At 38.4% G+C, this 72089-nt stretch overlaps 2 protein-coding genes and 1 pseudogene across 2 annotated transcripts; 1 reads left to right on the forward strand and 2 right to left on the reverse strand.

Moving 5' to 3' along the window:
* Positions 1–3668: 3668 nt before the first annotated feature.
* On the reverse strand, positions 3669–9016 carry LOC126769219 (retinol dehydrogenase 11-like). The gene is made up of 3 exons (XM_050487857.1): positions 8982–9016; positions 7126–7241; positions 3669–4620 (listed from the first exon to the last, which is right to left on the reverse strand). The coding sequence occupies exons 1-3, from the start codon at positions 9014–9016 to the stop codon at positions 3782–3784; spliced, it is 990 nt and encodes a 329-aa protein (XP_050343814.1). The 3' UTR covers positions 3669–3781.
* A 2438-nt stretch (positions 9017–11454) lies between these two features.
* Positions 11455–13276, reverse strand: LOC126769220 (sugar transporter SWEET1-like; annotated as a pseudogene).
* On the forward strand, positions 13043–15486 carry LOC126768996 (retinol dehydrogenase 13-like). Its single transcript, XM_050487527.1, has one exon. The coding sequence runs from the start codon at positions 13435–13437 to the stop codon at positions 14398–14400; it is 966 nt and encodes a 321-aa protein (XP_050343484.1). The 5' UTR covers positions 13043–13434; the 3' UTR covers positions 14401–15486.
* The last annotated feature ends 56603 nt before the right edge of the window (positions 15487–72089 follow it).

Consider the following 72089-nt stretch of genomic DNA (forward strand, 5'->3'; position numbering starts at 1 on the left):
TATTGTTATATAAATTAGGTAAAGTAAATATTAATACTTTTTATTACATCGATTACTTTCAATAAAGTCTCTGAGATTACATTATAAATCCACACCACCACTGGCAACACTTTGTATTAAATAATTGACACATACACAATTAACCTTTGTACAATATTATTAACATTAAATATATATTAACAATGATATTACTAAAGCAAAACGATAAATGTGTGAGTGAAAAAGTATGAGTAAAGTTACGAAAATATATACACTATTGTTAGTTGAAATTGTACTTATTTTTAAGCAATTATAAATGAATAAAAAAAATGACAGCGAATATGCTGCTATCAAAAAACTATTGTGGCTTTGTCTGTGCGTATCATAGAAGTTTATATCATTAATAACAACAAAGCTTCAGTAAAATTAGGATTGTCGGTATACTACTCCAATACTAATATTAAAAAGCTGAAACTTTAAAGTTTGTTTGTTTAAACGCTTATCTCAGGAATTATAAAAAATTGTGTTAGATAGCCTTTCCGTTGAGAAAGGTTTATAGAATATATCGACCGAGTAGCTAGTATGTTAATCTAATATATAAAAATCGCGTGTCACGGTGTTTGTGGTCGAACTCCTCCGAAACAGCGGGACCGATTTTTATAAAATTTGTTATGTATATTTATGAGGTTTGAGAATAGGTCGTAAAGTATATTTCATACCGCTAGGTGATAAGGGTGTCCCTGCCCAGATATTTTTTATTTTTTTTACATTTTTTAAATTTTGTATTGTATCTAGATTTAGCGTCAAAAATATATATAACCCCAAATTTTCACCCTCCTAACCCATCAACCCATGTTCTTATCACGATTTTAGTATGTACAATGTCCAAATAATTTAACCGTCGTTTGTATTTCAAACAAAACGAAATTATTCATAGTGTTGAATCACAGATGCCGCTACGTCCGCCTCATCGAACTGCATCCACACATGCGCAAGTCATTCACGTGAAGCGTCGCGTAATTTTGACGTTACTGTATTTGTTATGTATCACAACGCAGTGTGTGTAAAATTTTGTACGATTGTTTTTATATAAGAAATATTATATACGTGTTTTATGATTGTAATACTAAAATAACAAATGACAATGATAAATATTATCGGTATACCGTTTTTCATCAGTAAATACTATTTGCGTGTGTTTGTTATTGTGAATAATGTCAGGAAGACGCAAGGTATGGGCCGTCGAACGAATAAAACAACAAAAATGAGAAATATTAGGTCCTTACATATGAAATTAGCGTTTTGTCGTACTGACCTGACTGATATTCTTTGGCGTCGCTTATTACCGCACAATGGATAACATGAAATATCGGTATATTTACGAGTACGAGTTCTACCGTGGTACCAGTGCTGCAGAAACAGCTCGAAGGATTAATGATGTGTACGGCGTTGGTTTCGCAAAAGAAAGCACAGTACGTTTTTGGTTTCAACGTTTTTGTTCTGGAAATTTCGACCTTCAGAACTTACCCCGTGATCGGCCGGAGACTAAAAAGCAAAATGAAGAATTAAAGGCTATTGTGGAAGTGGATCCATCACAAAGCACTTCAGAGATAGCTGCAGGCTTCGGAGTAATTGATAAAATTGTATTAATCCACTTGAAGCAAATCGGGAAAGTAAAAAAACTTGATCGATGGATACCTCATGAATTGAGTGAATCGAACTTACAAACACGCGTCGACTGCTGTGTTACTTTGCTCAACCGACACAATAATGAGGGAATTTAAAATCAAATCATTACTTGTGATGAAAAATGGATACTGTATCTGTGTAATTGGAAGCGCTTGTCACAATGGCTGAACCCTGGCCACCCAGCCAAATCCTGCCCTAAACGAAAATTGATTCAGAAAAAGTTACTTGGGGGTTTTGGTGGACTTGCGCCGGTGTCAATCACTACGCCTTTCTAAAATCTGGCCAAACGATTACGGCAGATATCTATTGTCAGCAACTGCAAACCATGAAGGAAGAACTAACTGCTAAACAACTGAGATTGGTCAATCGCTCTAGGCCACTGCTGCTTCACGACAACACAAGACCACACACTGCACAACAAACAACCACTAAGTTAGGTGAGCTACAATTGGAATGTCTGCGACATCCACCGTACTCCCCGGACCTTGCTCCAACGGATTACCATTTTTTCCGGAATTTGGACAACTTCTTACAGAGAAAAAAAATCAATTCCGATGCGGCAGTCAAAGAGTTTATTGATTCTGGCCCCCATGGTTTTTTTAGTAAATGGATCAATGAACTACCTATGAGATGCCAAAAAAAAGAAAATTAAAAATATTTTACAAAAAAAATGACTTTATATTCGTTCCGTACAAAACGCCAATTTCATATATAAGGGCCTAATATTGTTACGTCCATTATTTCGCGGTACTAAAAAAACCATGGGGGCCATGGTTTTTTTTAGTCAAGGGATCAATGAACTACCTATGAGATGGCAAAAGTGCATAGATAACAACGGTGCATACTTGGTTGATTAAATATATTTTACAAAAAAAAAATTGACTTTATATTCCGCCCGTACAAAACGCCAATTTTATTTGTAAGGACCTAATATATTTGTTGCATTACCAAAGGATATTCTTGATTGTCTTGTTGGTCTAATAGCTTGATGTAAGGCCGCAGACCCGGAGGTCCTGGGTCTCTTGATTGATTGAGTCTTAATTCCCAGGTCGGGCCAATATAAAGTTATTGAGTTTTTCTGTCAGAAAATTCTCAGTAGAAACCCGGAGTCTAGAAGTTAGAAGTGTGTACACTCTCGTGCCTCGGAAAGCACGTAAAGTCGTTGGTCCTGCGCCTGAATTCTTTCCGGTCGTGTCAGATTACCGTCCCATCGGATTATGAGAGTTAGGGAAGAGAGAGTGTGCCTGTGTTTGCACACACACTTGTGCACTATAATATCTCCTGCGCAGTTGGCTAATCATTCTTGGGATTCGCCGCCGTGGCCGAAATCGGTCTGGAGGACATTAAATAAAAATTATACTGGCTAGTATAACAATTTCATAGATATTATTGATTTTATATATAGATTAGTATTATTTTTTGGAATAATGGTAATTTTTTTTAAGGCTGTGTTGCATTCTTGATAATGAATAATTCAACTAATATAGTCTCGACTACAGACACAATTTAGCGACTTGATTTCTAGTTATAGCTAGCAATTAAAACAAGAGTCAGCTGTCACGCTCGGGGTGGACCTGGTGGTGATAAACATTTTTTTTGTTAAGCAAATATTATATTCCATATGGAATTATAATATTTATATAATCAAGCTGCGTAATTATAGCTTGGCGTTAGTCGTAAGGTTTTCAAGGCGAACATCATGTGAACTTAGTAACTTGTTAACGTGTATTACATATTTATAATATGCAGTGTCTAGTAGTTATATATTGACTATATATTATAGTTATTCATAAACGTTTTTTTAAATGTTTAATATATGGCAGTGACACGGCTACAGAAAATACTATTTATTGATAGTTCAAGCTGTACTTGATTTTATCTTTGTTGTTTGATAAGTTTATTATTATAACATGAGTAATCCTGATAAAAAATAATGTTTTTTTTGTATCTACAAAAATGTTTTATTAAAATTAAAATGACATAACAAGTCAATGGCCAGTTTTGTTTAAAAATTAGAGTATGCAAATAATGAAATATATACCTACAAATATTTTTGCAATGTTTAAAAACTAACTGGTTTAAAAGACACTTACTCAATTATCAGTTTCAAATTTTATTTTAATTTCACATTTTTTTCTGATATATCCCATAATTTCTGTGCCACAACTAACTCTTGTGCTTTGGGTTTCACATTTGCTATACGACAATCTTTGAAATAACATCCGCTTACATTTTCAACATCAGGAGATACACTTAGATATATAGTTGTTTGGGCACCTTCCCACGAAGTTTTAAAGAATATCTTGAATATTTTTAAAATTTCTTTAATAAATATAATATTAACAGAGTCAATCATTTCTGTGTTAACCATTCCGGGGTGTAAACAATTTACTGTTACACCTGTACCTTGGAGTCGGCGATGTAGTTCAACAGTCATAAGTATTGTGCAGAGTTTTGCGTTGCAATATGTTGCAAATGCGTTCAAACTCCTATTACTTTCAATATCTTTAAAATTAATTCGGCCGAATTGATACAGCATTGAAGAAACATTAACGATTCGACTCGGAGTAGATTTTCTTAATATGGGAAGAAGAAGTGAAGTTAAGAGAAATGGTCCTAAATAATTGACTTGCATTCCAATAGAAAATCCGTCTTCTGTCTTATTATTGCTTGTCGTATACACGCCAGCATTGTTAATAAGAATATCGACTCTTGAAACTGACTTAAATATTTTATCGACAAACTTTTTGATTGATGCAAATGATGCGAGATCCAGCTGTATAAAGTAAACATCTTTATTATTAGATAAATTGATGATTTTTTTAACAACATTTGATCCTTTGTCTACATTTCTGCAAGCTGCAATAACAAAAGCACCTCTTTGCGCTAAATCTTTCGCTGCTTCAAATCCGATTCCTGAGTTAGCACCAGTTACTATAACCACTTTTCCAACTAAATGTCCACTATATTTGCATAATCCCGTTGATAATTTGCAATAAGTCCATGCAGTAACGACAAGGATAAAAAGTATTAAAATTATTATTGTTATGACAGTAAGCATTGCCTCACAGAATAGGACGAGCACGCTAGTCAATGGAGAAGTAACTAAATAATTGCGATATTACATGGAACGATATCAGTTAAATATATATATTATACTATCTGTTGCCCGCGGCTTCGTTCGCGCTTAACTATAAGTAAAAGAATAAATTATTGTTTGGAAGTCATTTTGTTATTTTTAAGTAAGAAGCATGAAATGTCATTTAGAAAAAAAGTTTTTTTTATTTCTCTTAATAATAAGTGAACTTACTGTGAATGCCTGTAGTTTCACTTAATATATTTTATAGTTACATAATAGGCTCAAAAAAAATATTTATTTTATACAAATCTTCCTATCTACGTTTCTATTGCTTAAATACATCGGCATCTATCCACGCCATTGGATATAGTCCCAATATATATTTTTTTATTCTATCAAAGTCAGATTAAACAAAACTATTCAACTCACTGAAAATTTTATTTATAATTAATAATCTTAGCATACGGTAAACGGGGATAGGGCTTTGAGCAAGCCCGTCTGGGAGGTACCACCCACTCATCATTCTATTCTACCGCTAAACAGCAATACTTAGTATGGTTGCGTTTTGGTTGAAGTATGAGTGAGCTAATGTAAAACCAGGCGCAATATATTTATATAATATTTATATGATATAATTATATAAATATATCATAATATATATAAAAATAAATAAATATATCATATATAAATAAATAAATATATATATATATATATATATATATATATAAATAAATAAATATATATATATATAATAAATATATCATAATATATTTATATAATTCGTTCAATAAAAGGTAAAAAAAAACTAGACAAACACCGGAAAATATATAAAAATCCCAGAAACTCAGATAAATTGGTAATTCTTAGAATTTGACAAAAAAAAAGATAAATATAGCATTTATAATTTTTTGCGCGCGCTAATACGCAAGATTATATTATACGCCAAGATTATAATCAACATATTTTGGCTTGTAATGTCATTTTAGCTTGATTTATTAAATACACTAGCTTATTTCTGGGGCTTCGTTCACTTGAATGTTTGTTTTTTTCACATTCATAAGAACTTAATTCTATAATTTAATATTTAGAATTAATTAAATTTATTTTATTTATTTAGAATTTTTTAAAATGAAATCTTAATAAAAGAGACAACTTTTATGAAATATAAAATGGCCGGCGCCATTACTTCTCTATTAAAACTAACCGTTAAAGTTTAATATGAATTTTAATATAATATATTTGTTATTTAATAATTAATGTCCTTCTGACCGATTTCCGCCACAGCGGCCAGTCTCAAAAATTATTAGCCAACAGGACTTATTATAGTGCACAAGTGCGTGCGCAAACACGGGTGCACTCTCTATTCCCTTACTAACATAATCCGATGGGACGGCAAACCGATATGACCGACTATTTTTGTTCTCTTTTACTCTGACGATGATTTACAAAGAAACATAACGACGCCACTCAGTAACTTCGCTAATATCAAAATATTGAATTTCGAAATCGACGAAATTGGATTAGAGTTTTATTTTAGTCAGTGTACAAGTGAGATTTGCCTTGTACCACACTGCGTACAAATTAGGAAAGTCATTGATCGCATTGAACGTGTTAATCCTTAATAGAGGTCGTCTGGATAAGGTCACTGTAAATGATAAGGTCGCCTTAGCATGCGTAATAGTTTACCTGTCCTTTTGTTCCCTTTTTATATTGTGAGCAATAAAGACTTAATTAAAATAAATAAAATAATCAGATCATACTAACCTTTAAACAATACTTTAAAAAGAAATTACAACTGTTCATCAACACTTGTATTCGTCCAGTGGTCGAAAATCGACCATAATCATTATTTAATGTGTGTAGACAAGGTATTAGAATTTGTGTTGCTCTTATTTCATTTTATTTACTTATATAACGTAAGCTCGTTGTAACTATTTTAACTAATAAAAATTGTGCGACCGGGGTACCCCCGTTCGGAACGAAATTTTTTGCGAAACTTTTTCAGTTCAAAACGTTTTTTAAAATGTAGATTTTCTAATTTGTATATTGTGAAATGATCTTCGCATTATTAGCATCTTAAAGCTTCTCTTAAAACAGACTTGACTACTGCTAAATAATTCTTGAAATATAGTTTAATATTTAAAATTATATTTAATTGAATCTTACATCACTCGAGATGATTTATTTTTCACAAATTGCAGCTGAAGATCACTTTGCTTATTAGCCATATAAGATCAACTATCGGTGTCAGCATCAGCCGCCATACTATAACATTTGTATTTGCAAAGCTACCTCCCGACCAAATCTTTATTGTCTCACCTGATGATTTTTCCACCGTTACCTCAAAACCAGAGATTCCAGCTGAAGTCGAAAAGTACTATGGCGATTTATACTCATCACGAGTACCTCCACCTGAGTCCCACAGTGCGGATGACCCACGAGCCAGACTAACACGCCATCTATCAGACGATCTTCCCGACATCGATTTGGGCGAGATTAGGATTGCTCTCGGGCAACTTGGAAACAAAAAGGCTCCAGGAGATGACGGAATTACCTCAGAGCTTCTCAAAGCAGGAGGCACACCAGTTCTGAGAGAGCTGGCTAACATCTTTAATTCCGTCCTCCACAATGGTATAACACCGAAGATATGGAGCAGAAGTGTGGTGGTGCTGTTTTTCAAGAAGGGCGATAAAGCTCTTCTGAAAAACTACCGCCCCATTTCACTTTTAAGCCATGTTTACAAATTGTTTTCGAGGGTAATCACGAATCGTCTTGCCCGAAAATTCGATGACTTCCAACCCGTGGAGCAGGCTGGGTTTCGAAAAGGCTTCAGTACCGTAGACCACATACACACACTAAGGCAAATAATACAGAAGACCGAGGAATATAATCAGCCTCTATGCCTAGCGTTTGTGGACTACGAAAAAGTCTTCGATACCATCGAGACCTGGGCTGTTCTGGAATCCATGCAGAGATGCCTAATTGACTGTCGGTATGTCCAGGTGGTAAAGTGTTTGTACGAAGCCGCAACCATGACCGTCCAAGTACAAGATCAGAGCACAAGACCAATCCAATTGCATCGCGGGGTAAGACAGGGAGATGTAATATCACCGAAACTCTTTACCAATGCATTGGAGGACGTCTTCAAGACGCTCGATTGGAACGGACGCGGCATTAATATAAATGGCCAACACATTACACATCTATGATTTGCCGACGACATTGTCATCATGGCGGAGACTCTGCAGGATTTGGAAGAGATGCTAAACAGCCTGAGCGATTCTTCAAGACAAGTAGGTCTCGGGATGAACATTGAAAAGACCAAAATTATGGCAAACCGTCATGTATCCCCGAGACCAGTGGTCGTAAATGGCTCTCCACTTGAAGTTGTGCAGGAATATATCTACCTGGGCCAAACTATACAACTTGGCCGGCACAACTTTGAGAAGGAGGCTAAAATTTACAATCTGTGTTCACATAGTTGTTGGGTTATAACTTAGCTTGCTTATAATGTTTACTTATATATTAAATGTGTCTTTAGTTATAATCTGTTTTGTGGACCATAAATAAATAAATAAAAGAATAATACGTTTGGGCTGGGCGGCATTCGGGAGGTTACGTCATATTTTTGAATCGTCGATCCCACAGTCGCTTAAGACCAGGGTCTTCAATCAGTGCGTCCTACCTGTAATGACTTACGGTGCCGAAACGTGGACACTTACCGTAGGACTGGTCCACCAATTTAGGGTCGCTCAGCGAGCAATGGAACGCGCGATGCTTGGGGTTTCTCTGGCAGATAGAATCCGAAATAAGGACATTCGCCAGAGAACTAAAGTCACCGACATCGCGCTTAGAATTAGCTCGGTGAAGTGGAAGTGGGCTGGTCATGTCTCCAGGCGCATTGATGGCCGATGGAGCCGACACGTGTTGGAGTGGAGACCACGCTTAGGCAAACGTAGTGTAAAAAAAACCTAGGCAGCTGATTATTGGTTTCTGACTTTCAAACATTTAAGCAATGATTTAGTTAAATTTCTTTACTTACTCTACTTTATTTTACATATTTTTATACAAGTTCATGCGAGCAGCTGATGCATAGCTCCACTCCACGATGGAGCTGACGTTTTTTTTTTCCAGCTCAGTATGATGTTAACTATTCAAAAAAAAAGTTTCAGCCGGCGCACTATTACTTTTTTTTACCACTTTTCCAACCTCCTACAGCCAAATCCACCGTTACTTAGGCAGCTCAAGATCGGTTTGCTTTTTAGTCATATAAGATTAACTATCGATGTCAACATTAGCCGGCTTATTATGACTTTTGTTTTTGCAACGCTACCTCCCGGACTGTGCCGGACCGTAAAAGAGCTTCGTTTCAAAAATCGGTTAATAACAGGGTAGAAAAAGGTACAGAACTGCTTTGTCTTTTAAAATTTTTAAAAATAGATTTAAAGTCAATTAGTCAACAGCTAATTTTAGTTTATACCTTATTAGTTAAAATTGATGCAATATCGAAATACATTAGCAGCATACTACATATTGTTATCACAAAGCAAGTATTTGAAGTAATTAATACGTCTCTATAAATAATTTGATAAAAATCATTATACACGGTGCTCGCTGCACGCTTTAAGATCGTGCTACAATCTATTAGCAAACAAAGTATTATGTAGCTACTATGTTACACTATAGTGTTATTTAATTTATTATAAACAACGCCAAAAGTAAGACGTTTGATGTTGTATCATGTTCTCAATGTTGTATTATACATAATACAATTAACGGCTTCAGTTATGTAGAGTAAAAATTTACCAAGTTATGTAACTTTACCCATACAAAACATCCCGACTGGCTATGTAATACTACAAAATACTTTTGAGAATAACTAAAAAGCGCCTTATATAAACAATAGTTAAAATTTTAATAATATAGTATTGCTATTACTTTTTATAAAGGAGCTTAATAAAAAAAACTATTAATCTCTTATATTAATCTCTTATATTAACTATTAGTCTTTTATATTAAAATTATTGCAATTTTATAGGCATATACGTTTTAGGCGAGCTATGAAACGCTATAAATTCGGAAAATATTTATTCTTTGATAGTTAAAAGTAATTTTGGAGTGAATGTTGTAGGAATCAATGAATAATATTGTATTGTAATAGGATTTCATTTAATTAATGTATTTCATTCAACTCTTCGAATATTGGCAGAAAAAACCACGTATATAATAATAACTATAATGTCCTCCAGACTGATTTCGGCCACGATGGCCAATCTCAAGAGAGATTAGCCTACTGCGCAGGAGATATTATAGTGCACAATTGTGTGCACTCTCTATTCCCTAACTCTCTTAATCCGATGGGACGGCAATCCGAAGCGACGGGAAAGAGTTCAGGCGCAGGACCAACGGCTTTAAGTGCTTTTCGAGGCACGGGAGTGTACACACTTCCAACTTCCAGACTCCGGGCTGCTACTGAGAATTTTCTGACAGAAAAACCCAATAACTTTTTATTGGCCGACCTGGATCGAATGGTACCCAGGGCCTCCGAGTCTGCGGCCTTACATATAGCCACTAGGCCAACGTGGCAGTCGACCACATATATAATAAGTATAAGCTACATATAAACTAGGTTTAGGTTAATATAAAAAAACTAGATTTGAAAATATTGCTTAATGATGTCTTCATGATCGATTTCGACATGTGATCGTTAACACTGCCATTTACAAATTTTAGGTTGCTACTGAGATTTCTGATACAAAAATCATTTTCTTTCTGGGATCTGCGTCGTTATAGACAGCAAAAAATCAACGTTACAGTTACAGAGTACTTATTAATTTCCCATCAGATGTTGAAACATTATATATTCTATCAGAAAGCTCAAAATGTAGAGTTTTTAGCTACAGTATTAATATAGTATACTCTCTGTAATAAATTTAACCGATTTCAAAAAAAGGTTATTAATTCAATTGAATTTTTTATGCTTATTACCACAGAACTTCGTCATTTATGAACCGTTTCGGAATTTTTTTTTGCTTGGTACGGTTTACTTCCTGTTTGGTCTCATTTAAATTTGAAGAAAAAATATTACCCTAAAAGTGTTCTTTTATGGGCTCAAATTTTATGTAGTATATATCAATATGTAATAGTAGTTAAGTTCACATTGTGTGTATATATATATACGTATGTTTGTTTGTGTTTGAGATTTGAAAAATCATTTAAATATCACTTTGTGTTTTTGGGGGCCATAAAAACGTTGGTTAATCAATTGGAAAATAGTAGCTATAGTGAAATTTTTAACTATGTTAAATAAAAAGTTGTTTGTAATAAAAGTTAGTTTTTAAAACAGTCTACAAAATTTTCATTACTTATTACGAAATATATGTTTACGAAATTTATAAAAGGCGACTCCTTTGTTTTAGTTTAAAAATAACTGTTCCATAAATTATAATTGAAATGGGTCAGAGTAAAAAGTACCACAGACTTTAATATGCTGTTCTTAAGAATAGTGTCCTTTTTAAGATCGCGAAAAATAAATGTACTCAACTTTATTCGGCTATTTTCCCATTAGTAAAATCAAATTAATAAACTTTTCTTTTTTACTTTATAATCTAAAATTATATGCTAGATAATTTATGTGGTAATATAATCTTCTGGTGTAAAACTAGCTCTATTTAAAATAATATAAGATATAGTTTATATATTTTTTAAATTTGTTAAATATGATTATTTTCGCACCTATTTTAGTTTAGTTTGTCTTCTTCGTTTTCGTCTTGGTCTTGTCCTTGCTTTTTGGTTTAGATGGGTAAATAGCGAACAGTGAAAGCTGGAATCCGACCAGAGTAAGCGCTACTACGTTTTGAAGAACAAGGAATTTATTCTTTAGAATGATTCCATAGAGCAGCCACATGAAGTCACGATGGTACCTGAGCAGATTATGGGGAAGGGCTTGCCCTACGTACTCTTGTTTTTAATTATGTGTTTGAGATTAACAGTGGCGATGCAATCAAATAAAACATGAACACTGTGATGATTGTTCCAAATCTGTTCTCTATTAATTTCGGATCTTCAAACTCCACGTAAGTGATCATAGCAGCACTGAACGTACCAGCTATGCCCATCTCCAGCCAGACCTGGCCCTTGTTGTTGGCATAAAAGTAGTATATCATAATGTACAGGATACTCAGCGTCAAACCGAAGAAGTTAACTTGAATCACTGTGTCGTCGCGGAGGAAAAAACCGAACTTCAAGTTGAGGAGACCCATGATAAGACCACCGAGGAAAGGCATAATTGGCATCCCATTGGTGTTACCCTGTTTATATATATCGCAACACAGGAAGCCGTCAGAGAACATCTGACCCATTACCGTAACCGTAACAGCCTGTGAATGTCCCACTGCTGGGCTAAAGGCCTCCTCTCCTCTTTTTGAGGAGAAGGTTTGGAGCTTATTCCACTACGCTGCTCCAATGCGGGTTTCCCATTAATCAATACCAAAATCCCAATACCAAGTACTGCTGTTAGAATATCTGATGAGTGGGTGGCACCTACCCAGACGAGCTTGCACAAAGCTTAACCACCAGAAAAATGGTATAATGGCGATACCGGTGGTGACCATCAGATGCCACCTACCTATTTTGTATTTAAAAAAAGGATTGATGCGATGTCAATGATCGAGATTTTAAATGACCTATGCATATCGTTATGGATTACAAATATAGATTTCAAATGGATTTTGAATATCGACGAAGTTAATATCAGAACTTTGGAAGTAAGGTATAAATAGTTAAGTAAATTAGTGTTGTAATTATAAATATATAATAAACAACTACTAAAGATCAAAGGTTTGTTCTTTACTCCTTCTTCGATTCAATATGATGTACATATACTGAAAATGGATATTTTATTTATTTTTATAAGGATTAAAGATTGTTTTCTTTGTTTACTTTTTTAAACAAAAAAAAACCTTTATAACCTTTGTCCGTCCTAAAACTATAAACTAAAAATAGAATTAACAAAGAAAACTCTTTATAATGTAAGTATGATGGTATGATTGGTCAAAACGGAATGAAAATGCATACAATAGTCTGTGATTAGCACGATCATATAGAGAGAAATACACAGTAAATTTAAAATGATAATACATATAAATAAAAATATTGAGCATAGAGAGAAATAATAAAAGTTTATATGTAATAAATTTCACTGTTACAAAAGAGAAAAAGTGATTAAAATATTTGTGTTTATATAATATTTTTTTTCATTTTATCAATCCGTTACGTTACGTATTAGATTGGTGTTTTAAAATTACGCTCAAGGTTATTTCTATATAGAACAGTAAACAATTCGAACACCCGTTAGTCGTTACACAACAGATGACAGCGACGCGTACGCACGCTCAACGCCTCATTTAGTATCATAAAGCGGACACGAGACGTTTGGTCACTTTCATATCGATGAATAGGCATTATACATTATATCTACTGATATATGCAATTTATTTTATCTAATACCACGTTCGTTCGTTCGTTCATATCGTATCATATCATGTATAGATACTCGTCTACTTTTGTAGATTGCGTTAACATGACCTCGTATTTGATAACGATATTTTTATTATATGTAGTATGATTGTAGTTACAGTACACTGCTTAGCAGACTGTGATTTACTTTTACAAAAAAGAAAATTTATATGTTAAAAATGATTTTGTTGTTAATTTTTTCAGCCATAGTTGTTTTTTTTTTAACAGTGAAAATATATCAGAAATTTACATGTCGTGTGTGTCAGTCAAGTGTTCATATGGTAGGAAAGGTAGTGATTATAACTGGTGGTAATAGTGGAATAGGATTGGAGACAGCGAAAAATCTGGCAGACCGTGGGGCACGTATAATTATAGCATGCCGTAGTATCAAGCGAGCTCAGGAGGCTACAAAAGAGATAATCAAGACAACAGGAAATAAAGACATTGAATATCGACGTCTCGACTTGGCATCATTTCGGTCTATTCGGGAATTCAGTGAAAACATATTGAAAACAGAAAAACGCTTAGATGTTCTTATAAACAATGCCGCTGCAGGTGGCCTCGGAAACTATAAAACTGAAGACGGTAACCACGTGGGTATGCAAGTGAATTATTTTGGGCCTTTTCTGTTAACAAATCTCCTGTTGCCACTTTTAAAATCATCCGCACCAAGCCGAATTATAAATGTATCCTCGGTCATTCATAAATACGGTGAAATGGACTTTGAAAATTTAAACATGGAAAAGTACTGGAGCGATTATTTGGTTTATGCTAATAGTAAATTATATTTAAATTTAATGACATTGGAGCTCAGTCGCAGATTAGAAGGAACGAATGTAACCGTAAATGCTTTGCATCCAGGTGTTGCAGCCACAAATATTTTCAGAAATATAAAGAGTGATACTATTCGAAATATAGTATTGATCATGTTAAATTCTTTATACAAAAGTGTTTGGGAGGCAGCACAGACATCGATATATCTCGCTGTATCACCAGATGTGCAAAATGTGAGTGGTCGCTATTTTAGTGATTGTCAAGAGAAAACCCCATCTAAATTATCGAGAGATTTAGAAATCGCAAAAAGACTTTGGGAAGAGTCTGAAAAAATTGTAAAATGTACTTTAAGTATTAGCTAATATATTATATTATACTATAAAAATTTGTACATGACAATTAATATAGACGCATTAATCAGTGTTATCGTTGTAGGCATTCTAGTTCTTTATTTTGTTCTTTAGTTCTGAGATCGTATTATATTAGCGTTTGCTTTTTCCTTTTTCAATTGATGAAAGTTTGATAACAATAATTTATATACGAAGCGTGTTTATTATTTTATGTTGAATATTCTCCTCATTTAAATTACTTAGATTTATAACATAAAAAATGGCGATACATTTTATCGAAGGCTAAATTGTGTTATAAATTTTTTAACACTTCTTAGAATTAATCGCATTGTACAAAAACCTCCTTAATACCTGTATCAAACTTTTTTTTATTTTTTATAGGAAGGTGGACGAGCATATGGGCCACCTGATGGTAAGTGGTCACCAAACGCCCTTAGACATTGGCATTGTAAGAAATGTCAACCATCGCTTATAGCCAATGCGCCACCAACCTTGGGAACTAAGATTTTATGTCCCTTGTGCCTGTAATTACACTGGCTCATTCACCCTTCAAACCGGAACACAACAATATCAAGTATTGCTGTTTAGCGGTAGAATATCTGATGAGTGGGTGGTACCTACCCAGACGAGCTTGCACAAAGCCCTACCACCAGTAAAATAGCTGTGACCTAGATACAAACAATAGTTTTATTAATTAGATTTTTTTTAAAATGCGTGTTATATTAATTAATGCTATGAGTTTGGTAGTCTTTGCCGATCCTTATATAGTTCAATTGTTTCTACTATTTCTTATTTCAACTATTCAACTATTTATTTAATGTAATCTATATATATGTTTTAAAATATAATGTTATTCTTAAAATATAAAGCTAAGATTTTTTTTACACATTATAATTAAATATTATTTTTTGTTTGATATCTAGTGTTAACGCCAAGCACAAACACTCACGCAAAAAATAAAATACGTATATTTGCTTAACGTTAACCATCAGGCGTAACATATTATATATATATATGACGTATCGTACTTCACTATGTATTAGTTACTTGTCAACTGCAATTTGTAAGCTTGACATTAAAGTAAACTACTAAAGACGATTTAAAGAGTTTCATTGGAAATTCTATATGTGTCCGAAGATACATCTAGGATACAGCAAACGATCATTTATGTCGATATATATTTTTTTATAGAATAGGAAGGCGGACGAACATATGGGCCAACTGATGGTAAGTGGTCACCAAACGCATTGGCATTGTAAGAAATGTCAACCATCGCTTACATAACCAATGCGCCACCAACCTTGGGAACTAAGATTTTATGTCCCTTGTACCTGTTATATATATTATTATATATTACACTGGCTCACTCACCCTTCAAACCGGAACACAACAATAACAAGTACTGCTGTTTTGCGGTAGAATATCTGATGAGTGGGTGGTACCTACCCAGATGAGCTTGCACAAAGCCCTACCACCAGTGATAAATATGAAGTGTTGCTAAAGCTTCAAATTAATTATTTAAAAAAAGACCTCTAAAACTACTGGGTTAATTGCTAAATGTACTGTTTTTTTAAATAATTGGAATAATATTATATGCTTATGGCTTAATTAATTTATTTTAATGACTGGTTCGTTAGTTAGAAGGCTGCAGATTAATAGATCCTTAGTTCAAACTCGGGGTCAGACCAATAAAAAAATATTTCGTTCTATGGTTAAGAAATTTTCAGTTGCAGCCCGGATTTGCCATCGTAAATGATTTTTGGATGATGAACCGATTTTAATGATTTTTTATGTGTTATCTGGGAATATATTTTTAATAAAAAATAAATAATTTTCTTATTTCACTCGTATGAAGTAAGGACGGGCAGCTAGTATGTATTATATAACTATTATAACATTTTTATATTTGTTTCATTCTGTACTCGCTTACATACATACTATGATTGTGATATACAGTAATAATGGACTCTATTTCGTCATCATATATTAAGTAAGTAGTTATAAGTCTAGATAATTCTTTACCATAACGCTCACCTAGTCATATAAACTGTTTCATTATTTGATTGAATCATAATTTATTAATGACGGTACCGATGGATCCATAACGTTCTGTAATAAACTACAAATACAAATTCGAAGAGTCAGCAAAATCATCCTCAACTATTATTATAAGTCATTCAGAGCAATAAATATTTGATGTAATGTAAACATTATAAAAAACGCTTAGAAATATTGGGTTTAGGTATAATTTAATTTTTAATCTGTTACATATTGCTTAATAAATTATATTAAAAAAACGTAAATTGCTTTTATTAACTTTTAAGCCGGTTTTTGAGTACACGTTTCATTTATAATATTGTTTTACATACCTACCGTTTGATGATTTATTCATAAAATGGCGCTGAGGCCCCCATGCAGCACACTCAATCAGGGTGTGATGCGCCGTGGCCGTATTCGTGGCAGGAGGGAGCGACCTCCCGCCTCTCTATCCGGTGCAGATACCTACCGAAGCAACCGTGCCCGGTAAGCACCTGCGTCAGCCTGAATGTAAGTGTGCCGTGACTCCGTTCCACCCAGCGACTCAAGTGGGGACGGACCGCCTCCACTGTCGCCAGGCCTGCTGAGGGGGACCCCAGGTCCTCCTCCCACCTGTGAATCAAGGCTCGCTGGGCTAGAGCCCTGACTTGCTCCACCTCCGCCAATCCTGATCGGTCGCCGCTCGACCTCGCTTCCAACCGGAACCGGTACACTTCCGCAAGCACCTATGCCTGGAGTTCCCAGGGTGGATCGCTCACGAGAAGTGTCGCTGCAGTCCATGACACTGTACGAGGAGCATCTATCACCGTCCCCTGGACATAGATGGTGATAGATGCTCCTCGAGGGAGACCCCGACGTGGACCGTAGAATAGGAGGCCTACGTTTTTGTTACAGAGCCCCTCAAGCCCAGCATCCTGATCCGGTCCATCGTGAGTGACGCTCCGACCTCAGCCAGGAGGGCTGGCATTTTCACATAACCTACTCAACTACCCGTTGTAATAATATGTCAAAACTTTTATAGTTTTGACATATTATTACAACGGGTAAGTACTATAAAATTCTGTCTATGTCTATCTCGATATTTTTCATAAGAATTAATACTTTATAAAAACATTTTTATTTAAATAAATTTGAATTTTTTATTTAAGTATTTTTGCAGGAAACAAATTAATCGGAAATTACTCAGACTAATTATATTGGGATTAAATCATTGCAAACTGGAAAAGTTTTACATCAACCCATATTACTTGATACTTGAGTCTCCGCCCGCGTATGAGTGGCGGGTGGGGGTGTGTTAGGTACCCTTGTCTGTACCACAGACAACGTTTATACAAAATTTCACAATGATCGAAGTAATTAAGACGTACATTATTAGTAAGAATTATAACAATATTCAACGTATTTGAAACAAATTCACGTGCAAGAGTGGTAATTAATATATTTCATCAATAATCATCGTTTCGATAAATGAATGTCCTTAAGGTTGGACATATATCATACATGCGTCATGTCCATGAATGCGTAAATACTGATGTGTACTTAGCACGAATGATTTTGCATGGCAATGCTTCCTACGTTACGAACAACGTGATAGACGGACGAGCCGAATAATTGTATTAAGTTAAGCTCGGGCATTTCTTATTTATCATTGTATGTCCATATTTATGTATGTAACCACTTGATTATGTGGGCGTTGTTGATGGTGACATACAATAATTATGTATCTTTCATTTACTAAGTTATAAGGTTGCAGTTAGCTAGCCTAAGATATCTTCGTATATAATGTAGGAGGACGACAAATGTGCCATCTGTTGGTAAGCTACTATCAGCGTAAGAAATATTCACCATTCCTTACAATGCCAAAGAGGTTATGTCCCTTATGTCTATAGTTACACTGTCCTATTCGCGAATCGGACTAATATAAAGTTAACGATTTTTTTTTGTTGATATTAACAACGTTACATTCTCAGGCTCGGAGCTCTGGTTTGAGCTCACGAGGGTATAATGTACACCCTCATGGGTCAGGAGAATAAATTTATATATAATTACTATCAAAAATAAAATAAAAATGAGACCTGGTTAGTAACATCAATATGACAAAGACAACCGTGAATTTTCTACACATATATTTAAACAAAAACAACAATATCACAGTTATTTTTATTTAAAGTAACTTAACACTAAATTAACAAAACAAATAGAGAAATTGATCGTTTTAATGGATTTATATAAATTTTTATATAAGTATTTTATGAAAAAATATTAAAAGTGCAAGCACGAATAAGACGCAACATTTTTAATATAATAATTATTAAAACGACATTGTAAATAATAATTATTTTAGAACAAATTTGATTACCGTATAAAAGGTTATAGTCAACCTTAAAAGATAGATGATATTATAATATATCTAGACATGGGCGAATTAACCGACATACGCTTAATCCTATTTAATATGATTGATCGTATAGATCTGAATTCGTGTTTCAAGAAGTCAGCAAGTTGAGTCGTTTTCATTGAAGAAGTGAACCCAATTGAAGCGAAGATTATTATGTGAAGATTATAACTATAAAACAGCTCTTTTAAGAGCTTGACATTACGTCATACTACGTCATTGCATACTGCTTCTTGTTTCAAATAAACAGTTCTTTTCAGAGCTATTCATTGTTTCAAACGATGACGTCAAATAATGAGGCATGCGTGGCGTGTGTATTCTTGTTGCTATGCGTACTGCTACAAAACCATTTAATTTTAAGTGAAGTTATCCACAATACATTAGTGAAAACCGCACTCAAATCTGTTTAGAAATTTTTAAGATTAGCGTGCACAAAGGCACAGACTTACAAACACACTGATAAACAGACAAAAAGAAAAAAAATCTAACAATCATTGTTTTGGGTTCTATTGCGTTGATAATAGTTTTACTCATATATTTTCCATATACAGATTTTTTATATGTTATATTTTAGCTGTGATAAATCTTGAAGAAGTAACAAATAATAACAAAACACTATCTTTCGTAGTTAAGATATGAGTATTCTTTTCCCCCGTTACCCCCACGGGAACAGTGGGGGGGTATATGGGACTCGCCGGTGTCCAAGGCGCCGAGTGCGGCCCGAACATCGGGATACACACTAAAAAACCAGCGTTACCCTTTTCATTTTAACGAGGAGCGCCACGGGATCGCTTTCGCATGCTACCGTGGCGCTCTGACAGCTGGCCAGCCTATGCGGGCCTCCATTCTCTAGGGAGGGTTCCTAGGGTACTGTGAACCCCCCCTAGTCCGGCGGCGCCTATTGTGGCGGGGGGAGAAGGTGCGCATTGCGCCTTTTTCTTCACCCCGGTTTTTTCCGGTGGATCGGGTTTGCAGCGGCATCTTCTTCCCGCGCCCGCTCCGCCTCCTTCTGTGATATCACACTATCGCAGAAGGAGATCATCTCCGACCAGCACCCCTCACTTCCGAGCATCACGTCGATGATGCTCGGCAAGGAGAGATCTCCTCCAACAACCGCCGCCAGGTAATGCCTTTGGGGCCCCCACGCGGCACACTCCGTCTGGGTGTGATGCGCCGTGTCGAAAGGCACACCACACTCGTGGCAGGAGGGTGACACCTCTCGCCGCGCTATCTCGTGCAGATACTTACCGAAACAGCCATGTCCGGTAAGCACCTGCGTCAGCCTGAACGAGTGCGTGCCTCGTTTCCTTTTGACCCAGCGACTAAAGTGGGGACGTACCGCTTCCACTGTCGCCAGGCCCGCCGTGGGGGACCCCAGGTCCTCCTTCCATCGGGTGATCAGGGCCTACTGGGCTAGAGCCCTGATCCACCCGACCTCCGCCGACCCTGTACGGTCGCCGCGTTCCCTCGCCTCGGCCCGGAAGCGGTACAAGGCGGGTCGCCCGCGAGGAGAGTCGCCACTGTCCAGGACACCGTACAATATCCCCTGATCGCCCTCACCGCTATAACCTTCTCGGCTTCCGCAGGAGGACCCGGTTTTGTGCGGTGAGTGCGTCCACCCATATCGGGGCACCGTACAGTGCCATCGACCTCATTACACCGGCATAGAGGCGTCGGCATAGCGATCCCGGTCCTCCCACATTGGGTAGGAGGTGACCTAAGGTGGCGGCGGCATTGACGAACTTCGGGCCGAGTTGCACGAAATGCTGCCCGTATCTCCATCGCCCGTCCAGGATCAGGCCCAGGTATTTCATCTGGGCCTGCACCTTGATCTCCGTCCCGTGGACGGTGATACTCGCCCCGCGTGGGGGGCCTCTCCGTGGACCGTGGAAGAGGAGAGCCTCCGTTTTGGAGATGGAGACCCTCGGGCCCAGCATTTCCACTCGGTCCACGGTAAGAGTCGTCCCGACCTCGGCCTGGCGGGCCGCCTCCTGAAGGTCCCGCTCTGTCGCGGTGATGAGGGTGTCGTCTGCGTTACACAAGACCCCCATACCGGGAAGGACGGGGGCTCTCAAGAGCCAATCGTAGGCGACGTTCCACAGAATTGGGCCGAGAGCCGACCCCTGTGGAACGCCGCAGCCTACCCGACGCCGGACCAACTTGCCGTTGCCCCTCGCCCAGACGACCTCTCGGTCCTGGAGGTACTCCTCCAACAGCCTCATCAGATAGTTCGGCACCCCATGGTATCGGAGTGCCTCCCTGATCGTCTCGAACGGGAGACTGTTAAAGGCATTTTCAACGTCTAGCGACACCGCCAGGACCACTTTCCCCTGGGCCACCGCTTTCATGGTCCGAGTCTTCAGGGTGTTCAAGGCCTTGCCAACAAACAACTTGCCCGTCTCGTTCAGCAGCACTATCGGCCTGTATGCCGAGGAGGAGCCCGGTGGTCGACCCTCCTTCGGCAGCAGCACCAATTTCCCCTGCTTCCAAGGCTTCGGGAACTGCCCACTTCTCACACATTCGTCGAACAGCTCCCGAAGCCGGGTGCAAGGTGTTCCAAGACGTCGCACAGAACACGCCCTGGAACACCGTCCGGACGCGCCGTGTTTTTGGCCCTCAAGCGGCCGAGAGCCATCTCCATTTCTCGCTCCTTGATCAGTGGTGGAGCCACTGCGTCCTCTATCACGGACCGAGGGGCCATAGGCGGAGGGAAAAACTCGCCTGGGTGGGGAAACAGCTCCCCGACCAGGCGCAGGAGGAGCTCCAGCGGCAGCGTCTCCGTCACGGGGGCGACTTGGGTGCGGAATTTTCCGCGAACCCCGCGATACGGTTGCCCCCATGGATCCCGATTGAGGGCCACCAACAACTCCTTCCTCGCCTTTTCTTTGGCCCGACTTATCGCCAGCTTTAGATCTTTTTTCAGCTGGCGGTAAGCGGCCAAAAGCTGTCCCTCTAGGTCCGTGTTGAGGCCGTTGCGCCTGCGACAGCGGACATAGGCCCTCCGCGCTCTATTAGAGAGTATTCGCTGCTTAGAGCAAGGCCGATTCCCGGTGGCATGGAAGGACTTATGGCACTTAGTCCTACTTCGTAAGGATGGACGGCCGGCCGATAGCCCATCTGCATATCGTCCTATCGTGCTTCTTGACGAGGTAGGCAAGCTTTTTGAACAAATAGTAGCTTCTCGTGTCGTCAAGCACTTAAGTATAGTTGGCCCCGGACTCTCCGATAATAAATTCGGTTTTCGGACAGAACGTTCGACGCTGGACGCAATCATGCGGGTCAAGTTTGACGCTGAACAAGCAATAGCACAGGGTGATGTCCAATGCATTCAACACCTTGCCATGGGCTGGTGTTAGAGAAGCTGGTACTGGTGGTAGGGCTTTGTGCAAGCTCGTCTGGGTAGGTACCACCCACTCATCAGATATACCGCAAAACAGCAATACTTGACATTGTTGTGTTCCGGTTTGAAAGGTGAGTGAGCCAGTGTAATTACAGGCACAAGGGACATAAAATCTTAGTTCCCAAGGTTGGTGGCGCATTAAGGAAGTGGTGGAAGCGATGGTTGACATTTCTTACAATGCTAATGTCTAAGAGCGTTGGTGACCACTTACCATCAGGTGGCCCATATGCTCGTCCGCCTTCCTATTCTATAAAAAAAAAAAAAAAAAGCGTTAAGGTATCACCGAGTACCTTTCTATCTACGATGTTATCGTATAAAAGACAAGGAAGATGGAGAAGACGTAAACTATCTTGTGGTGTCCCCCAGGGCTCTGTTCTGGCCCACTTCTATGGAACCTTGGATACGATTGGGTTTTGAGAGATGACTTGGCACAAGGTGTAAACCTGGTCTGCTATGCAGCCGATACCCTCGTGACAGCCCGAGGAGGCGACTTTAGAACGGCCGCTATTCTTGCTACTGCCGGAGTGTCTCAGGTGGTAGAGAGAATTCGAAATTTAGGACTAGAGGTAGCTCTCTACAAATCCAGAGCGATCTGCTTCCATCGTCCCCGACGAAAGCCTCCGCAAGGCACTAAGATTACAGTCGGAGGAGTTGCCATCGAAGTCGGATCGACACTTAGATATTTAGGTCTCGTTCTTGATAGTCGATGGCAATTCCTGGATCACTTCCGACAATTGTGTCCTAGACTGGTGGCCACAGCAAATGCACTTGGATGCCTGCTCCCAAACGTCGCTGGTCCAAACGATGGACGCCGTCGCCTCTATACCGCGGTGATCAAATCGATGGCACTGTACTGGGCTCCCATTTGGGTCAACGCTCTTAATAACAAGAGCAAAGCACTGATAAGGCGACCACAGCGAATCATGGCTACGAGAACCATCAGAGGATACCGAACAATATCCTTTGAGGCAGCATGCGTTCTCGCTGGTTCTCCACTTTGGGATTTGGAGGCGGAAGTTCTAGCCGAGACGTATTTCCGACGGTCTGAATGCCGTAGACGTAATGGTCTTTACAGCGCAGTAGAGGAAAAGGAATGGAGGGCCAATAAACTTTCGATACTTATTCGAAAGTGGGAAGAGAGACTGGCGGAGCCCACTGCAGGCCACGCTACAATAGAGGTGATTCGACCGGTCCTGCTCAAATGGTGTAAAAGGCAATGTTCTCTACTGACTTTCCATTTAGTGCAGATTCTCTCAGGACACAGATGTTTCGAGAGATATCTGTGGAAAATCGCTGGAAGGGAACCAACCGCAATTTGCCATGCTTGCGGAGCGCAGGAGGACACAGCGACACATACTTTACAAGTATGCCCTGCATGGGAGGAATCGAGACGCCACTTGCAGCTGTAGGAGAAGATTTATCGCTACCAGCTGTGGTAAAGTCAATGCTAGAGAGTGAAAAGTCCTGGAAGGCGATGATAACCTTTTGCGATGGTGTCATGAAGCAAAAGGAGGCGGCGGAGAGAGAAAGGGAGAAAGATACACTCGCAGACCCGATGCGCCGAAGGAGAACAGGGTACAGACGGCATCGCAACGCCAACTATTTACCTCAATGAAGAGAACCTCCGGGCAATGAAAAGGGGGAGTTCATTTCTTAAAGTATAGGGTCCCCCAGGTCGAGAAATATGTGAGCATAACCGGCACATCCCAACAGGGGTATTTAACATGGAAGGGTTCGACAAAAAGAACAGCCACAGGTGGAGGCGCGAAAGAATGCGCAAGCGTACCCGCAACTTCGCCAAGTGTGGATCGCTGGAACCGTGGTAGTTTTAGTCGGTAAGAGTCCGACATAACCCTCCATGTATCATTAGATATGAGGGTATTCATGAGAATTTCCCCACGATAAAAAAAGGGGTTGGAAGTTTGTATGGGGACTCCGTCATTTTTGATGTAAGAAAAATGTTATGTTATTTGATATTTAATATCAAAGCTTTTGAGAAAAAAATAGATGTGTAGTATATGTATTTCTTACTTTTTAGAAATTCAACCCCAAACGGGAAAAATGAGGCGGAAACATTAATATAAAAATGAAAAAAAAAATAGTCTCATCTGCTTGCAATTTACTATTTGTGTTTTTTGATTGAATTGATAAATATGTATTTCAAAGCTCTTAGAAATTCCATACAAACGGTTGGCAATATTTTTTTAAGAGATTTTTTAACGTTTGTGGATAAATATTCGCAAAAAACTTCATATACATACTTCTGGATGCAAATAGCAAAATACACAATGTCTTAAAATCAATATCTCCTAACAATTACATAACATAGTAAAGTTCGTATAAAGAAAACGTATTCCATTATTGTCATGTATTATACATATTGTATATATTGCCACTTAATTGGTAGTCTCGAAGTTTTAGCTCAACATGACCTCCATGTGGGTAGATACCGGGATATTTAAGCAACAGAAACGTAGATCGGAAGACTTGTATAAAAATTATAAGATAAAAATAGATAATTATATTTTTTTCAAGCCATTTAAGTCACTATAAAATATATTAAAAGAAACTACAGGGATTCACAGGATGTTTATTGATAATTATTATATATATACTTTTTTCTAACCAGAATGACATTGAATACTTCGTACTTTAAAATCACAGACTTCCAAACAATCATTTATCCTTTACTTATACACGCGACGCGACGCGAGCGAAGCCGCGGGCAGCAGCTAGTCTTTAATAATATTTCATAGCAACATTGAACTTTTGTGAAAAAGTGAAATCAAACAGAAATGGTAGATTGAATTTATTTAATTTTTCTTTCTTAGAGCGACTGTTATGAAATATAAAATTATTTTTTTGTATTAAATTAATTATAAAACTTACATCAGATATATAAGTACGTTTTTGTTCGTTCGAACAGCTACACACTTTGTTTTTCATTTTCATTCTTTCTTATTATTTCTTAGATAGGAGAGATTATACTGTAAATATTTTTTTATTTATTTAGATAAAGAATAAATCATTTTAGAATATTGTCACTTCTTTTTATGGTCAATATTTTTCATTTTTCTTTTTAATCTACGCGTCAAGTTTGTGCTAGTAATAGGCGTAACAGTAACCATTACTGTAACAATCATTCAGGGTCGATACTCTATTTACCATATGACTAGTAGTCAAGCCCTTTGACTGTCGGGCTCTTGGGAATTAAGAGAACACTGGAATATTATGCTACTAGTAGATCATCAAAGTAATTGTTAGTTGTAATTGTTTCTATTGTAGTGATGTTATTAATATATTTAATAACCTAAAAAAAGACAATTATCAAAAAATAATATGGTTTTAGTTGGCGCCGTATGTAGTCAAGAAAGAATAAGTGAGCTTACGATGTTTCACACTAAGTTGTCAATAAAACCGAAAATCGTTCAGCTAAAATAAAGCTATGTAACTATGACACAAACAAGGCTTTTCGGCTGGTGCTTGGTGTTGTCAAGCTACTGTTTCATTGTTCATAGCCATTGTACACGCACTTATCACCGCAGACTAGCTTGTGCTAGTACGCGCTGAGTTATACTCGCGTGTATTCGAAAATAGTATAATTTTGTTTGTCAGTACACTGTCTAACAAGAAGAAGAAAAGAAAACTTGTTTAATCAAAATATTTTTTCTAATTCATAGCTGATATCGTACCTATACGCATTTTAGAGAATAAAAGAAGAATGACATCACTATAATGAATAATATTGACAACGTAATTAATAATAAATGTGACCTAATATATGTTACAATATTTAGGTCTTAAAGCGTATCAAGTTCGTATTTTACTATTTAACAGGCTACAACGGGTTGTCTCCTAGGGTAAGCAGGAAATTTCTCTGAAAGTTCTGTTTCATTATGGATAAAAATAATTGAGGAATTGAAGGAGCCTGTTTAGCACGCATAGGTATTTGATTTCATCTCAAACTATGAAATATATTACCAATGCAAAAAAATAATGTTTTTTATATCTAGACCAGCAGCGCACCTGCAAGTCCTCCGTTTTTGGCGGTGATAGTCACTTAATCAGGTGAGCTTCTTGCTCGTTTGCCCCATAGCAATAAAAAATTTTAGTTTAACTTTTTAAAACTTTACTATCTAAGGATTTTTTATTGGTTTAGTTACCATAATAGTGGGTTAAAAACAAATATAATTGGTAAAATATTGCATCTAAAATTTTGAATAAATTCAGAGTAGAATGCGCAAAGTTCAAGCTGTTTGTAAATTCATTGGAGTTGTTGCATCGGTTGAGATAATTGAACTTTGAATGAGCATTTAATTAGCGAACACTAACGAGGTAATTGTTCATATATGCTGGATTTATAGTGTACATGCGTACGTAGCGTTAAATTGAAATAACTTTGCGGGATGACCAGCGAAGCGTTGTGGTCATTTTATTTGCCCATAAATCTAGCGAGCTGATTTACAGGACTGCTCTTTCCTTTCAACCCGCAGTGCGGAGCTTTACACTTATAAATCCCACTATTTTATTTGGACTCTCTTTCAGACCATTAATAACATAAACGCGACACACTATATAATATAACTATTGGTGGTATATAATATAACTATTAGGCTTCGTACTTTACGCTTTAAGAACTTGATAACTAAGTTCAAATTTCCATTAATCTTTGAATTGTGAAGTATGCAAAGTTGAAACGTGTTTTTAGGAGAATGTCTATCAATACGTGTAATATGAACACTTGATTAATTTTTTTTATTTAAAAACCTGCGTCAATATAGTCTGAAATGACAAACAAAATGAAATGAACGAAAATCGTTAAATGGAAAGTTGTGATGTAATGTACAGATTGCTGCTTAATCTTGGGGGACTATCGAAGGAAGCCAGTCGCCTTAGTAGTAGTGTCGTGCGATTAATGTTCCCCTACAGGATGCCTGTTTGGTCTCATAGACTGTAGGACGACCGCCATTGCTGAAATAAACATCTGAGTCCGCATAGTGCGAGGATATCGCACGATACTCTATGAGGCGGTAAAAAAGGCAAGCGCGATTTGCTCCCTTAGACATTCTGATGTATAATGGAGGCGAGAGTCGATGAGCAGACCTGCATCCTCTATTAAAATGGCGAACCGTCTTTCACCAGTAGTGACATGGCTATCTATTGATGGGATGTCTCTTGATTAGACACCTGATTGGAGCTTCGACGAACCATGAGTGGAGCACCGTACATTTTTCATTCTTTATTTATATACGAGCAGTTGCAGCTGAGTTAAAAGTTCCAGCGGAACGGTAATAAGGCGCACGCGTAATCTGCTGGTGATGATAATAGCGATGAGCTGATTTAGTTCTCTGTTTCCATTGCAGCTGTAGCTATATCAAATAGCGGTGCTCGAGACTGCGTTGAAAGGCTTAAACCCGCTGTACTTGTAGATAGTGCATCACAAGCAACACGTTCCATCAATATCAGAGCCGTTCGTCGCTAAGAGCAAATAATAATCTCAAAGTGGAATGACGAATTACAGGAGCAAAAGTTTGAGTATAATCTACACCTGGCTTTTGCGTAAAGCCCTTGGCCACAAGCCCAGCCCGGTACCGCACATTATTGTCCACATCAAACTTTTTCATAAACACCCAACGACACTTCACTATAGACACATCACCAGGGTTTTCGATAAGCTTCCATGCTTCATTTTTCTCAAATGACTGCAACTCGTCAGCCAGGGCACGCCTCCACTGCTCCTTCTCAGGCCCCTCTAGAGCCTCCGTGATTAAGATCTCCTCTGTTGCCGGAACAGTACTGGATACACACAGGTTATTAAAGCCATACCGATTGGGCTGTTTTTTTGCCGCTGTGGTTTTTCATAAGGCGCTGGCTTTGGAACTGATGTTTGGACCTCCTGCTTCCCACTTGAAGAGTATTCATCTTCACCGTCAGTATATACTGAAGAATTTGAAGAGCTATCAGTTTGATTCTCTATTTCTGGAACATAGGATGCCCCCACTGAAATTACTACTCCACGCTGATGTTTCTACTCTATACTGTGCTGTCTCGTCATCCATATAGCTGTGGCGTCCACCACATGTGCATCCCACTAACATACACATTTACATACATATTATAAACATACATAAACACACATCCAAACAGACATACTACACAACACATTCCAACTCAACATCATTCACCCATATAGCCTTTACACTGGGTGTAATTCCACCTGTCTCGCCTTCCATCACAATGACATCCCTGCTGGTGATTATGGTATTTTTGGTAGGATTATACAACCTATAACCTTTTACATCCTCTCCATATCCAACTAAGATATGCTGTGTGGCCTTCTTATCCCACTCGAGTCGCTTTTCTTTTGGGATATGTACCATCACCTTGCTACCAAATAATCTGATGTGACTTAGGTTGGGTTTTGACCCATACCACATTTCATAAGGCATCTTCGGTACTCCTGACACAATGGACCTGTTTTTTTAAATAAACAGCTGTTGCGGCGGCCTCCGCCCAAAATCTCTTGCCCAACTTTGTATCGTACAATAGATATTTGCCCTTTTCAACCACTGTGCGATTAGCCCTTTCACAGATACCATTTTGCTCAGGTGTATAACTATTGGTTTTCTGGTGAATAATACCAAACTGTTTTAAATAATTTTGAAATTCTTTTTCTTAATTTTGAAATATCGACTGCCGTTGAGAGAATTGACCTCCGTTGGTCCACACAAATCACTGTGTATTCGATGACAATTCTCTGTACTTCTTTCACCATGAGAGAATGGTAATCTCATTTGTTTTCCCTCACAACACGTCATACATTCTGCTTTTGTTATATCAAATGAACCATCATATGAAAGGCCATTTACTACGCCATTCTTCATTTTGTTCATGTCTTGACTGTTGATGTGAACTAGCCTTCTGTGCCATAATTGTCCAGTAACTGCAGGAGCTGTCTTATGTGATATTCGGTATCTGCAACCTTAGTTTATAAACACCATCAGTTAAATCAGCTATTGCAACTAAAGCATTACTTCTGTCAAAAAGATAACAATGCTTTTCTTTAAATACAACATTGTTACCATTCCTGATAAGCTCGCTAACTGAGAATAGGTTAGATGTCAAACCGGGCACGCATAGTACATTCTTCACTGTTATATGACATTGTAAATTTGAAATAATGTCCACATCTCCATAAAAATCAACTGATATTTTTGATTCGTTAGCCACAACGATTTTTGGTTAACACGTCGATACGTTCATGTTTTTTATCCAATGTTTGTTCACAGTCATATGCGCACTCGCGCCACTGTCGACGTACCATTCCATCTTTTTTTTTTTTTTTATATTCGCCGGGAGGGCAAATGACTCTACTCCACCTGATGGTAAGTGGTAGTAGAGTCCAAACGCGACGACGGCCAGTACAGACGGGAAAAACGTTCTGCACTAGCCGCCTTCGCCTTGCCGGCCCGCAAGATGCCTCTTCACGCCTCGTTTGAAGGAACCCGGGTTGTAAGAGGAGGGGAACACGTGAGCTGGTAAGGAATTCCATTTTTTGGAAGTGCGACAAAGAAAGGAGTTGCCAAATTTCTTTGTTCGCGATGGAATTGATGTCACAGTTAGGCGGTGACATCGAGAACCAGCTCGCGTGGACTTAAGAAGGAAGCAGGAATTAGAGAGAATAATTCCTCAGAGCACTCGCCGTGATACAGTCGATAGAAAGCGCTCAGTGCTGCTATCTCACGACGCAATTGTAAAGGTTCAAGGGTGTTTGTGACCTTTACGTCGCCAATAATGCGTACGGCACGTCGCTGCAACCGGTCCAAGGCCTCAAGTAGGTACTTAGCGGAGCCATCCCAAAGGTGCGAGCAATATTCCACGCAAGACCGTACCTGTGTTTTGTACAGCAGGCACAGTTGTTGAGCACTGTTTTAATAACAGCCTCGATGTAATCCCTTGGACTAAGGTCGCAGCGAACGTCAATCCCCAGCATGGCGATTTTGCTTTGCATCACCAGCGGAGTACCACAGAGGGAGGGAAGAGGGGAAAATGTTGACTTTTTCGCCGTGAGAGCGCATACCTGTGTTTTCTTGGCATTAAACTCAACAAGATTATCAGAGCCCCATTTGGCGATGAGCTCTAACGTCCTATCGAGTTCAATGACAAGATTCTCCCGCCTCTCCTCAGTTTCCGCCCGCCCAGCCACTGCGCGTCCGTGGTATCCACCATGCACTGTACTATCATCTGCATAGCAATGTATGTTCCCAAGGGAGAGCATATCATTGATATGCAAAAGAAAGTGACAGTGAGTCAATGTTAGATGCCCCGCTAATACAGCCGTTGATCCACTTGCGATATGCCGCCTGCTTAGATGATACAGCATCGGCACATTCACGAGTGAAACAACGGTTACGCGTACTCCTACTGACGAGATCTGAGCTAGGAATGTAGTATTCCATTCCCAGCATGATCTCGCCAGCAACAGCAGCGGCACTAGCTGTCGGGTCATTCCCACTGAAGCAACGTTCCTTCCAAGGGACCGACGCATAGTAATCGCGCATACCGTCCCAATCCGCCAACTTATAGTGCCAAACGCGACGTTTGCATACCGCTAGTGGCGGCAGCTTGGCCTGTGGCACTCTGGTAGAAATAAGGCTGTGATCCGAAGAGCCAAGAGGAGCCTGAACCACAACCTGATATTCCACCGGGTGAGAAGTCAGTAGAAGGTCCAGTAGAGAAGGTGCTTGCCCATCAATGTCTGGGATCCTGGTGGGCTGATCAACCAGGAGATAGCACAGATCCCTGGGGGACCCCAGCATTCACTACATAGAATTGTGAAGCGCAACCATCTACTAAAACACGAAGGCTACGCTTGTGTAGGAAGCTGGCAATCCAGGTGCATAGCTGAGCAGGCAGACCATATGCCGGTAGCTTGGAGAGAAGACTTCTGTGCCAGACCCTGTCGAAAGCCTTGGAGATATCGAGGCTGACAGCCAACGATTCTCCATGCTTGTCGATAGCTTCACCCCAGAGGTGTGTTACGTACGCTAGAAGATCACCTGTGGACCGTTTTGGTCGAAACCCGTACTGACGATCATTAATTAGACAGTGATCTTCTAGGTAATGGATCAGTTGGTTGTTTAAAATCCGTTCCATCACCTTACAAACTACTGAGGTGATAGCTATTGGCCGATAATTTGCCGGGTCAGACCGATCCCCTTTTTTGGGAACCGCTTGCACATTAGCTCTTCTCCAAGCCTCCGGCACACTTCCCGAAGAGAGAGAAAGTTGGAACAGGCGCGTTAACACAGGAGACAGCTCCGCTGCGCACTTCTTCAGCACTATGGCTGGTATTCCATCGGGACCGCTAGCTTTCCGTACATCAAGTGATTGCAGCTCCGCACGCACATTACGTTGCCTGATTTTAATGTCAGGGATCGTATGGCCACATGCAGGTATTGTAGGTGGCAGTGCACTACAATCATCGATGACGGAATTGTCGGCAAAGAGTTTCGCCAGGAGATCAGCTTGCTCTTGCGGACTGTGAGCTAGCGATCCGTCCGGATTTCTGAGCGGTGGCAGCGAAGGTTGGCAGAAATTGTTTTGCACAGACTTGGTCAGACACCAGAAGCTACGGGAGCCCCTAGGATGCGAAACAAGGTCATGACCAATCTGTACAATGCGCTGTGCATCCGCTCTCGTGTATGCCTTTCTACAGGACTTGGAATTTTTATTATAGTTTGCTTTCAGTGAGTCAATGTTAGATGCCCCGCTAATACAGCCGTTGATCCACTTGCGATATGCCGCCTGCTTAGATGATACAGCATCGGCACATTCACGAGTGAAACAACGGTTACGCGTACCCCTATTGATGAGATCTGAGCTAGGAATGTAGTATTCCATTCCTAACATGATCTCATCAGCAACAGCAGCGGCACTAGCTGTCGGGTCATTCCCACTGAAGCAACGTTCCTTCCAAGGGACCGATGCATAGTAATCGCGCATACCGTCCCAATCCGCCAACTTATAGTGCCAAACGCGACGTTTGCATACCGCTAGTGGCGGCAGCTTGGCCTGTGGCACTCTGGTAGAAATAAGGCTGTGATCCGAAGAGCCAAGAGGAGCCTGAACCACAACCTGATATTCCACCGGGTGAGAAGTCAGCAGAAGGTCCAGTAGAGAAGGTGCTTGCCCATCAATGTCTGGGATCCTGGTGGGCTGATCAACCAGTTGGGTCAAGTCATGTGTGAGAGCAAAAGCATGAGCAGTCCTTCCAGCATGGTCAGTTTTGAGGGATTTCAACCAGGATTCGTGGTGAGCATTAAAATCCCCCAAAAACACCAATTCCGCGTTAGGAAATTGCTCTTGCGCAGCATCTGCCACCCGACTAAGATGGTCAAATAATCGGCTTGTCTCCAAGTCACCATTGTGGGATCTGTAGAGGCACACGTAGACTCGGCTCTGACGAACCAGGTCCACACGTACCACCAACATGGAGAAGGAGGGGTCCTCCAAGCAGCGCAGTCGGTGACAGCAAACATCCGTCCTGACGAACAAGCATACTCCGGCTTTCGCTTTGAAGGATTCTTCAAGCGTGTAGCTGGGATAATTAAGGTAGCTGGTATCGGCAGGACGGAGTATTTGTGTCTCCGTGAGAAACAACATTGCTGGCCGTGCTGTCTCGAGATGGTGGTGGACAGCGTTGGGGTTAGTGTGGAGTCCTCGGATGTTAGAGAACTCGACCTCAAACAGCGAGGGTATGGTGGGGTGTGCACCGCTGTACAATCGTTATTTCTTTTTTGTTGCGCCATTTGGGAAAAATGAAATGGAAAATAGACGTGAAGCGAGCGATGTATTGCCATGATAGGGATGGGCATCTTGTTAAACTTGCCGTTTATAAAAACGCATTTATTAGTGGTTTTCTTCAATAACGGGCACTGGTTCCGATAATGTCCGGTGCTTTTACATTTGTAACAAATAACTTCTTTTGTTATTGAATCTGTCACTGACTTCTTGTTTGACGTAAATGCATCGGCATTTTGCTTTGGCTTACCTTTTCGATTTTTTAAATAATATTTATTTTTGCCATAAATGCAGCGCCGCTAGCTTCGGATTCATTTGCAACTTCCATGTCAAGCAATTTTGATTTAATGACATCAGCAGTTATCGGAATTCCTGAATGCTCTATAGCCATTATCATAGGAGAATAACGATCGGTTAAACCTGCTAATAATAATGATCCCACCCATTCGTCAGTGATTGTAAATCCTGTGCCATTTAGCCGTTGAGCTGTTTCGACAATTTGTGTGACATAGGTAACCATCGAGTCACAACTATCCAGTCTAATGGAAATTAAATGTCGAAGTAAGGTTATTTTCCTCGAGAAACCGGAGTCTACAACATGGTTTTTAATTTAGTCCATAATGCCGCTGAACTTTCGGTATTTCTTATGTGCACGTACAATGCTGGATCAATCGTCAATATTAACTTTGCCTTTGTTTTGCCATCTTCCGCTGGCTTAATTTCGAAACCGGCTGGTGGTTTGATGTACTTTTCCATCCCGTCCAAGACCAGTAAGTTTCCAGCCGCAAAACACCACTCGTCATAATTCTCCCTGCCTTTTAATTTTGGCACACTTTTTATATAGTTTGAATTCATGTTTCCGTGAATCACAAACACAATTTATCTATTTTTAATTAAATAACTGATAAATTCGGAAGAGGCCCATAACCTATTAAAATACGTGGGATCAGTAATGTAAACTTTATTCACTAGGTGGCGTTAGTAGTAGTTCAAACCACAGATATTTTGATACATTTTACATACTAACAAATAGTAATAAGGGGCAACATGTTTCGCTACATTTGATTCTTACTATTGACTTTCGACAAAGAAGTCGTTTCATGTAAAAATTGTGCATTACTTATATTACCAAAAAAGTCAAATGTTTTTGTAAACTATAATGCTGGTCACACTTCTAACTAAAATTTAATTTATATATTGAGTAAGTATTGTCGCCATATTGTCTGTTCTGTGTAAACAGCGCCACCCGTTGCTGACAGAATGCAATTTCTCGCCACTCGCGCTAGTTCCAAGTTAAGATTTAAATTTTAAAGCATTTTATTTCATTTGCAATTCCCTCGATTTCATTTCCATGCAATGTAATTGTAGCTGATTATGTTACTTGTTCGGATTGCATTCAGTGTATCTTATTTGTTGAAGTGTTTTTATTTTTTTATTTTTATAATATATAAAATTAAAGTAAAAAAAATACACATTACAAATTTATGGCAAAAACACGCCGTTTAAAAGATTGTCCTGTGGCATTGTCATTGTATAAATAATACAAAATGTAAATATAATACAAATTATATTTTATAAATATCTTTCATAGAAATTTTTAAACTTAAAAGCCAAGTTTATACATATGGTTGATCTTCGTCGGTTTTGCCGCTCAGCCGTTGTATATTTCAGTTTTGTAACAATGAAGCTACTCAGTGCAAATTAGCGTTATGATAGTTGAATATATATTGTACAAGCAAACAATAGATAATTTCGTAAATTTTCAGTCATATATATTTCAAATAAAAATAAAATCGAAAAAAAAAACTAATTAAGTCTTTTATATATTTTATTCATTTAGTTATAGTTTATATATTATACATAATATTATTGATTTGTCATTAAGTTCAATGTAGTTTTTAATTAAATGATATATATAATTATATAATAGTAAATTTCGAGTTGTTGACCGTTGAAGAGTTCCTTCATATGGGGTGTGTTCTCCCTAGGTAAATAATTATAAAATCGATTTCTGTGAGTAGAAAATTATAAATGAAATGAAATAAAATCTTGTTTTTATGGACGCTTACCTTAATAGGTTGACCTGGTCAACAAGCACAGCGTGATAGAGAATAACTTTTCCAAGTAATTACCCAACTTATAATACCACCACTACATACATCACAATACTTATTACTGAAAAAAATATTTTTTTTTTCATAAGTATACCCACGCAGCGCGTATCGCTTAGCAGTGCCTTTGTTTGGGAGATAAAAGCAATGCACGTGGGTACACGCTTTTACTTCACTTTTACTTTTCTGCACCTACCTTCTTTTGCTAGTTGAGTTCGATTCTTATACACCTCCAACCACAACGTTGTTAAACGCGCCTAGCAAATCTTGTGATATTTTCATATGTTATTTGTGTTCTCATTATTTTATTACTGTCTTCCTTTTGTTATAAATTGTGATTCTACTATACTATAACTTCTTATTATAGCTTCTTCGTGGTTCATACGAACATACTTCAACTTCTGTGTACGTTTGCCCGGACTTTTTCACATCCACCTCTCGTCTAAACTATCACATTTCTATAAGATATGTGTAATTCAAATCTGAAGTAATAAATCTCCCGGTTTTACATTTAGCTGTACATCGAGGATAATTGACGTTAAAATATTGAATGGTATATGCTTTTATAAAACAAATGTTTTTACGAAGCTTTTATAGGTAGTTCTACAATTGCCCAAGAGACCTCTTGGTCTACCATGGTCAAGAGAGGAAAGAAGGGGAAGAAGGCTTCCCCGCCAGTCGAAATCTCCGCTCCAGTTATCTCAGCGGTGACAAAGAAACAAGCGGCCAACCCAAAGCTGACCACCCCTCGAACCGCTGCAGTTATAGTCACACTGCAACCGGAGGCGGAAGAGAAGGGCGTAACATACGCACAGGTCCTGGAGCGAGCCGAAGGGCATAAAACTCCAGGACCTCGGGATCTGTAGCGGACTTAATGTCCGTCGCTCGGCAACAGGGGCTAGAGTGTTGGAATTACCAAAAGCACAGTCGGAGCGGGCGGAGAAGCTTGCTGGAAGCTTCGTACTATGCTTGACGGGGTGGCTAACGTTGTCCGGCCCATAAAAAGAGTTGACTTGAAGGTGACGGGGCTCGACGACTCAGTCACCCCAGAGAAGCTGTTTGCGGCAGTCGCACGTGTAGAGGACTGCACGCCTGAGGCAGGCAAGTGTGGAGCGTTGCAGCGTGGACCCGGATATATGGGTATGGTCCGCGTATCACCTGTCCCATTACGGTGGCGAAGAAGCTGTCCGACGCCGGTCGTCTTCTGGCAGGGTGGAGCTCAGCCAAAGTGTACGTCGTGGAACAGCGCCCTTTACGCTGTTACAAATGCATGGGCGTTGGACACACAAAGATGCTCTGCCCATCCAAGGCGGAACGAGGTGGGCTTTGCTTCCGGTATGGTATCGAGGGCCACAAGTCTTCGACCTGCACTGGAAAGCTGCACTGTGCAGTATGTGCGGACGCTGGAAGACCCTCTGGGCACGTGATCGGCTCGGGAGAGTGTAACCCTCCCTTCACAAAAGGAAAGATGGTATTAGGCACTCACACCATCACCAACGTCGGACGGCGCCAGGCCGAAGAGGAAGCACCCATGTCAACATGAGTGACAAACTCAGCTTCCTCCAGACGAACGTCAACCGCTGCGCCGGGGCTCAGGACCTGCTACTGCAGTCCATGGCGGAGTGGCAAATCGACATGGCTGTGGCCTGCGAGTACTATTTCGTCCCTCCCTTATCTCACTGGATAGGGGACTTGGATGGCACCGTGGCAGTCCTCACTCGGAGCGGTACGGGTCCTTCCCTCTCACTCATTGAGAGGGGCTCGGGCTACGTAGTGGCGTGATGGGGAGAGTACGTAGTAGTAGGAAGTACTTCTCCCCCAACCGCGGCCTGGCGGAGTTCGAGAGCTACCTCGGTTCTGTCAGAGTTGCGGTGTCCAGGCAGTCACCGAAACCGATAGTGGTTCTCAGTGACTTCAACGCGAAATCACGTGCCTGGGGAAATCCTGCCACAAACCCGCGAGGGAGGGCTGTCCAGGTGTGCGCCCTACTCTCCAGCCTGTCCCTACTTAACAAGGGGCAGGTGCACACCTGCGTGAGGCAGCAGGGAGGGTCCGTGGTGGACTTATCGTTCGCTACGCCTGTGAGAAATTGGAGTGAGAAATTGGAGAGTGGAGGAGGAGGTGGCGACTCTGTCGGATCATAGATACATCCGATTTGAGATCTCCACCTCTTGCAGTCCAGCGGGACCTCTGAGGGTGCCAACCACCAACAGAAACGTTGCCGCCGGATCTCCTCCTGCGACTGGTTGGTGAATTATTTCCCCAACCAGGCGAACTCGTCCCACCAAGTATGCCCTCGCTCTGTAACAGATGACAGTGCGACTCCACCACACATTACGGAGCGAGAGATGGAGATGGCCTTCGATCGATTGAGGGCCAGAACCACAGCACCGGGTCCGGACGGAGTTCCAGGGCGTGTTCTGCGTGACGCCCTGGAACATCTAGGTGGGAGGCTTCGGGAACTGTTTGATGAATGTCTTTCCAGTGGGCAGTTTCCGAAGCTGTGGAGGGAGGGAAAGTTGGTTCTGTTGCCGAAGGAGGGGCGTCCACTCGATTCTCCTTCGGCATATAGGCCAATTGTGCTGCTGAATGAGACGGGCAAGCTCTTCGAGAAGATTCTCGCTGCCCGTCTTATTCAGCACCTCAACAAGATGGGGCCGGGTCTTCGGGTCGAGGCTCAGTATGGGTTCAGGGAGGGTCGATTAACCATTGTCGCCCTGGACGCCCTAAAGACCTGGACCACCGAGGTGGTGGCCCGAGGAGACGTAGTCCTGGCGGTATCGCTGGAAGTAGCGAACGCCTTTAAGTCTTCCCTTCGAGACTATAAGGGAGTCACTCCGATACCACGGGGTGCCTTCCTACCTCAGAAGGCTGTTGGGGGCAAACCTCCGGGACCGAGTGGTCCTCTGGAAGGGGAGCGATGGGTGACTTGTCCGGCGTTGGGTAGGCTGCGGCGTTCCACAGGGGTTGGTAGTCGGCCCAATCCTGTGGAACGTCGGATTCGATTGGCTCCTTAGGGCCCCCATCCTTCCCGGAATGAGGGTGTTGTGCTACGCGGATGACACCCTCATCACGGCGACGGGGCCGACCTTTCAGGAGGCGGCCCGCCTGGCCGAGGTCGGAGTATCGCTCACGATGGACCGGATTGGGATGCTGGGCTTGAGGGTCTTTGTCACAAAAACAGAGGCCCTCCTATCCTACGGTCCGCGTCGGGGTCCCCCTCGAGGGGCGTCTATCACCGTCCAGGGGACGGTGATTAAGGTGTGATTTAAGAAGGTTTTAAAGTTTATTATAACATCGGCGGTAGAGGAGGAATATTGAACGTGGGTAAAATCACGTGAAGCATCTAGTATTATTAATGTAAATTAAAAAGTATTAGAAGTTTTGCCTTTACCATGCTGATTATTTTTCTGGCTCATAGCAAAATATATTTATAAAAAGTAATTATATAAATGATTGATTTTTTTATATTGTAATATTATTTCGTAATTTATTTTACCTCTTTAGAAATAATTTTTTTTCGTAATTTGCAATTTATACACCTTATTATTTTCGCTGCAATACCTAAAAATTGCGAGACTAATTAAAGGAAAATAACTAGAAAAACTTGTTGTTTTTTTTTAAGAATAAACAATTCACCTTCATTAAATTATACCTTCATTTATCTATACATATAAATAAAATTGAAGTTTGAATTTTACACACTCCCAAACAATTATTTATCCTCCTTTCCTTATACTTAAGTGTGAGCGAAGCGGCGGGTAAAAGCTAGTTATTCAATAAACTTTATAAAAAGTGGTTTTTTAACAAATCACTTTAGAACAAAAATCAACATTTAATAACGCATAATTATTAAAGCATAGTTATGAAAACAAATATTAAATATACTGTAATTAAGATTTGTTTTGATCCAGATGTTTTAAATGATTCAGCTACTTAGCGGTTTGGAGAGCAGCTTTAGGCTGGTAAATAGGCGGTTAGCGAGAGGAAGTGCGGACAATATTAATGTTGTCCATAACTCACAGACCGCCGACGTATTTTTCTCGAGCCGGCTAAGAACGACAGACACTAATTAACAGGATTAGCATATTCCCTTAAAATACAATTTTAGAAGGGAATATTTTTTGCCGTACTTAAATCATATCAGATATCCCTGCTTCAATTTGTCTGTTTCAAGTCTTAACAGTTTAGTTATTTTGATATTTATTAGCTGTTTTTACATGCATTCGTAGTAAAAGTATGAGTTGTAATTAATGTTAGTAAAAGGTTTGGTTCTAAAATCATCTATCTAGACGATATAGCTATCCTATCTACTATCTTATGTTTTGGATATTGAGTTGTGATATACCTTTACCGTAGGCGGCAATCACACAGTATTAGTATTTTTAATATTATTATACGATTTCCTTATTCTTATTTATATTTTTCTACTACTTAATATTTGGAAAGAACTGCTTATACTTAAAAATTTAAATTATTACAGCAGGTCCATCGTGGTATTGTTCGCTCTAGGCGGTCGACTGCTTGGCGATTCACCAGATTTCAGAAGAGTGCCTCCGACATTTGCCTCTAGCATTCATGTTAAAGTACCATACTTAAAATTGGTTTATATCGAATAACTAAAAATGCGATTCGTTATAAATTTAATTATAAGTAAAAAAATACGAAAAAATATGATTATTAAGCCTCAAGTAAAAATGATCTAATACATATAATTAATCCTGAGGTAAACATTTTAGACAATAACAAGTAAAATAGAGTATATATTATGAAACTGTAGTAGCATTCTACATAAAGATCGTGTAAAAAGTATACAAAGACGATTTTACAAAATTTTATAATATGTATACGGTCATGTCATAATATTTTTTCAGTTTATCGCTGTCCACTGTTCGACGAAAGCCTCCCCTATAGAACGCCACTGTCATTAAATATTATGAGAATAAACTTTCTAATAAAACTATTATGTTACTTTAATCAACCGTTATCAGACACAAGTAAAGAACCTTGACGAACATTAAAAAAAAGGAAAGCCTGTAGATATAACTGAAATTCTACTCGTATTCATCTTATTATTTTGCAGCCAATCAAGTTTTGGGCAAAACCCGAAAAGAGTGAAAGAGTGTTCATCCATAAAAGTTAAAAGCTCCTCAATGACACATTTATAGTCACTTCACTGGTATATCTACGAATATATTCTCTAGTTTTGGCGACAGTGACTTATGTTGTCTTGTTGTTGTAAATTTGTAAAATATAGCACTATCTCATTCCATTTCTTTGATGAAGTTTATAATAAGGCTAAGTTACAGATGTGTAACATAATACCAGCAAATCGTATTAATAGGATTATATTTGCATTTTTTTAGTATATCATTCTATTTTTTCTATTCGGTATACTCCTAATAATTAACATTCTAACGAATATTATGTTTGACTGATTTTTTTTTCAAGATAATTTTTATACTTAAATAAATAGAGGTAAAGATAACTAAAAGCATATTAGGCTTGTACTTAAGGCTTTTTTGTTTTCATTGTAATTTTTATTTACATCTTTTTGTTACATTTTTGAATTACGTATTTTATGTCTTATATTATAAGTGTAATCTTTAGTTTGAATTAGGTAAGATTTAACAATGATAAGATTTTTTTTTTTAATTTTAATTGTCCATGTGTCTTATGTTTTTTAATGTAAATAGTTTTTCAAGTTTTGTAACTCATATATTATTTACAACAAAAAAATAACGCAACATATAAAGTGTAGAAGAAATCTATTTTTATCTTCTAAAATTTAAAATAGTGAGTTAGAAATTATATTTTGAGAGAAATGTCAAAACTGTGGCAAAAACTTTAACTCCCTTTTTTTTTAAAGTAACTTCAAGGCTTAGTGAAACTATTTAACATAAGTACGGCAGAGTTATGAATGTAGGAGATTGATTTTTTAACGATCAAGTAAGCTAACAGTTCTGCTTGACCTATTTAACGTTGAAATAACTTTTATAAAACTGAAATTTTGAAAGGAACTAAGTAATAAATTCAGGACTTCAAGTTATACGTATGTGTAATAATATGTTAACGTGATAAAAAGCTTATTTATTCGTAATCACTCACTCATACATATCGTGGTATACGATACGATAATTTTTCGAATGTGTTTTCACGAAATGGATGGCTTGTGAGAGATTTATTTTTCGGTGATTTATAAATATTTTTGGAACCTGGGCTACTTAATATGAACTAGAACCGAGGCAAGACTTCATATAGTCCGGAATTTTTTTCATTTGTTGTATAACTTCAGTAACTTAGACTAGCATAGTAAAGGCACGACTTTTCGAATTAAAACTTTAAATAAAGTTACACTATATATATATTATATTTAATTTAAAATAAATTTACAAACAAAGGGGAAGAAATGAATGTGTTTTTTTACAAGACGTTATTACAAAAAAAAATGTGCATTTTCTCGTTTACCGCTGGCTTAATCACAATACGGTTACAACCGTACATATTTTCGTTGTTGTGAAAGAAATTTCTAACGGGATAGTCAGTGGAAATTGAAGATTGTGGACATTGATTTCTACATCAGGCGTTTAGGCACATTTGTAGGTGACGGTTTTATGCCAGCAACTTTCACGCACGTACCAACAATAACGCATAAAGTTTTACCTGAATCGGATCACGTTCATTTTTATTGTATCCAATTTTAGTTAAGGTAAAGGAGTTTCATATTTAATAAACATACGAAACGTTATTAAATATAAATATAAATAAATAGTGTTTAATAATGACGTGTTTTTTTTAATTTGTAAAATGCATATTGCAATCTTAGCAACTATTGTTTAAAGTCCTGAAAATGAATAATACACATTAGATTTCAATATATTTATTTATTATGAACTCATGACTCCAGTTGGACTTCTACGCGACCTCACAACACTGATCACTTACTCGTCGCTGGCTGATGGGCGCTCGCCGGCAACCACCGACGGGCTCGACCTCGCTGAGCGACGGGAAAAGACAACACGGACTCACCGCTCCGCTATAGACCGCTGATCGCCGAGGCTTAAACACCATGGACAATGATTCTACCAAGTGACCCGTCTGTAGTTACAGACAAATTTTGCTGCCATTTAATTGGATAGAACGTGATGGTAAAATTCTTTGGAATACCATTTATTTCGACAAATTTAACGAAATTTCAATTCTATAAGTACATAGTTTCATACGAATTTTAAAGTAATTACTTTTACGTTCATTTTATTAGTATTTAGAATAGATTGATAAGCTTACAAAACCTTTTATATTATCATAGTTCGGTTTACTTAGAAGAGTTTTTAAGAAGTTGATTTATAATTAGGATTAAACAATTTTAAACATTCATTATTTAATTACATTATAAGTACCTAACAAAATTGTACTCTCATTTGTGGGATAGGCTCCTACTTGGACTTAACTCGGTACAAGGACATAAGCAAGCGGTAGACACAAAGTAAAATCGATACTGATGCAAAACAGAGTCGGTACTAGTTGGGAATTAAGCAGTCTGTAAATAAATATAGTTTGATTATTTTCAATTTGCAGTAAATGAAAACTTACACGCTCTTTCAGAATAAGACTCATATAATATTATATCCATTGCCTGAAACATTAAACAGAACATAATCTTAATATTTGCATTGTTGAATCTTTTTTCTTGCATTTGTCATTGCGTGTTAATTATAAATATGCCAACTTTTTTATATCAAGTAAGTAGGCTGACTAGTAAATGGCTCACTTGATAGTAAGTTGTCATCATCGCACAAAGACATTGGCACTGCAAGAAATATTAACCGTCCTAAGGATCGCCCCAACCTTGGCATCTAAGATGGTATATCCCTTGCAACCTATACAACCGAATTGACAATGACACGAACGTGACACAATACTGGAAATAGATACACCATCTGTAAATGACAGATAATAGGTCAAGAAATATCTTGGCCTTTTAGACCTAAAATAATTGACTGATCAATTAAAATAACTGCTGAACGTTTGCTAGTGTAGTGAAGCACGTTCAGTCTGAAGAAACCCACACTATCTAACTTTAAAAAAAAATTGCCCGATGAACCCACGATCACCGGTTACGGTTCACGGGCTCTACTGGGCCAACTCGGCCAAGTAAATTATTTTGAAGCAATAAAAAATATTACACAGGAAAATTGCTTTTGAATATAAAACCACAAATTAATTATTTTCGTAATTTAATGCTCAATTAGTTTTAATTCCAAGTAAAATAAAAAAGAGTAAACTACACCTTGCGAGTATATCCATATTTTCCCTTCACGCGTCTTGCCACAGCTTAGAGTGGTACTTATAGTTTAGACTTTTAGAGTGTTTGTGTAGCAATTTTGCTGTGTTTGGCTCAATATTACCAATTGTCGACCCTTTGTAGACGGTAAACTCACATATGATGAATATGAGTACTGAAAGAGTAACAAATTTATGAGAACACTCATTAGCTATTTGCTTTCTTAATGTATTTGTGCTAATGTATCCAATAATAAAATTAATTCGGTTCGATATAATTTAATTTATTTGACATCTAAGGCTTTTTCTTTGCTATCTTATGCTACCTATACTATACTGTTAGTACTACATTATCAGAAACTTTTACGCGCGTGTCAACAACTATTGTACAAAGATTTCATCCAATCGGACAAACTATGCACGAACGCATAAAATATGAAAACAACCAAACATTTATATGTCAACATATGTCTTGTGGTGTCCACAGATGTTGTCCTTGTTTTTGTTGTATCTTCCTATTGGTTGTTTGTGGTAATTTTATTAATAAATACACATTTCAAAACTTTCAAATGAAAGCCTAATCTCTTATAAATGATTCAAAATATATAATATCATATTTTATACTGGCAACAAAATGAATTTCATGCCTTAAAATGGATAACGGGAATTCATGGAACATAAGAACCGATGCAAGTTGATTATGTAGTCTTAGCCTCAGATATCTATGATGTTGGCCTTTTTAGTGGATGTCGAACGATGGTCACATCACATCGTATTATATAAATATACCAAAGCATTCAACCTCTATAACCCTTGTTTGCTATCGGAAATTAGAATTTAGTATATATTCAGTCACGATCAAATATTTAGATAAGTGTTTTTTTTTTGTTAACGTTGTGTGTATTTGTAAAATGTATTAAATAATATATTCTTATAATAAAATATAATTAAATATACGATTTATTTCAAAAGCAATTGTTACGTTATCAGCAAACTTTGTTGTTGCTTTTGTTGTTCTTTTATTTTGTTTTCTGTCGCAGTTCCGTAACACAGAAAGCATACAGGAAAACGGAGCATATCGCTATAAAGTTTGTAAATCTGTGACGAGAGAGCGAAGTTAATACCACATTGTGAATGTTCGTCAACAACTTTAGATATGAATTTTTTAATGGAAAAGTAAAACGGCTCTCTATTACAAGTGAAATTTTTGAACATGAGAGTTTAAATAATTCGAGTGTTTATCATAATCGTTGCAAAAAATGCTTGCCCATTTTTCAAAACGATTAGAAAAAGAACAAAACTAGGGAAAAATCATCCCATATCTCGAATTTCAAGACTATATAACGCCTTTTGTACGCAATACCAACACGTAGTAGAAATGGGTTTAAACATTTTTAATGCCTTCAAAAGTAATGTCAATTTTTTCGCATAACAAAAATTATTCAGTTTTACCTCTGTTGAGTTCCATACAATATGTCCTGTCAAATGACGATTCTTAAGTGCTTGTAATGGCTTATTTGAATAAAGTATATTTTGACTTTTGATACTCTTCCGGAACTACACGATACTGAAAGTATTCTATAGCAAATGATAAAATTTGAAAATTGAAAATATGAATTGACAGACAGATGGTTGTTTTACTCATAAAAATTACAATTTTTTTAGGATTTCTACCAAATTTAATTGTAGCAAGTATGAGTTTTCATTAATCTTTCTGATTACACAATTGTGCAACGTAAGCCGTCTGCCTGGTTTTGGCTATTAATGTTTAAAAGAAAAAGCACTGTTTTGAGACCTACAGTTAATATATAATGTACTTAGTACATACAATTTTATACTGGTGGTAGGGCTTTGTGCAAGCTCGTCTGGGTAGGTACCACCCACTCATCAGATATTCTACCGCAAAACAGCAATACTTGATATTGTTGTGTTCCGGTTTGAAGGGTGAGTGAGCCAGTGTAATTACAGGCACAAGGGACATAAAATCTTAGTTCCCAAGGTTGGTGGCGCATTGGATATGTAAGCGATGGTTGACATTTCTTACAATGCCAATGTCTAAGAGCGTTGGTGACCACTTACCATCAGGTGGCCCATATGCTCGTCCACCTTCCTATTCTATAAAAAAAAAAAAAAAAAAAACAATAATAGGAAATATACAAGCAAATAAATACAAACATCTACCAATATGATATATGATATGCTTGCGCCTTTTTTATGTTTGATAAAAGTCGATAATATCGAGGGCAGCAAAGTAGATACGGACATCTACATAATAGCAATTTTTCAAGAGAGTACTTTAAGTAAAAAATAGTTACCATTTCGACATTTATCTATCAATTAACTTGAAATTTTATAATTAATATAACTATAATGCTAACATACAGATAATAAAAATGAATATCACTGTTTCTTAAAAGTATAATCACCCTTGAAAATTACAGAAAATCAGGCTATTTTTAATCACTCAGTTAAGTGTTTTATTGCAACGAACTGTGCCCGCGGTTTCACTCGTGTATAAGTTAAAGAAATCACTAAAATCGGACTTACAGTATTTCAGTAATAACAACATTTTTAGTTTAATTTTCGTGGGATATTAGTATTTAGTGGTTTTTAGCTCATCCTGATCTAGATGGGCAACTTACAATTGGCCATGAGAAAAACTGAATTCCCTTAAATCTATTAAATACACATTTTAATTTTTGTATTATAATGTTTGTCTCTGTGCTTTATTTATTATGACTGCAAACGATACCTTCATAAGAAATTGTATTCTTCTAAAACTGAAAGGTAAATCTGTATTTAAAAAAATGAGTACTAATGATTAACTAACTATTAAAAATACTCTAGTAATTATAAATTTAACAAGAAAATTTACGCAAATAATGGATTATTTTAGAACTAATTTGATTACCATAAAAAAAAAGGTTATAGTAAGTCATCCTTAAATGATACACATATGATGTCGTGGATGCTTTTTTTTATCTTTTAAGAAAAACAATTCTGGCATACGTGATTGTTGCTTAACTTTAACCGTTTAAGCAGCGCACGCAACGGAAGCTCTTAAAAAATAATACATTTTCCCCGTTTCTGCGACATTTTTTATTGATGCTTAGCTCCTATTGGTTGCAGCTTGATGTTAAATATAATAATAGCCTTTGATAAAGCGGAACATTAACATTATTTTCATTTTGAACCTGTTTTTGAATTAGCGCGAATTTAACCAAACTCTTTAGCTTTATAATATTAGTAAAGATTAGTTACCGAGTATAAAATTAAAAAAAATCTTATAGCTCAACAATTATTATCACTTTCAAACTACTTCTAATGGAGAAAAAGAGATAAAAACGTTAACGATGAGGTGCGAATAAACTAAGTTATTATTTAAATTCTGCGTCGTCAACTGCTGTTGGTTCAAATACGCTATTATGTGTGATATTTTTAAAAATCATTAAACTTAATTTTTTTAAATTAATTAAAATAAAACTAAAATTTTAAGGATACATAAATGTAGAGTGCTATAAACAATATTATTTTAACAAAAAGTGCGATAAATGCGTATGCGTAAGAGTGTGATGTGACTGATGTCTTTGTTTGCGGTTCAATCATCTGTGGATACTCCGAAGTAAAGGCGGACAAATGTCCGTTTCTACTGCGGCGTTTTATAAAATTCGAGTGTAGATGTATTCATTTACGTACCAGAAAATTGTAATTACTTAGAAAAATTAAAAAAACTTTTATACAGACTTGTCAATTTGTCCAGGCTAATAAGCTTATTTTCGTAAAAAAAGCATTTCCACAAATCCATGATGTCCATATCTACTTTGCTGCCGTCGATATAGTTTTTATTATATCACAATATAGAAAATGATAAAAATGGTTTTTGTATTTTATTATTGATGGTTTTTAATAGAAGAATGTATATTATTTAACTGTACTGGTTTTCTTCGTGTAGGAAATACTAGTAAGATTAGAACCCTGGATGGGTTACATTATTCAAGCTAAATCTTTTACTAGTTTTATCGTGTATGCATTATGTAATGTGTGTGTGTGTGTGTCTATGTTTCATAATTAGTTCAAAAACATAGTAATATATATCAAATTAAACTATACTGGTAATAAGCTTTACCATGGAATACATTTGGTAAAGACTGCACTACGTCGTATTATAATTAAAATTTAACAACATTAAATTAATTCCAAAAATAATATTATATTTAAAGAACAATTGAAAGTAAATTTACCTTCAAATTGAAATTAAAAATATTATATTGCAATAGTTTAACTTTTGAATGAAAGTACAAGCTAATCAATCTGTTAGATTAAAGTGTGGGACCTACATTACCTACCACACGCAGCGTCCATACAAAACATCAAGCATATGACCGTCGCGAGCCGAAGGCGCGCGTTTACTAAAACGTAGGATTTTTTTTTTTTTTTTTTTTTTTTTTTTTCCTGCATGAATGTGTGCTGTTGGCCCTATTGGCCTTTACAGCGTCACCGGGCGTTGGGGCGAGTACTAGACTCCGCCTTGAATTTCGAGCCGTCTCGGGCTCTACATGACGTCCATCCTGAGGATGTCTCCTACGAGATCGCACCTCGGCTCAGGACGTAGTCGGAGGGGAGGGAAGCGCTTCTGTACGAAGCACCATACTAGATCACGACCGATTTCGTGATGTCGCAAATCTGGGACCTCGTTTCCGCCGGCGGAAACGGTGTAAGAGTGTCTTGTGTAGTGTTTTCCCTACGAAGGGAGCGTTTGCGACAGTTATGCTGTCGTCATTGTCATCGAGGACGTGCATTGGACGCCTGAGTCTGTGCGGGAGGTTACCTCTGAGGGAGGTATATGAGCAGGCCTGTGCTATCAGCGGATTGCCGTGTCGCTTAGCTCTCTCAAAATACGCCGTAGAGAGCATTTTGAGATACTTAGCGATCGAATCGATTTTGAGGTCCTTGTGAAGGTCAACGTTACGTATGTACCATGGCGAGTTGGTAGCGATACGAAGAAAGCGATTTTGAATCATCTGCAGACGTTTGATCTGACACGGTGAGCAGTGGGCAAAGACAGGGCTCGCATAGGTCATTATGGGACGTATGAAGGTTTTGTACAATGTCGTCTTATTTCTAAGGGACATTTTACTCCTCCCACATAGCATCACATACAGTCTTCCTAGTACGAACGCTGCCCTGTTACGTACCCTTTTGATGTGGGACTGGAAATTGAGTCTCCTATCGAGTGTGACTCCTAAGTATTTAACTTCGGATTTCCACGGGATAGGTTGGTCGAACAGGGTTATGTTTCCCGGGTTGGCCATATGATTTCTAATATATATAGGATTGCGGGTGAAGTGTATTGCTACACTTTTATCCGGATTAACTTCGATTCTCCACTTCCGGAACCAATCGCCTAGTGCGTTGGCCGCGGATTGGAGACGCTTTGTCATGACTGCCGTCGAAGGCGTGGTTGTATATAAGGCGGTATCGTCCGCGAAGAGGGCTAAGTTAACCCTTTGGGTTGGGTTTGGAATATCATTCGTGAATAACGAATAGAGTATCGGGGATAGTGCGGAGCCTTGAGGGACTCCTGCCCTGATGGGGCGAGGTGATGACAAGGTGCCTTCAACTCTGTAGCGGAAAGTACGATTCGTCAAGTAGTCTCGTATGATGAGAACGAGTCTGTCTGGCAATCCGAGAGTGTATAGTTTATATAATAAACCATTGTGCCAGACTTTGTCGAATGCTTTCGCTACATCGAAGAATAGGGCACCCGTCGAGGTGGTTCTACCGATGGCGAAACCCTTAAGTATGTCTTCCGTTAGGCGGTGGACCTGATTGACGCACGAGTGCCCGGCTCTAAAGCCGAACTGCTCGTTAATTTGAATCTGATTGGCCTCTACGTGGGCTTTGATTCTTGCGAGAATAACTCTCTCGTAGACCTTTCCGAGCGTGTTGAGGAGGCTAATGGGTCGATAGCTCGAGTGCTTAGCCGATAGCTTAGAAACGCAATGCTCACCGAGCAACCAAGCGGTAGACCCGGAACACCTCTTAAAGGTCGACACTTTAATAGATAATATCAGTTCTGTGCCACCAACGGACGAACCGTTGTCACCGACATCAGTCGAGGAGATCGAATCGATAGTCAAGAAATTACTAGTCAAAAAATCGCCCGGTGCGGACCGGATTAGTAATAAAGCCATTAAGCGCCTCCCGCAACAACTAATAGCACTTCTCGTGCTAATATTCAACGCCCTTCTGGCAGGATGCTCCTTTCCAGACCAATGGAAAGAAGCCATAGTCATAGGAATCCCTAAACCAGGGAAACCCAGGAATCAAAACGTAGGAGCACATACGCCGAGTTTTGTATGGACACAGATAGGCGCGTATTTATATGGTGCCCCCCGCGGCGACGGTGCGCCCCTTACCTCTCGTACAATTCGTAAGAAATAATTATTGTTCTTACATACTCACTCGCTATTGGTAGAAAAGCCAATGTTTTGATTTGTACATAATTTTCTTAAAGAATTTTATTCTTGTTATAGCCCTTCCGATTGGTAAACCGGTAATTAAATTGTAACTCACATTATAATCCAATTTCATTGGTTATAATGTGAAACTTTTTATTGGAGACGAATTTCTGTAAATATTGTTTATTGGTTATTAATAATTGTCATTTTTGTATATATATATTTTTTTTTTATAGAATAGGAAGGCGGACGAGCATATGGGCCACCTGATGGTAAGTGGTCACCAACGCTCTTAGACATTGGCATTGTAAGAAATGTCAACCATCGCTTACATATCCAATGCGCCACCAACCTTGGGAACTAAGATTTTATGTCCCTTGTGCCTGTAATTACACTGGCTCACTCACCCTTCAAACCGGAACACAACAATATCAAGTATTGCTGTTTTGCGGTAGAATATCTGATGAGTGGGTGGTATCTACCCAGACGAGCTTGCACAAAGCCCTACCACCAGTACGGTAGAATATCTGATGAGTGGAGTCTGATGATATATCTGTGTAAATTTCAAATAAAATCATTCCACCTGAAGCATCAACAAGTTTATTACGATACTCAAGAAACCTCCGAAATAGTTAGGGAAGCAATAGCCCCTACAGTGGTGACCTACCGACGTTGAGGAAATGGATCAAGATACTGCTGCTCAAGACCCCAAACCTCTGGCCGAGGTAGACCTGGCAGCCATCTCCGTACAATCACGGATACTACCATTCTGGAGGGACCTTCCACGAGCCTGGTTCATACAATTTGAAGCTGTCGTCGACCCCTTGAAGACGTCCGATGATCAGAAGTTCCGTTACGTCCTGCAACAGCTGCAAGCCACGGACCTGCAACACGTCACCGACATTCTATACGACACGCCGGCTACTGATAAATACATCACATTGAAGAACCGACTATACGCCGTATATGAAAAATCAGACGTAAAGAACTTCCAGAAGCTCGTCAGCGGTCTACAGCTGGGTGACCAGAAACCCTCTCAATTACTTCGCAAGATGCGAGAACTAAGCGCCGGTATGATTACGAACGAAGGGCTCCGTATCGAGTGGCTTAACCATTTACCTACTCAGATACGCGTTGTTCTATCCGTAAATACCGAGTCATCACTCGACACACTCGCCGCCATGGCCGACAAGATGGCGGAATACTCCGAGCCCGCGATGATCGCCGCTGTATCGACCGCAACAACAACTACGAACGACGCCGTATCAACACAAATAGCAATGTTATCGAAGCAGCTAGAAAAATTGTCGCTAGAAATCAACGAAATACGCGGCCGCTCCACACATCGTCAATACCGTCGCTATCGCTCCCAGTCAAGGCCACGATCCAATTCAAACTCAACAAGAAACAAATCATCTGTGAAGCCCGGCGATGCCACGTGGGAATGTAAATACTATTACCGATTCGGCGATAAAGCGAAGCGTTGCGAATCGCCGTGTTGCCGAAGAAACAAAGCTTTAAACTAGCTCCGACATCGACTACGGCGGACCTCGATGTCCCTACTGCCAGCAACCGCCTATGTATCTACGATCGCAACACTCGAGAACGTTTCCTCGTGGATACTGGCGGCGATATATCCGTATTATCAGCATCAAATTATAGAAGCAATACAAAAATCGAAAACGCCTGCAGATTATTTGCCGCAAACAATACACCTATCAAGACGTATGGCGAAAAAACGTTAAGATTGGATTTTGGTTTACGACGAAACTTTCTATGGAAATTCATCATCGCTGACGTCAAAACATCGATCTTGGGAGCTGACTTTCTACGACACTTCAAACTATTAGTAGACCTGCATAAGAAGAAACTAATAGATAAAGTCACCGAACTTTCCGTCGATGCTATTGAAATTTCTACAGGCGCTAAAACAGAAACAGAAAAGGTACACGTAATCGGCACAAACCAAGTCTATTACCACGTACTGAAGCAATATCCAGATGTACTTCGACCCATGTCACTCAAACAACCTTCGAGGCATAACGTCGTCCACCATATCGAGACAACTGGCCCGCCACTCTACGCCCGTCCGCGTCCGCTTCCACCGGATAAGTATAAAGCTGCAAAGACTGAGTTCGAGAATATGCTGGAAATGGGCATCTGCAAACCGTCAAACAGTCCCTGGGCGAGCCCGCTACACGTTGTGAAGAAGAAGGACGGCGGCTTACGAGTTTGCGGTGACTACAGACGTCTAAATGCGATCACACTACCCGACCGCTATCCGATACCTCGCATACAAGACATCACATATCAACTTCATAACAAGACAATATTCTCGAAGATCGACTTAAAAATGGCTTACTACTGGATACCAATTGCTGAGGAAGACGCACAGAAAACCGCGATTATAACTCCATTCGGTTTGTTTGAATTCAACTGCATGACCTTTGGACTACGTAACGCGAGCCAGACATTCCAGCGATTTATGCACGAAGTACTCCGAGGCGTCGAAAACTGCTTCTGTTTCGTCGATGACATCTTATTATATTCCGAAAACGAAGAAAAACACATTGAATTATTACATCAAGTATTACAGCGATTAGAAAAATTTGGCGTCACACTGAAAATAGAAAAATGCGAATTCGGAAAAAGCAAAATTAATTTTCTCGGTTACGAAGTCTCAGCGGACGGAATAAAACCGACTGAAGATCGCATCGAAGCTATTTCAAAATATCCGAAACCGAAAACCATCGTCGAGTTACGTCGCTTCCTAGGCATGTTGAATTTCTATCGAGACTGCCTACCACATCAAGCCGAACTTCAACACGAACTCAACAAATAATTGCACAACCGGAAGAAAAACGACAAAACCCCGATCGAGTGGACACCGGAAGCCGACGTAGCCTTTGAAAATTGCCGTCAAAGCATTTTAAAAGCCACAACTTTGACTCATCCGCTACCCAGTACACAACTCAGCATCATGACTGACGCTTCAGATCACAGTCTCGGCACCATACTACAACAGAAAGTAAACAACGAATGGAAACCGCTCGCATACTTCTCAAAAGCAATGAGTGCTACACAACGCCGCTACAGTGTATACGATCGCGAATTACTAGCGATCTATACAGCTGTAAAACACTTCCGACGACTCATCGAGGGATGCGAAGTGACTGTGTACACCGATCACAAGCCACTTGCCTACGCACTACATCGCCAAACAAATAGTACCGACACTCCGAGAAGAGAACGACAACTACATTTCATTAGTCAATTCTGCTCAAATATCAAATACATACAAGGGGAAGAAAACACAGTCGCCGACGCTCTCTCACGCATAGAAGACATTCAATGCCCGACGATCATCGATTTCAATCAATTAGCCATCGATCAACATAACGACGAAGAACTAAAATCATTACGAAGACAACCTAACTTGAAATTCGCCGACGTCGCGATGCCTGGGATACAGCAGCCAATTACATGCGAGCTGTCTACCGCGACGCCGCGACCGTACCTACCGAGCATTTATCGCTACGCAGCATTCAAAGCGCAACACGATCTATGCCACCCGAGCGTGCGGACATCAAGAAAACAAATAAGTTCGAAATACTTTTGGCCGAACATGAACTCAGACATCGGTACATGGACTAAGGCGTGTATTAATTGTCAACGAGCAAAAATACATCGACACGTCGTCACACCCTTAGGCGAGTTCCCGCCGTCACAGCGCTTCGAACATATACACATCGACATAGTCGGACCGCTAAGACCGTCGAAGGATTGTCGATATCTAGTGACTACGATCGATCGCTGTACGAAGTGGCCCGAAGCAGTACCGATACAAGATATAACAGCTGAAAACGTCGCAAAAGCCTTATACGAACAATGGATCGCACGTTTCGGTTGCCCGCTGCGTATATCAACGGATCAAGGACGTCAGTTCGAATCCGAGCTATTCAATTCTCTCATGAAAAGATTCGGAATTACAAGAATTCGAACTACTGCATACCACCCGCAATCGAATGGCCAAATTGAGCGATGGCACCGAACCCTGAAAGCTGCACTGATAGCGCGCGAAGCTACAATTCAATGGACGGACGAGTTACCCACCGTGCTACTCGGTTTACGCACGGCGTTACGCAGCGATAACAACTTTAGTCCGGCAATTATGACCTACGGTACTACTCTGCGCATACCTGCGGATTTCTTCGTACCTACACAGTCGAAGATTGACGACGCCGAGTATGTACGCCGCCTCACCGAGACCATGGCAACGCTACAACCAACGCCGCGCTCGCACACGCCGCAAAACAAACCATTTGTTTATAAAGACCTAGCGACGTGTACGCATGTATTCGTGCGCAACGATACAGTTCGAGCTCCACTAACTCCGCCGTACGATGGGCCTTACGAAGTTTTGAAACGCTACGACAAGTACTTCCAGATACAACTGCCAACACGCACGACAGTTGTCACATTGGACCGACTCAAGCCAGCATATACATACAACGAGTCGCCATCGTCTGAGGACCCACCGGTCAGCAGCAGATGCCAGGACAACTCTCCGACCTACACGACGAGATCTGGAAGAAAGGTCAAGCCATCCGTACGATTTTCTTGAGGGGGAGTGATGTGGGACCTACATTACCTACCACACGCAGCGTCCATACAAAACATCAAGCATATGACCGTCGCGAGCCGAAGGCGCGCGGTTACTAAAACGTAGGAGCACATACGCCGAGTTTTGTATGGACACAGATAGGCGCGTATTTATATGGTGCCCCCCGCGGCGACGGTGCGCCCCTCACCTCTCGTACAATTCGTAAGAAATAATTATTGTTCTTACATACTCACTCGCTATTGGTAGAAAAGCCAATGTTTTGATTTGTACATAATTTTCTTAAAGAATTTTATTCTTGTTATAGCCCTTCCGATTGGTAAACCGGTAATTAAATTGTAACTCACATTATAATCCAATTTCATTGGTTATAATGTGAAACTTTTTATTGGAGACGAATTTCTGTAAATATTGTTTATTGGTTATTAATAATTGTCATTTTTGTATATATATCTGTGTAAATTTCAAATAAAATCATTCCACCTGAAGCATCAACAAGTTTATTACGATACTCAAGAAACCTCCGAAATAGTTAGGGAAGCAATAGCCCCTACAAAAGTATCGGTTACAGCTTTTGCACATTAAGTTAAAAGGTAAGTTGGATGATAAACACAACGACTCGACGAGGCTATATAAAACATTGTAATAAATTTATGTATTTTTAATATTTTGTTCAAGTGAACCGAAAATAACGTGAAAAATGTCGTTGTTGTCGTTTCACTGCCAACTCGAGATAAGTAATTAATTATAAACATAAATTAAGCACATGAAAATTCTGTGATGCTTGGTGGGTTTTAAAACATTCTAACCACTGGGCTATATCAGTTCTATAGCGATATTATTTTAGAATTATTTTATGCTTTCTGCAATCAGATTTGTTTTATCTTGGATTAAGAAAGGTGTAATAAACAAATAATAAATTAACAGTCTCCTCGATTAATTATATGTTATTAAAATTTAACAGAACTGTTTATCGATATGCAAGGTTAGCAGTTACAAAAATCATTGTTAAGTAACAACTTACTTATACTTATAGTGCCCTGAATTGTATTCGATCAATACAAAAGGTTTTTGAATACATACAATGATTTTTGCTTATACCTAATTTCCAAAGTAATCAAATTAAAACATGAAATGATTTGTGATTCTTCGTATTGTACAAATTAAATAGATTTTTCATGAAATTGATGTAATATCACAAAAATTTTCAAATATTCGCTCACTGGTTTGCGGTAAAAAAATGGTTTCATCGAATTGTTTGTCGTTCGTGCGACCTGGAAACGTGAGGCACGCAATGGTGGCGAGCACACATCTACGTACTTACGAGGCGATTTGGTCGCTGTTACGCGGCGGTCACCTACAACTCTTTCGAGATAAAAGAGACTGAATTGCGGCTCCGAAATTGTTGGTCATTTTGTGTGTCTTTCAGTCAGCTCTTTTTAAATTAAATCATTAAACATTGTGGTTTTCTTCTTTTCATTTTAGGATAAGGGTAAAATACTTTTACTTCATTTGAGCCTTTTTCCCATACTTTGAGATTCAATACGGGTTCTTTTATTTTTAATTCAACAATTTATTTTTATACAAATAATAAATAAAAACGATCAATATTATCCTTTTAAGCAACTAATATGAAAAAATAATAATTTTCATACTCGATTTACAGTTATCAAAGCGTTTAGCACACTAGCCGTAATTACGGGGCTTGTGTTGGATTCGGGAATACCAGATTAGAGGTAATTAAGTCCTGGAACTGTAACCCGACGGAGATCATTATGCGGGATAATAAGGTGTCCACTCAGCTTCGCTTGTAATATGTAAATTAAATTCCGTTATTCAACGTACCTATGTTCATTTTTATCAGCGATTTTGTTTTAACTTTAACGCATAATTATTATAAAACCATTCGGTTTTATTATACTTTTACAGTATTGTATGTCGTTACAGTGACACAAAATGTAGATTAATTAATTTGAACTTAATTATACTTAGGTAGGAATTGGAACATGTGTATCTACCAACCCGCATAGGGAGGACGCTCAAGCCCAGCAGTGGGAATTTTACTGAATCTAACTTTTAGTTAGTATTTATAGGAAGTTTTATTACATTTTTTTATATTTAACTTAAATGACTGACGTATGATCTTCTCCTGTAAAATGTATGAGAATCAACAATGCATTGATTTATATTCAAATAAGTAGAGAAACAAAGTTCTTATTATAAATTAATAAGGTATATATAAAATTATATGTAAACATTTAAACAATTTAAAAAAAATGCCTTGCACACATACATAATATGTGCACTACAATATTCTCTGCACCTTTGACATTAGCCGCAGTGGCTGAAACCAGGATGATTTTATTAATTTTATTTATATTTTAATAAGGTTATTTATAATTTATTTAACAATCATCTGCAACAGTATAATATACATTTTATCGCTCGTTAAAAATAAAGCCCTAATTGCGCTTGTATGACTTTGTATATTTCGAAAATGCCTTCGTAAAAGAAAAAAAGAGTAAAAAATATATAACATAAATATTTATATTCTGAAGGCAGGAAATTTCGATGTATTTTATAATATTTTATGGTAATACTTATTTTTATGTAGTTCGCATTTCGTGTGTAACATCAAATATAAAAGTTAAAAACTCGTGAAAATGTAGGCAGGCTCGTTTAAAAGTCGTGTGTTAACGTTATATCGGTCGACCTGCTTACGTGCAGTCGTCGCACTTTGCTTGCCCCTTAATTGGAGTGGCTAGCACGCAATCCTGGACATAAGCAAACAAAAATCGACTCTCATACTCATGATAAAGAGACTAATGTCCTCCCCCTTATTATATGACCTAAGTGAAGCAGGTCTAGCTATTTTACGATGAAGTATTCATAAAAAGGTGCGCTATGTAGACTAATGACGTAAACGTAATAAGAATTTGTGATTAATGCTATCAAAAAAATAATTACGATATTTTAAGTGAGTGAAGTGATCATAATGTTGATTATGATTTTTTATCTAATACCTTTTACTTGGTGTCTTACTTGAACCCGATCCTAAAGATTGAAATAGATGAAAGTTACTGACAGTATTGACGGCACTTAGCACAAAAATAGTCCCTTGGTCAGCTTTTATACCAACTACATGTAGCTCTATTCTACACTGCTGGAAACTACACAAAATCTGTTATTTTATAATAGTTTTGTATTGCTTTGTCTCAGAATGGACATTGAGTGGATCATTGTAATATTATGTTTTCTGACCCAGTTCATGTTCGCACTATCTCATATATCAGAGCTCATGCCTGCGGGTTCATATCTCACACTACAGTTTATAAGCGGAGATGATAACTTGTACAGTCAGGAAGATCATTTCCCTATCCTTTCAGCAATAAATTAAAAACATATATATTTACCATATACATATATATATATATATACAATAATCATATTGTATCTCTCGTCTTATTTACTTGTCACGATAAAGCGAAATTTTAAATGATGTTTACTTACGAAATTGCTTAGTTGTTTGATATTCGTTGGAATACTTTTGCTCTATCTAACGATGATCAAAAATTGAAAAAAATATTTAATTTTGTCTTTCAATAAATTAATTTTCGAGTGCAACGCCAATAAATTCTACCTTGTTGGTTATAGATTCCAAATTAAACGTTAACTTAACAAAACAATTATAAGCGAATTATGTCAAGTTCAAATTAAGTTTTTACTGGATTTCATCTGTTTATTTACTTTGATTATTTCTCAATTTCCCTCTTTAAGCATTTAAAAAATTTAATAATGAAGACTTATAGGACGAAAGTTACTGTAATATTTAATTACAAAGCGAGCTTTTTCATCTAACAATGCTGTTTCATCACTATAGCCTTGCAATCTTAACACATTCTATGTATTCTACATATTCTAAAACTAATCTATGTATTGTATTGTTTTATTGAAGAGGGTAGTAAGTCAATATAATTTATAAACGTATAACGTATACTAATATAATAATATAAAATAAAATAATAAAAGCTAGAACATTATAAAGCATTGAATGTGTACGTCATGTTAAATGCGTAAAAAGATTTTTCTAAGAAACTGGACCACACTTCTGGTGACCCAAGAGCTGGCGCTTATTTAGCCCAAAGGCTGAATCTAGCGGTGCAGAGAGGTAATAGTGCCAGCCTCTTGGGTACAATGCCACAGGACAATCTTTTAGACGGCGTGTTTTTGCTATAAATTTGTAATATGTATTTTGTTTTTATTTTATTTTATTTTTATTATAAAAATAACTGTACATAGCTTCGTATAAAATTTAAAATTTATATTGATTTAGATGCCATTGGAATGAAGTCATTTTTGTACTTAATCGTTATAACCTCGATATTCTTAAGCTTACAAGTTTGAATATGTTAAAAAACTTTCAATATCATAATAAAAAATTTCAAAATCAAGCATCGTTTTTTAAATTTAGATATCGTAAAATACAATATGCAAATGAAGCGCTCCATGTAAAAAAATCTTATAAAATAAAACGTGTTAATATTGAAAAAATATTTCTAGCTCAAAATACCGTATTTTCTTATATAAACTGAAGTCCCGCGTCAATCAATAAAAGTTCCCGAAGCCTGTCCCAGCAGAGCAATTAAATAAAACAAGTAAACGAAATCAATTAGTTGCAATGTTGACTTTAACACAAGTTGTTACAAAAGTTGTTATTGGATTTTGTAACTTGTAATATGTACTTTATAGATTTTTTGGGTTTTCTAATCTCGTAAATCCGTAAGTACTTATTCGTTTTGTTATTAAGTCGTGTAATAACTTAAAAACGAACTATATTGTTCTTATGAAACATAAATTATCACAATTATATAATAGTGTTCTTTAATGTTACTCGTGCGTTATAAAATTCTGTATGTACGAAATATAAGAACATGAAATTCACGCTTGTGAAGTCAATAGTCTAAAGAGGGTGAAACTAGCAATCATTAAAATTTAGTATTATATACCTACCAATGCGCTTCCTCTTCTAGTATAAGTTTTATATAATTAATTTAGTGATCTATCTAATGTTAAAATTTAATAGACATCTTATTATGAGATTAATTCAAATAAATTCAAAACGTTATAATAATTTGCACTCATTCGTTTGAATATACTATTAATTTTTATTCGCTTTATCTCATTATAAGAGTACAAATGAAACACAATATATGATTAAAATTGCTTTTGTTAACATTATTACCATATCATTAAAAAGTATAAGATTGATCATTAAATTTTTTTTTTTAATCTTTTATTTCATCTTTTAACGAAATTATCTTTTGTTTATTTTTAAATTTAATTTGATTAATGTAAGAAATATTCAAGTTCATGTTCATTAGTCAAATGAAGTTAAGTGCTTAGTGTTAAGAGATGAAGAATCGCGTGATTGTAACATGTTTTATAAAAAACACAAGCAAACCCCGTAGTAAATTCAAAGAGAATACAATAGTAGTTTCCTGTAGTGTCGCAAATTAATTTTGAAAAACTTTCCGAATGATCAATTCCATTATACAGATTTTTTCATATTTATCGATTTACTCAGCGCACGCAATGTTCTAAGAAGGCATATTTTTGTTCAACTTAATCGTCTAGCTATGAATAAGCTAATTGGCGCGTATTATTCATAAATTATATACCTTAACTTTATTTTTGAATAAATCTGTCTTTACGTTAATAAATATAGTAATATAATCAGACTAAATTTCTAAATATAGTAAATAGGATAAGTAACATATAATCTGGTAGTAAAATATTTTCAGTTACTTAACTGAAAATATTTGCCAACATTTGTGTTGAGACTTGAGATTCACGTTGGAGATAACTATTTAGATTGTGCTTTCCAAACCCTTTGAAACGACAACTAAAAGAGATATAAAGGCTTAAGTTATGATAATATATAACTTAAGCCACGATTATTATAATGCACGAGTAACATTAAAAGAATTTTTCTATTTAAAAAAAAAATATAATAATGCAATATTTTATGCGTCTATTATTTTAGTAATTTATAAAAGCATATGTTGTACAATAACAACCCTGGGCTCAATATTTATTATAATCCTTAAATATATTTTAAGTGTTGTAATCCTATAAATTTTAATTTTTCAATATTTTAATTTTAATTAAAATATTGTATTTATTTTACCTAATATAAATAGTTTATAATATAAATTACGGTTATCGAATCGGCATTAATTGTTTCGACATTTATTATCTGTTCGGTTTGAGAGATGGTAGCACTACGTTGTTCGGTCGTCCTTTTTATCGTTGAACAGGCGCCGGTCGCTTACCAACGCATGTCAGATTTAAATGATTAAATATATTCCTTTTTGTAACTATATTCGTTGACTATAGTGGATTATTGGCATTGAATATATTGTTTGTACATTTCGTATATTGGTTTTTATAATCGTTTCAGATTTTTTCAGACAAAATTATACTAATGGATGACGTAGGTAACCACCTACGTCATCTACTTTGTAAAACTTATTTTTGAGAGGTTTACTTTGAGAGGTTTGTGTTACTAAACCGTCATCTTAATTGTTATTTGAGTAGTGTTTAATCGATTCTTCGTTTAATTTTAGTCTTTGTATCAAAACCGTGCCACGTACAATATAAGTCATATATTGCCTTATTTCTACATATTTAATCACCCCTGAGGTGAGTTGATGCATAAATTACAGTCAATAATTAATATCTCACGTGGTTCAGTATTTATTTTTATCAATTTCTTCACATTTTATTCAAAAATTGATCAGAGAGTTGTCAACGTACTAGGTGACCTGGGTCGAATCCTAATGTGATTCGAATCGTTTAAAAGCTTTGTTTCATTAATTAAAATATAATTCTTGCTTTCTAATATCATTTTATTGCTAATTAAGCAATAATTTTCTATGTTTTGACACATTAAAAATTAACTTTAATGACCTTAATTGTCTAAGTTATTACTTGGTTTTAATAGCTTATTCTTCTTTGTGTCTAGGGCATTCTTAGGACCGTCTTAGTGTTTATTCGAGATAGGTAATAAGCATAGGGAGTGTTTATTTTTTTTTAATTTTATATATACTTTGTATATTACATTACAAAGTAATATAATATTGTTCGGTGGACTCAACCGAGGAATTGTTGCTGATTTGGAGCTATTGGAGGCTCTGCTGTTTTGTGGAAGAGAGACTGCTTGTCCAGTGGCCTGCTGTTACTGTTGGTGCTGTGTGTTTCTTCGCACTGATTTTATTTATTTACTCACTTATTGTAATTTCGGGGCACTATTCAAATTATCTATTTAAATCTATCACCGATGGCAACTTACCTACAACTCACTTATAATATTTTACTTTATTAATATAAGCTTAATTGACCAGATACTGTCAACGGCCCACCCCCTGATTTTTATGTTGAAAATTGTTTAATTATAATTTTATAATCTTTATGATGCGCTTTATTAATGTAGCGGTCTTGGTGGAACGAACCCCTTACACTCGTGGACCCCGTGACAGTGTATGTAGGTATATATACTTAACTTTTAAAGAAATGTGAAATATGACACAGGACTGAACAGGAATAATAATTGTGAATACTAATAATATTGTAAATATAACTTATTTTGAAAGAGCAACTACACGAGTTTCTTACGGTTTCTTCTCGCTAGAGACTACTTTTCGAAGTTGTGGTAGAGTAAAAATAGTAACGATTTTAAAACGCTTTATCGGAAAGCTTATTTGAAGATATACATTTTATTTGATTTGTAACCATGCGCACACGTAAATACGAAGGGATTCGCAGGTCCTCGCAAGATCTGCGAATCAAGGCTGGCTCGTGTAGAGCCCAATCTACCAGCTCCGCCGACCAATCAACCATCATAATGCTGACTAACGAGTTAATCGAGACTTTGAGCTCCTCTAAAACCTGTAAGTCCCTTAATTTGCTAGCAGCCGATTTATTCGGTGGACGTTAGAACTCATTGCCAAAAGGGGCTCGGTAATCTTGTTGAGCTTAATGACAGGAAAACGCAGGTATGCGCTCTCACAGCGAAAACGTCACCATTTTCCCCTCTTCCTTCCCTCTGTAGCACTAAGCTGGATATTCAAAGCAATATCGCCATGCTGGGAATTGACGTTCAGTGCAACCTCAATCCAAAAGATTACATCGAGGCTGTTATAAAAACAGCCTTTCGAAAAACTCGGTGTTCTGAACAAGGTGCGGCGTTTTACACGCCACCACAACTGTGACTATTGCGTCAAGAGATAGCAGCGCTGAGCGCTTTCAATCGACTGTATCACGGCGAGTGCTCTGAGGAATTATTTTCTCGAATTCCTGCTTCGTCAAGTCTACGCGTGCTGACTCTCGATGTCACCGCATAACTGTGACATCAATTCCATCGCGCACAAAGAAATTTGCCAACTCCTTTTTTATAGCTTGGGTTAATTCAAACGAGCCGTGAAGAGGCATCTTGCAGGCTGGTAAGGCAGGAGCGGCTTGTGCAGAACATTCTTTGCGGCTTTGCTAGCCATCCTCGCGTTTGCGCTCTACTACCAGTTACCATCAGGTGGAGTAGAGTAATTTGCTCTCCAGGCAAATATAAAAAAAAACCTAAATGCTTCTACTTCTTTACGAAGGCAGGTAGACGAGCTTTTTATGCCTCGGTTCTTGTAGCCAGAACATTTACAATACTCTGACTTCTTCATCTTTTTGATGAAGCTTCCTTTTAAACAGCGCTCGCACGTAACTCCTTCAAATCCCATTTTAGTGGGATCCTAAACATGAAACTCCGATAAAGTACATTCTTCGTAGTTCAGCACTATTTTAGTTATTTCTTTTCTGAGAACTTGAATTTCGAGCGAGTGTTAAAAAGCCTTCCTTGCCTCAGCGATTTTTGCCTTCAGATTGACCTTAGCCCGATCAAGGCTACTATAACGCCCATTAATGCTAGCCCAGGTTTAAGCCCGCAATATAAATAATATTCTCGTTTTTTAGCCTTCTAGGTTGTCTTGGCTCGGCATATATATTTTTTATTTACTTTAAATATTCTTAACACAAATACTATAAAAACAAATAATCTCCGAGAACTGGTGACGTTAAAAGTGAAAATATTTTAAAAAGATTAACTCTTCGCTGAATAGGATAATAGGGTATAAAATGAAAAACAGTCTTTTATACATTTGCCTAGTCACGTATAAAAATACATTTATAGAAAGGAAAAAAGACGATCCTCTAGTTTTTAAGAATACACTTGGTAATTATTGTTGTTTTATGAAAGTCACTAAGAACCAATTAATTTTCAATTATTCTTTAGGTATAGGACTGCAAGATCGATATCGTTATGCTACCGGTATCCCACTCTTGGGTAAATATGTTTTTGTTTTTAAACTTTTCCTATCTCGCTGCGTGACAATCAATCAAAGGATGTTTATCTCGGGCTTTAATATAAATATTATGTTGTTTAATGGGTTCACGGCACGTTACGACGACCTGAGAAAATATTATTATTATTTTAAAATATAAAGAAACTAGAAAACATGGTTCTGTTTATCTCGTTTTATTTTTTTATATTTAAGTATTATTAATTAGTTACAGCAAAATGTAATTGTGGTCATTTTGAAAAGTTAATTTGTCTTAAGTGAACCGTGATTTATATTAATGGTGTATATAATATAGTCATGTATTAAATGCAGTAAATAAATAAATATTTTATTCAAATGAATAACGATATAATTATTGTAGATATTTATTTAACTAAATCAAAAACAGCGGGACCCGTACCGGTAACAGCCGAGATGGCCCAATGGTAAGAACGCGTGAATCTTAACCGATGATCGTGGGTTCAAAATCGGGCAAGCACCACGGAACTTTCATGTCCTTAATTTATAATTATAATTCATCTCGTGCTTTATGGAAAACACCGCTAGAAAACCTGCATGTGTCTAATTTCACTGATTGACTGATTGAAATTCTGCTACATGTGTATTCCACCAACCCGCATTGGAGCAGCGTTGTGGAATAAGCTCCAAACCTATTCCTCAAAAAGGCCTTAGCCCAGCAGTGGGACATGCATGGACAGGTTGCTACGTTAAATTAAAAACAATCATATGTTCTTTGCATTTAAATTCAGAATAGTAGTGCCTGACATCGAGGTCGTAAATGTAATGAGCTTTTAAATTGAAATAAACAGAACAGCTGAGTATAAAAAGTAAAATCCGACAAGAATGGCATTTTTTTCTTATAATTAAAAAAATTACGAAGTTAGACACTGTGATTTCTTTTATACTTCAATTGTATATTTTCCTTGTAATAAAAGAAATAGCCAGTTAATGTTCCAATGCCGAGCTTAAACCTCCTCTTCTTTTTAAGGAGGATTGGTACTTACTCCACAGCTTACCACGCATATTATAGTGCACAAGTGTGTGGGAAAGATCAGGTGCACTTTTCATTACCTCATACTTCATAAACCGATGAGAGGGCAAAAAATTTGCGCGTAGAAACAATGACTTTACGTGCTTTCCGAGGGACGGGAACACTTTTTCGACAGAAAACCCAATAACTTTTTATAAGCCGGTTTGAACCGAAGACCTCAAGATCTGCAACTTTATATCTAGCTACTTGACCAACATCATCATCATCATCAATACTTCGTCGTCCACTGCTGGACATAAGCCTCGGAACAGTAAAAATATAATAATATCCTGGGACATTATTCACACACGGCCATCTGATCCCAAACTAAGCAGAGCTTGTTCTATGGAAACCAGACAACTGATATACAACGTATACTACTTTTATTTTGTAAATACATACTTTTAAAGATAATTACACCCAGACTCAGGACAAACAGACATGTTCACGTTTATCTGTAAACATACACGCACAATAATGCATGCACAAATATCTGTCCTGGGAGGGAATCAAACCCACAACCTTCGGCGTGAAAGGCAAGTAATAACATAATAACATCTACAAACCACGTCAACCCATCAATAATAATATAATATAAACCGTCATACATAAATATTATATAAACCTCACTAATATTATGAATGAATAAATGACAGTTACCATTTTATTCGTTTCATTTTTATGAAAGAAAATGGGTTTGTCGTTGAGATTGCTAATAAGAACATATTGATTTTCCAATAGAGCAAACGGCTCGTTGGCAATATAAAATTCGACTTTTAATTTTCCATTGTCGGGTCGAGCTTCGTAATGGAATCAAGCAGCCGGGTCACGTCTTGGCCCCTCAAAAGGCTGACGGCGAAAGATAAACTTTACCTCCATTGTCAATTTCCTGAGTTTTAAGAGCCCATCGTACGCCTAGAAACAATGAAAGAAAAGTACTTTTACCTTCAACAATTTAATGTTGGTTGACTTTTAAAATGGCTCGTTGGGGTAACGCACTCTTAATACGAATTTATTTTAACAATTTTTTTTTGTAGTTATGTATGTACATTGGAAACTTTACTATGACTGAGCGACTAAGGCACAGATGCGGATTCGTAAAATATAGCTAGCTTGCTCATTTCTTAGAAACCAAAAGGGTGGCAGGTTTCGTACGCTACATTTAACAATATTAATGTTTTTGTAGGTAAATGTATTAGTTTTAAATCACGGATTTTTAAGAAATGTGTTTATGTGTGTGATACAAATTATCAATTTTATTGTGATAAATTCATTCGCGGATTTAAAATAATAAATAATGCCCATATAATATTATCATTAAGCAATTGATGGCAAATATGATAATAAAGCTGACAGCTAAAATAAAAATGGATCGTCTGCAAATTATATTTAGGACATTTATACAAAATTAGATTGGAAAAAAATGTATGAGGCTTTAAAAATATAATTGTCCATCACAGATTTATTGATTATAACGATTTATAGATTAAATAGATTTTATTCAAAAATTTAAGTAAAAAGAAATTGAAGAATCAATTTTTTTGTGTACTTAATATAAAACAAAATTTCATTCATCTTTATTAAGCATTCTTCTATGGTAAATATAATATATATATTGAATTTATAAAAAAAACATTAATCAACCACAATCGTTTTCATTAGTATTTAAATGTTATCATTATCCTTATTACACACATACTGCCTTTACAATTTATGCACCCAATTGCCGTGTAATTCACTGAACGATCTGTAATCTCGATCGTTTATGGGTCGCACGTGGCAGATGTGCGTTTCTGAAGCAATTTGGCGAGACGTACATTACGCACATATGTCAGCAATAGCTTTAGAGCGACAAAAAACAGCTCTGCTACCCGTACGTCCTCTTATGTTAAACTACGAATTGATTTTCAAAAGAAGTCTCTTAGAGATAGTTCTGTTTTTTTTACCGCCGGCATCGCAAACATATGCCTTTCACGACATATTGCTTTTTTATTTCTTTTATGTATCTACTCGTTGACGTGTTCCTGATGTAGCATATCTTAATATTGCTTTTTATTCGTCTATTCTTTAGTATAATTTTACGATGTTGAAAACACGTAACCCTAACATAAAAATTATATAAAATCAATTGAATTTGTTGATTTTATCTGTAGTTTCAGAATTATTTTAAATTGAAATCTAACTGCTTAGAACAGGAATCGTAAAGAAAGGCTATAAATATATTGTTGTATATTATAGAAGGACAATGATCAATTCAAATATCATTTGATAAAACAAATATTTTATTGATATCTAATTCAGATATATTTTATTAATTGCGGTTACGATTTGTACAGTAACTATTTTTGATTTTTATTTGTATTTATTTAAGGTTTTAGAGAAGCAACAGTGCCAGCGTCTTGGATACAATGCCACAGGATACAATGTCGCTGTCCACCACCACCTCGAGACAGCACGGCCAGCAATGTTGTTTCTCACGGAGACGCAAATACTCCGCCCTGCCGACACCAGCTACCTTAACTATCCCGGCTACATGCTTGAAGAATCTTTTAAAGCGAAAGCCGGAGTATGCTTGTTCGTCAGGGCGGATGTTTGTTGTCACCGATTGCGCTGCTTGGAGGACCCCTCCTTTTCCATGTTGGTGGTACGTGTGGACGTGGTTCGTCAGAGTCGAGTCTATGTGTGCCTTTACAGATCCCACAATGGTGACTTGGAGACAAGCCGATTATTTGACCATCTTAGTCGGGTGGCAGATGCTGCGCAAGAGCAGTTTCCTAACGCGGAATTGGTGTTTTTGGGGGATTTTAATGCTCACCATGAATCATGGTTGAAATCCCTCAAAACTGACCATGCTGGAAGAACTGCTCATGCTTTTGCTCTCACACACGACTTGACCCAACTGGTTGATCAGCCCACCAGGATCCCAGACATTGATGGGCAAGCGCCTTCTCTACTGGATCTTCTGCTGACTTCTCACCCGGTGGAATATCAGGTCGTGGTTCAAGCTCTACTTGGTTCTTCGGATCACGGCCTTATATCCACCAAAATGCCACAGGCCAAGCTGCCGCCTTCAGCAGTATGCAAACGTCGCGTTTGGCACTATAAGTCGGCAGATTGGGATGGTATGCGCGATTACTATGCGTCAGTCCCTTGGAAGGAACGTTGCTTCAGTGGGAATGACCCGACAGCTAGTGCCGCTGCTGTTGCTGATGAGATCATGTTAGGAATGGAATACTACATTCCTAGCTCAGATCTCATCAATAGGGGTACGCGTAACCGTTGGTTCACTCGTGAATGTGCCGACGCTGTATCATCTAAGCAGGCGGCATATCGCGCGTGGATCAACGGCTGCATTAGTGGGGCTTCTAACATTGACTCACTGAAAGCAAACTACAATAAAAATTCCAAGTCCTGTAGGAAGGCATACACGAGAGCGGATGCACAGCGCATTGTACAGATTGGTCATGACCTTATTTCGCATCCTAGGGGCTCCCGTAGCTTCTGGCGTCTGACCAAGTCTGTGCAAAACAATTTCTGCCAACCTTCGCTGCCACCGCTCAGAAATCCGGACGGATCGCTAGCTCACAGTCCGCAGGAGAAAGCCGACCTCCTGGCTAAACTCTTTGCCGACAACTCTGTGATCGATGATTGTAGTGCGCAGCCACCAACAATACCTTCATGTGGCCACACGATGCCTGACATCAAAATCAGGCAACGTGATGTGCGTGCGGAGCTGCAATCACTCGATATACGGAAAGCTAGCGGTCCCGATGGAATACCAGCCATTGTGCTGAAGAAGTGCGCAGCAGAGCTGTCTCCTGTGTTAACGCGCCTGTTCCAACTTTCTCTCTCTTCGGGATGTGTGCCGGAGGCTTGGAGAAGAGCTAATGTGCAAGCGGTTCCCAAAAAAGGGGATCGGTCTGACCCGGCAAATTATCGGCCAATAGCTATCACCTCAGTACTTTGTAAGGTGATGGAACGGATTTTAAACAACCAACTGATCCATTACCTAGAAGATCACTGTCTAATTAATGATCGTCAGTACGGGTTTCGACCAAAACGGTCCACAGGTGATCTTCTAGCGTACGTAACGCACCTCTGGGGTGAAGCTATCGACAAGCATGGAGAATCGTTGGCTGTCAGCCTCGATATCTCCAAGGCTTTCGACAGGGTCTGGCACAGAAGTCTTCTCTCCAAGCTACCGGCATATGGTCTGCCTGCTCAGCTATGCACCTGGATTGCCAGCTTCCTACACAAGCGTAGCCTTCGTGTTTTAGTAGATGGTTGCGCTTCACAATTCTATGTAGTGAATGCTGGGGTCCTCCAGGGATCTGTGCTATCTCCCACACTCTTTCTTTTGCATATCAATGATATGCTCTCTCTTGGGAACATACATTAGTACAGTGCATGGTGGATACTACGGACGCGCAGTGGCTGGGCGGGCGGAAACTGAGGAGAGGCGGGAGAATCTTGTCATTGAACTCGATAGGACGTTAGAGCTCATCGCCAAATGGGGTTCTGATAATCTTGTTGAGTTTAATGCCAAGAAAACACAGGTATGCGCTCTCACAGCGAAAAAGTCACCATTTTACCCTCATCCCTCCCTCTGTGGCACACCGCTGATGATACAAAGCAAAATCGCCATGCTGGGGATGGACGTTCGCTGCGACCTTAGTCCAAGGGATTACATCGAGGCTCGGAGTTCTGAACAAGGTGCGGCGTTTTTTCACGCCACAACAACTGTGCCTATTATACAAAACACAGGTACGGTCTTGCATTGAATATTGCTCGCACCTTTGGGATGGCTCCGCTAAGTACCTACTGGAGGCCTTGGACCGGTTGCAGCAACGTGCGGTACGCATTATTGGCGACGTAAAGGTCACAAACACCCTTGAACCTTTACAATTGCGTCGTGAGATAGCAGCACTGAGCGCTTTCCATCGACTGCATCACGGCGAGTGCTCTGAGGAATTATTCTCTCTAATTCCTGCTTCCCCCTTCCTTCTTAAGTCCACGCGAGCTGGTTCTCGATGTCACCGCCTAACTGTGACATCAATTCCATCGTGCACAAAGAAATTTGGCAACTCCTTTCTTTGTCGTACTACCAAAAAATGGAATTCCTTACCAGCTCACGTGTTCCCCTCCTCTTACAACCCGGGTTCCTTCAAACGAGGCGTGAAGAGGCATCTTGCGGGCCGGCAAGGCGGTGACGGCTAGTACAGAACATTCTTCCCGACTGTACTGGCCGTCGTCGCGTTTGGGCTCTATTACCACTTACCATCAGGTGGAGTAGAGTCATTTGCCATCCCGGACATATAAAAAAAAAAAGGACAATCTTTTAGATGGCGTGTTTTTGCTTTAAATTTGTAATGTGTATTTTGTTCTTTTAATTTTAACTTTGTATTTTATACATATGTCTGTATATATGAATAGAAAAGGATTAATATTATGTAGTTAATTTTGTTATATTACAAATAAAGAACTTAGGTGTTAATGTAAATAATTATGAAATAAAATATTTATATTTTATAAACTAACTGTAGGGATGATGTTTCCTCGCAGGTGGGAGGCGCCCCTCAATGCTCGACAGCCGGATGTTAAACGACTCGACTGCCGAGGCAATAGAGGCTTTGAGCCCCTCCAGTACCTGCGAGTCGAACGCCGTGTTGGCCGACGCCTCGCTAACCGCCGTTACCACGGTTCGCCTTTCCGCGTTATCTGCGCCGAGCAGAAGCGTCTCGTTAGCCTCCGTCCGGGTCGCCAGTGCCTCAATTATTCCCGGGAGGCTGTTGACTCCTTCGACTTTTCGATGTAGCCTCCCTTTAGGTTCGACGATTTCGTTGCGACTTCGATTATCGAAGCTGCACTGCGGCCAGCCAACGCGCGCAGCTCCTCCGGGCCCATCGAGGACGGGTCTTCAGCCTCGGTCCTCGTGCTGGTCTGCGCCTCGGCGACCGCTTCAGCAGGCACCTTCCTGAAGGCCCTGCTGCGGAGCGCCCTTTTGAAGGTGACTTCCCTTTCCTCAGCCTCTTGTTTCTTGTGCTGGGCCTTCACTTTTGCGAGCCCGCTCATCGTTTTTATGCCGCGGCGGTCGGCAGGGGGTCTCGCCGTTGTTTCCGCCTCCGAGTCGGAGTAGCTGGAGGCCAGAGATGGCCTCACAAACGCATCCAACGCCGTCTCCATATCAATGTCTGACATTTGGCTAGCTAAAAAGGTAGCTAACCGCCGAGGTACTGGGGCTAGGAAGGCTCTAGGGCATCATTTATGATCCTCAGAGTCTGAGCTATTCATGTGTGCAATAAACAATTTTCAAAAGGGTGGTGTGGGTGAGCACAAATTTTCAGATTTTCGATGATAACTGAGGAGGGCTGTGAGGCAGAAGGCCCCACAAAGTCGTCGAACAAGTTAATTAGATCAGAAATAAAAAAGGGGTAAAAAAATAGAAAAAACGAAAAAAGTTTGCTAAAAAGTAGGTAAAGACGGGTGATATCAAAAAGGTAATAATGAATGAAAAATGTAGGAAATAACGAAATACAATTATATGAATATAATTATTTTTCAAAATTTTAAAATGACACTAAACGCAGTGACAGTGAAGCCGCAGGCAATAGCTAGTTAAATATATAGTACCGAAAAACAAAAGAAATGTGTGTTAATTATATTTTTTTCGTAACATGTTCAGTTTTTTTAATAATCTACTACCCTAACCTAACAAAATATATTACAAACGAAAACAGACAGCGGTTTACCAGATCCCTGTTACATGTACCAGCATAAGCTGAACCCTAAATATGATCGACTGCCGGTCTAGTGGCTAGATGTAAGGCCGCAGACCCGGAGGTCCTGGGTTCAATTTCCATACCGGGTCAATAAAAAGTTATTGGGGTTCTATGTCAGAAAATTCTCAGTTCGGAGTTTGGAAGTTGGAAGTGTGTACACTCCCGTGCCTTGAAAAGCACGTGAAACCGTTGACCCTGCGCCTGAACTCCGGACCGGAAAGAATTAAAGCGCAGGTCGTTCCACGTGTGTTTGCACACACAGTTGTACACTATAATATTTCCTGCGCAGTTGGCTAATCTCTCTTGAGGTTGGCCGCCGTGGCCGAAATCGGTCTGGAGGACATTATTATTTTTATTTATATATGATTAATCATATTGAT

The sequence above is a fragment of the Nymphalis io genome, chromosome 6 (assembly GCF_905147045.1).
Source record: "Nymphalis io chromosome 6, ilAglIoxx1.1, whole genome shotgun sequence".
Classification (NCBI taxonomy): domain Eukaryota; kingdom Metazoa; phylum Arthropoda; class Insecta; order Lepidoptera; family Nymphalidae; genus Nymphalis; species Nymphalis io.

Bases quoted from the DNA above. Each gene is read 5' to 3' on its own strand.
- LOC126769219 (XM_050487857.1), bottom strand. From the start codon at position 9,016: ATGACTAAAAAGCAAACCGATCTTGAGCTGCCTAA. The intron at 7,242-8,981 runs GTAACGGTGGAT...GCAATCCTAATC, and splicing joins ACCGATCTTGAGCTGCCTAA to TCGCCCAAATCGATGTCGGG. The intron at 4,621-7,125 runs GTACTTTTCGAC...GTGGACATTTAG, and splicing joins GATGAGTATAAATCGCCATA to TTGGAAAAGTGGTTATAGTA.
- LOC126768996 (XM_050487527.1), top strand. From the start codon at position 13,435: ATGTTAAAAATGATTTTGTTGTTAATTTTTTCAGCCATAGTTGTTTTT.